This window comes from Vitis riparia, chromosome 15 (assembly GCF_004353265.1).
Source record: "Vitis riparia cultivar Riparia Gloire de Montpellier isolate 1030 chromosome 15, EGFV_Vit.rip_1.0, whole genome shotgun sequence".
In the NCBI taxonomy this organism is placed as follows: domain Eukaryota; kingdom Viridiplantae; phylum Streptophyta; class Magnoliopsida; order Vitales; family Vitaceae; genus Vitis; species Vitis riparia.
In genome coordinates this window covers 20886900-20958988 of record NC_048445.1, presented here as the reverse complement: position 1 = coordinate 20958988, position 72089 = coordinate 20886900, and the positions used below count along the sequence as shown (strand labels likewise).

The 72089-nt window shown below is 33.9% G+C and overlaps 2 protein-coding genes and 1 non-coding gene across 3 annotated transcripts; 2 read left to right on the top strand and 1 right to left on the bottom strand.

The window, feature by feature from the left end:
* The first annotated feature begins 57 nt into the window (after positions 1 to 57).
* On the top strand, positions 58 to 164 carry LOC117932831. The gene has a single exon (XR_004654238.1). It is a non-coding gene; the product is annotated as a small nucleolar RNA R71 (small nucleolar RNA).
* Positions 165 to 2902: 2738 nt separating this feature from the next.
* LOC117932079 lies at positions 2903 to 5611 on the top strand. Its single transcript, XM_034853116.1, has one exon. It carries the CDS (start codon positions 2903 to 2905, stop codon positions 5609 to 5611), a length of 2709 nt encoding a protein of 902 aa, XP_034709007.1.
* Positions 5612 to 28072: 22461 nt separating this feature from the next.
* Positions 28073 to 49016, bottom strand: LOC117932751 (putative disease resistance protein RGA3). Its single transcript, XM_034854045.1, has 36 exons — positions 45510 to 49016; positions 44537 to 44590; positions 44378 to 44431; positions 44228 to 44278; positions 44104 to 44154; positions 43980 to 44030; positions 42316 to 42384; positions 42191 to 42241; positions 41939 to 41989; positions 41586 to 41654; positions 41461 to 41511; positions 41334 to 41384; positions 41209 to 41259; positions 40814 to 40882; positions 40689 to 40739; positions 40598 to 40648; positions 40473 to 40523; positions 40346 to 40396; positions 40120 to 40188; positions 39995 to 40045; positions 39868 to 39918; positions 39743 to 39793; positions 39346 to 39414; positions 39221 to 39271; positions 38612 to 38680; positions 38487 to 38537; positions 38360 to 38410; positions 38235 to 38285; positions 37882 to 37950; positions 37757 to 37807; positions 37630 to 37680; positions 37505 to 37555; positions 37266 to 37316; positions 34431 to 34487; positions 34268 to 34315; positions 28073 to 28472 (listed from the first exon to the last, which is right to left on the bottom strand). The coding sequence occupies exons 1-36, from the start codon at positions 48916 to 48918 to the stop codon at positions 28465 to 28467; spliced, it is 5286 nt and encodes a 1761-aa protein (XP_034709936.1). The 5' UTR covers positions 48919 to 49016; the 3' UTR covers positions 28073 to 28464.
* Between the last annotated feature and the right edge of the window lie 23073 nt (positions 49017 to 72089).

The following is a 72089-nucleotide window of genomic DNA, read 5'->3' as shown; positions in this document are numbered from 1 at the left end:
TGCTTCATGGAGGAAGACATCCCATCATAAAAATAGCTCACCAAGAGCCATGTATCAAAGCCATGATGAGGACAAGCATTGATGGCCTCCATATACCTTTCCCAACATTCATAGAACTTCTCATTTTCTTTTGCAGAAAATTTTGAGATTTGTCTCTTCAACCCATTGGTCCTATGGGTGGGGAAAAATTTCTTCAAAAATTCGGCCTAAAGATCAACCCAATTCCATATGCTCCTTGGCCTTAAAGAGTTAATCCATATTTTTGCCTTGTCCTTCAAAGTAAAAGGGAATAGCTTGAGTCTCATCAAGTCTATTGAAGCTCCTCCCTCTCTAAAAGTATTGCACACCTCCTCAAACTCCTTGATGTGGGCATATGGGTTCTCACTCTCCATTCCATGGAAATTTGGTAGGAGGGGCACAATATGGGGCCTTATAATTAGCTGCTCAAGAGGAGGTACGATGCATGAGGGTGCACTCATCCTTGGTGGGTGCATTCTATCCCTCATGGATAGATATGCATTTGGATTACCCCCTTGATCGTGTTGAGAATTCTGATCCTCTTGTGGAGGGTCCATGATGTTTACACAGATATCCAACTCTGTGTCTTGAGGATTCTCAATCCTTACTAGTCTTCCCTCTTGGTCCTGAATCCAATAGGGCATGCACAAGTTACAACTTACCTGAAAAAAAAAAAACAAAGACAACAAAAACAAAAGAAAGCTAGAAGAAAGTTAAGGTTAGAAAGAAAATGAAAGTAAACTTAACAAAAGGAATTCTACAATTAAAAGAAAGGAAATGAAGTTAGTGAAAAAGGAATTCACCAAACTTGTGATGGAAATCACAAGTATTCTTAAAAGATCATATCACTGTAAAGTGGCACCATCCCCGGCAATGGCGCCATTTTGATTCATGCCCAGTTGGGTATTTTAATCAAAAATATTTATAAATCCTATGACCTCATACTAGCGTAGCAAAGCTACTATAGTATAGCAGCTCTAGGGTCGAACTCTGGGATGGGTTTTCATTCTACCAGTGATAGACTCAAGATTAGAAATTGAATCTGATGATTTCCTTTGTCAAAAACTTAAAGTTTAAAAGAAAATAAAATTTGTTTTGAAAGTGGTGTTTGAAACTAAACTAACATAGAACTTAGGTAAAAATGGAAGAAAGAAAGTCTCCTAGAGCTAAGGGTCGCTAGGATCAAGATCAGAATGCAAAGTGGGAAATTCCGGATTTTTCTCCTTGTATTGGGGACAACAACATAAAGGATGGTTGTTTCCCGAACCGGTATAGGTTTAACAATGAAGATTTAATCCATAAAAAGTCAATAGAAATGGTAGTCAAGTTCCATTAATGGCTTTAGACACTATGGGTCTTCACCTTGAGCCACTTTCCAATGGCTCGTACATGATAACTAATGGTCTGATGTAGATCTAGCAATAAGTATCCACAGAGACCTAAAGCTTATCATGTATTGGCCATTCAAAGTGATTCTAAGGGATTTAAAGCAAAACTTTAGATTTAAAATCCATTTATGAACTCCAACTACCTGTATTTAATGCACAAGAGTTTTCCACTTTTGCATCTGGACTTTTCACCTAGCTTCCTTTACTCCAAGAAACCAAAGGTTTAGCCTCTCATCCTCTGGGAAAACATCCTCAGAGGTTGTTTGGATTCCAAGAAAAAGAAAATAGAAGCGAGAAAAGGAAAGCAAAGAGAACTATGTTTTTCTCCCCAAGAGGAAAATTTCACTAAGTGTAAAATATACAATATAGTGTTTCGAGAGATGATTTCCACCCCTCTTATAGTCTTTACAAAGCAAAGCTTGTGATTGGCTAATTACAGGGATAAGAAAGGAATTTACATAAAAAAAATACAACAGAAAAGATCTCATGTGGAGTTGGCAGAACAGAGGAGATTTTGCACCGAAGTCGCATGAGCTGGTGCGAAATTCGCACTTGCATGGGCTGCTGGTGCAGTTGTCTTCCGAAGGCCATATCTTCCTCATTTCAGCTCCAAATCATACACGGTTTAAAGTGTTGGATTCTTGACTTCCTGAGCTTTAAAATGGTATATAGCATGTAGAAAATGAACTTCGGGAAGTGCTCCAAAAGTGTGAAGGAAGACTGCAGTTGATGTCCTCTGTTCTCTTCACTCTGTTTTCCTCTTTGCTTCTCTCCTTTACTTGGCTTGTCTTAATGATCCAAAAAGCTGTCAAAACACTAAAACTAGCCACAAATATGATTAGAAGTCATTGCTAGGTCCTTAACATGCCAATTGGAATAAAAATGGAGAACTACTACACAAAAGTGCTTAAAACATAATGAATTAAAGACGCAAAATAGCACTTTTTGGGTAGTAATCACAGCACCCGGCAGACAAAGATCCCCCGACAGCAGACCCACTGGAAGCTGTCCGGATATCAGAGGGGGGTGAATGCTTCACATACGTCAGTACCCTCTTACCGACAGTCGAAAGATTCAAGCTTCAAAAGGTGCTCCAACAAAATCGCGATATCTTTGCTTGGGCCCACTCGGACATGCCTGGAATACTTCCGAGCGTCGCCTCTCACTGGCTCAATGTGTTAACCATCTCCAAGCCCGTTCGACAAAAAATCCGACCATTCCACCCAGATAAGCAAAAGGTCATTCAGGAAGAAATGGAAAAATTATTAGAGGCAGGATTTATAAGAGAGGTGGAGTATCCAGAATGGTTGTCAAATGTAGTAGTGGTCCCCAAGAAGGGAGGAAAATGGCGGGTGTGCGTAGACTACACCAATCTCAATGACGCATGCCCCAAAGATAGTTTTCCGCTACCACGGATAGACTAGATAGTAGATGCCACATCCGGGCATGAAGTGCTAGCCTTTTTGGATGCTTTCTCCGGGTATCACCAAATTCCCATGGCACCAGGAGATGAAGAAAAAACAGCCTTCATAACTCCTCACGGGCTCTACTATTATAAAGTCATGCTATTCGGACTCAAGAACGTTGGGGCCAAGTATCAGAGGTTAATGACCAAGATTTTCAAGCCGCTGATCGGCGACGTTGTAGAGGTATACGTCGACGACGTGGTAGTCAAAAGCAAAACCCGAGGCGAACACACCCAGCATTTGCAGAAAGTTTTTCATTTATTGAGAAAATATGGCATGAAGCTTAACCCAGCCAAATGCGCATTCGGTGTAAGCTCAGGGAAGTTCCTGGGTTTCATGGTTACCCAAAGAGGAATCGAAATCAATCCAGATCAGGTGAAAGCGGTCGCGAACATGCTTGCACCAACAAACAAGAAGCAGTTGCAACGCCTCACTGGCAAGTTCGTCGCTCTCGGACGGTTCATAGCTCGATTCACAGACAAGATGAAGCCTTTCTTCCTGGCACTCAGAGATGTCAATAAATCCGGATGGACGCAAAGCTGCCAGAATGCTTTTGAAGAAATCAAGCGGTATCTTTCTCAACCCCCCATTCTAAGCAGTCCGCAACCTAGGGAAAGACTATACCTGTATCTGGTAGTTACGGATTGGGCTGTTAGTGCGGTCTTGATCCGTTCCTTGTCGCCCCGAGAGCAAAGACCTGTATATTTCATCAGCAAAGCGCTTGCTGATGTAGAGACAAGGTATTCAACGATGGAACAGACTGCCCTGGCGTTACGCACGGCCGCTCAGAAACTGTGTCCCTATTTCCAAGCTCACCCCATAACCATACTCACCAATCAACCCCTCAGAAACGTTCTACATAAACCAGACATAACAAGGAGGATGCTACAATGGGCGATAGAGCTGAGCGAATATGGGATAGAGTATCAACCCAGATTATCCCTGAAAGGACAAGTCATGGCAGATTTTATAGCAGAGTTGCCCGAAGAGAGTGACCCGGACAAAGAATTGACTCCGGATGATTGGTGGTCTCCGCATGTTGATCGAGCCTCCCGCTCATCCGGATCAGGAGTCGGACTCCTCCTCAAAGCGCCAACCGGTGAACGGTTGGATCAATCCATCTATCTAGATTTTCCCACCTCAAACAATGAAGCTGAATATGAGTCCATCCTATCCAGGTTAGGCCTTGCAACCACTTTGAATGCCTCAAAAGTCAAAATCCACAGCGACTCCCAGCTTGTCGTGGGGCAAATAGTAAAAGAGTACGAGGCCAAGGACGAGCGCATGGCCAAATACTTATTGAAAGTACAAGAATCACTCAGCCGGCTAGGAGAGTGGGTCATTGAGAAAATCCTAAGGGGAGATAATGTGCAAGCCGACGCTTTGGCAGGAATAACCGCATCATTTCCCGTGAAAGAATCAACAATGATACATGTATACATTCAAATCACTCCCACCATCGCTGAATCACACGTTTGCAATGTGGGCCCAAAGAAAGACGACTGGGCGGTTGACATCAGAGCGTATTTACAAACGGGGGCACTGCCTAAAGATCCCAAGCACGCTCACAAAATTCGGATACAAGCATCCCGCTTTACCCTAATCGGGGATGATCTTTATAGGTGTTCCTTCGGAGGTCCGTACCTCAGATGCTTGATCCAGCCAGAAATCCAATATATTCTATCCGAACTTCATGAAGGCGTTTCCAGCAACCACTCAGGGAGCAGAACCTTAGCGCACCGGGCGCATTCACAAGGATATTATTGGCCCATCATGAGGCAAGATGCAGAGATCTATGTAAGAAAATGCGACAAATGCCAAAAACACGCGCCAATCCCGCATATGCCTGCTGAGATGTTAAACTCAATGACAAGCCCCTGGCCTTTCGTACAATGGGGGATGGATATCGTGGGACCTTTACCCATTGCAGCCGCTCAGAAGAAGTTTCTGCTCATTGCTACCGATTATTTCAGCAAGTGGGTAGAAGTTGAAGCCTACGCAAGCATCAAAGACAAGGACGTCAAAAGGTTCGTCTGGAAAAATATAGTGTGTCGGTTTGGAATCCCTCAGGCGATCATAGCCGACAACGGCCCTCAATTTGATAGCTCTGCCTTTAAAATTTTTTGCGTTGAACTTCACATCAAAAACCTGTATTCCACACCGCGGTACCCTCAAAGCAACGGTCAAGCGGAAACGACCAATAAAACCTTACTGAATGCGTTGAAGAAACGGTTGGAAAAAGCCAAAGGGAAGTGGGTAGAAGAGCTGCCTGGCGTCCTATGGGCCTACCGGACCTCACCCGGAAGGCCGACCGGGAATACCCCATTTGCCCTTGCATACGGAACAGATGCCGTCATCCCAACTGAAGTGGGTATGCCTATAGTCCTGACTGCCGTCCAAAGTCAAAGAAATGAAGACGACGAGCTTGCAAGGCACTTGGATTGGGCAGATGAGGCTAGAGAGGCAGCATCCATTCGAATGGCCGCATATCAACAAAAGGTAGCTGCATATTACAACAGGAAGGTGCAACCTCGAATTTTCAAGGAAGGGTCATTGGTGCTTAGAAAAATCTTTGAAAACACGGCTGAGACAGGAGCCAGAAAATTTCAGGCCAATTGGGAAGGTCCTTATGTGGTATCAAAAGCCAACGAAAATGGGTCGTACCATTTGCAAACCTTAAATGGAACCCCTCTACTCCGCCTTTGGAATGTAGCCAATCTAAAGCAATACTACCAATGAAAGAGAAATTTTGTAAAGGTAGCATTTTTATCTCGCCTTCTCTGACCAGGCCAGACAAGCGATATAAAAAGGGGCATTGTGGGATCCTCTCTAAAAAATGTCGCGTGGCTCTCTCTCTCCCTTGCACACGCAGACATTCCCCCTTAAGGCGCGCGACATAGCTCATTCCACCCGGAGAAGAATTCTATCCGGCCGACGTTCTATCCTATTCGAATATCTCACAGCCGTCATTCTGTCCGGCCAACGTTCCACCTTCTCCGGATATTTCACATTTGGCGCCTGACGTCGGATGGGAGAGAAGGGCGGTTCAACTTCCCCGGACAGACAAGTACGAATACTCTGAAAGCGCTTACCCGGATAACATCCGCAGCCGACAATTCAGACTCCTCGAACAACTTGGCTCGTCAGACACTTGCGATTTGCCGGATCCATTTCCGCCCACAATCAAAAAGCGAACTCTAGTAAGACAACCAAGTCTCCTGAACTGTCACTCATCTTTAATGCAAGATATGCTCTACAAGATATTCCTAAATCTTATCAGAGTGCCTGACACATCCCCGATATTTAAAGTCATAATTGAGGTGTCAGTCGCCACCTGGCACCAGAAATATCATAATTGAAGTGACAGCCGCCACCTGGCACCAGAAATCTCATGATTGCTTTGCCACCTTATGAGCCGCAATCATGACGATGGGACCCGCTAGCACAGCGGTGCCATACTTTCTGACTCATATATAAACTCTAAGGAGACTCTTAGGAAGGTAAGTTGGCTATCCCTGAGAAAAGGCCAATAACTTAATCTCTCTAGCCATGGCTAACAAAACCATCGGAGGGTGTGTCTGGACAACCCATCTGGACATCTTTTTGCAGGAGGAATGAGGAATTACTACTATGCGTTGATCGAGATTCCATTGTTGGTGACTACTATTGTAGCAGGGGAATTTTGCCATGAACATAAAAGATAAGGTTGCCATGTCCTAATTGCTTCCACAATCGCTAGCATTTTCTTGGCTTAGATGGACCATGTTCATTTACTAATCCCTAAAGTGTGACTCATAAACGAGATTGGCTTGCCTTGTTAAGTAAGAACCGTGTTGATTCTGTCACCTGAAGCATCAGTTTCAATAATAAAAGAGTCATCAAAATTTGGCATGGCTAACATCAAGGTAGTTGTCATGGTTTGCTTGAGTAGCTTGAATGCATCCGTTGCTTCTTCATTCCATCTAAAGCTTCCATTTTTGGGGAGATTGGTAAGGGGGTGACCCAAAAGTCCATAGTTTCAAATAAATTTCTACTATCTAATGTTGTTCTTACATGTTCTACATATAATTCCCAGGTGGGACTATAAACAAGAATATCATCAAAGAAAATGGGTATGAACTTGCGAAGAGGATGGTGGAATATAGAATTCATAATGGCTTAGAAGGTTGAAGGGGCATTGCATAAACCAAAAGGCATAATTAGGTACTCAAAATGGTCATTATGGGTTCTAAAGGTAGTTTTTAGAATATCAGGAACATGTAATTCTACCTGATGATATCCAACTCGTAAGTCTAGTTTGGTGAAATAGGCTACCCCATACAACTCATCTAGCATATTGTCCACCGTAGGAATGGGAAATCGATCTTTGATGGTGGCTACGTTTAGTGCCCGATAGTCTGTGCAAAATGGCCAAGTGCCATATTTCTTTTTTACCAACAAAACAGAATATGAGAATGGACTGGTGCTAGGTTAAATGACTCCCATGTTAAGAATCTCCCCGACCTTCTTTTTTATCTCTATTTTTAGAAAATATGCATATCTATAGGGCTGAACGTTTATGGGTTGAGTACCTTCTTTGAGAAGAATGTGATGGTCAATATCCCTCAGGAGTGGTAGTGTGGTTGGTTCTTTGAACATGTCTGCATAGTTCTCCAATGTCTACTGCATGTTAGGACTGGTGTCTGTCCCAATGGACTTCTCGGCAGCTTGTAAGTAGACAACAAACAACATTTGGCCTTGGCGCATCTCTTTCGCAACTAACGCCAATGATATCGCTTGAATGGTTTGGTTAATTCCTTGCAATCTTCGTGCTTAATTATCCCAGTGAAAGTCCATGATCAATTGTTTCCAATTGCAAACCCCGAAGCCTAGCATCTCTAGCCATTAGATGCCTAACACCATATCAAGTCCTGTTAGGGGTAGAGAATAAAAGGTGAGTGAAAAATTAATGTCTTGCAAATTCACTTGCACCTTCTCAAAGCAACCCCGGAAAAGTAGTCGTTCTCCATTTTCCACGCGAACAACAAATCATTTCTTTGGCACCACCAAAGTCAAAGCAATTTGGCTATTTTCTCGCTCATAAAATTGTGAGTGGATCCACTATCAATCAACACTGTCACGTGTTAAGATCCGACGGTGGCTGCTACTTGCATGGTTCATGGAGATGTCCAGCCTACTAGTGCATGTATTAATATTTCTAGTTCAACTTGATCTCCCATAGTATCTTCCATTTGCAACTCTTCATCCTCCACCTCGTATTCTTTGGTTTGACTATTGCTTTGGAACTCAAGAAGGAGTAGTTGAGGTCCTTGGCACTTGTGATCTAGGGTGAATCTTTCATTGTAGTTGAAACAAAGCCCTTGTGCTCTCTATTTTTGCATTTCATCCCAACTCAATCGCTTGGGTGTCACTATTATGGTAGACTGATTCATTGGAGTGATGGTGGTAGATACACGGTTCTACAGTGGAGGTCATATGAACCCCTTCGTTCTTGCAATCTGTTCATCCTTCATTCTCACTAGACTAATGGCTTCCTTCAATGTTTTGGGCTTGAACATTCAAATTCATCGGCGATTTCAGGTTTCAATCCTCCCATGAAAGTGACAATGAGAGCCTTCTGTGTCCAACCTTGAACCCGATTGCCTAGTCTCTCAAACTCCTTTTGGTACTCACGAAGGGATCCGACCTGTCGAACTCTGGATATAGTTTGATCAAAATCTTCACACTTTGTTAGTCCAAAAATGAGCCCATAGTTCCTCCTCAAATAATTCCCATGTCACCAAATGACCTTCCTCCTAGTAAGCTTGACACAACCATTGACATCATTGGTTAGCTTCTCCTTCAAGGTGGAAAGATGTTAGAGTTACCTTTTGGTTGTCTGTTGTGCCTTGAAATTCAAAGAATTTAGCTACTTTAGTTGGATCTTCTCTGGATTATTTTGGAAATTCCAACCTAGCCATCTTGGAAGAGAAAACCTGTATGCCACCATCATTTTCCTCCCGATGTGAACGGAAGGATCCTTCTCACCCATTGTTATTGTTGCTAGAGGCTTCTTAAGTTGGAAGCAAAACTTCAGATAGCTTGTTGATGGTTTCCTCTAATCGTTGTATTCCATCTTGAACTCCACTGAGCCCAGCCTCCAAAGCCTCAATTCTATCTTTGTTGGACGCCATTGTAATGATGCTTTGATACCAATGTTAGGTCTCAATCAGGTAGCAAAAATAACTCAAAGAAATACTCACTTTCATTAGATGAAAGATAAACCACAATTGTTTGTAAGAAAAATATGCTTGTTTTTATTCATTGCTAATGTTCCAATAAATAGAGTAAAGCTTAACAAATCAGCTTCAACTTAGGAAACTAACTAGCCTAAACTCAAGGGAATACCTTGTAACAAATTTGAATGTGCAAAAATACAAAACAAAAGCAAAAAATAAATTAAAAGGCTAACAACTCTTTAGACTTAGTCTAACTCAAGCTAAAAACTTAGGATTCTTCTTAGGGATTCTATCTGACCTTCTCGGCCTATCAAAACTTTACCAACAAAAGTGCTACACACTAAAAGCCCTTTAACTAGAAACACTCCCATACAGGCCCTAAGTCTATTCAATATGCACATTGTATTGGAATTGAAGACATTCAAAAGCTTAAATGACCAATAGAACTCTAGCCACCTTTAGATCTTGAGCCAGGATATTTATCTCAATTAAAATATTACTAAATTAGAGGACTAGGAAATTGGAAAGAGAAACCTCTCCTGATTCTTAGTTTACAACATATCACCTCAGTGCAAACCACAGTTTGTGTTATAATATATACCATATTTCTAACAATTTCCATTATAACTGATTTCATATATTGAAATGTGGTTTCCTCTGTTCAAAGATGTGATTCACCTATGAGTGTTATAATATATACCATATTTGTATCAAATTCCTTTACAACTGATTTCACATATTGAAATGTTGTTTTCTATGTTCATGGATGTGATTCATGCACATGTACACAGAATGTGACGCTGTCACTCATAGGTAATGAGACTGATGATTATGAGGTTCATCACAATACTGAAACATCCATGGTCAAGGAACAATTAGAAGCTTAATTATGAAAACAAAGGAAAAAAGAGAGAGTGGGAAAGGAGAAGAAAAATTGTAAAAATACTCCATAAGAACCATCAAAGAAAAGAAATACTAAGAAAACTAAGACCCTTTCTTTTAATTAAGACATAAATTAGAGAAAAGGAAAAAGAATACAAAGTAGGATGAAGGGTCTTTTTCAGATAAGAAAATATACAAGAAGATTGCATAACTTCATTATATATAACAAACAACGACTTCAAATACGGACCATCTAGTACCATCCACCACCAACCAAAAAGATCCCATCTCCTCTAGCAAGGGGATCAAGGCCCGCTTCACAAGACAAAGGAAAACCATAGACATGGTGGGCTTATGTGGGATTTTGGAAGCTCAAAAGTTTTCCAAGACATTGAAGTTCAAGCTAATTCTGTTACCTTATGTGGCATTTTGATTGATGAGTTTGCCCCTATTATATATTTAATACTTTTATATTTAGCGTTTTGTTTTTAGAGTGTGCAACTGCAATTGAGAGGTTATTTCTTGAAAGTTTCATCATTGTAACTCTTCTAATTCATTTTGATTAGTGGATTGTTGAGTGTTGGTGCACTTTGTGGATGTAGGGATCGCATTAATCATCAAACCACATTATATTAAATTTCATATTAGCTTTTGAGAGAACCTTTCAGATGGAACTTCAAACCATAAGAGATTGAAATCTTCTTTAATGTTCGGATTTTCATCTCAAGCTCTACATTAAGAACATTTTGAAGAGCTTCAAGACAATCAACTTCAACATCAAATTCTTCTCTCCTTCTTCTTCTTAAGTTGCATCATTGAAGTGACTAGATTTTCAATTGAGAATTTTCTACTCAAACTTCAATGAGACTTTGAAAATGAGATGTTGATGTGAAGTTAGTGATAGAAATAAGATTTCTTTGAGCATTGATGAGACTTGAAAGTTGCTTTCTTGAGATTTCAATTTGAACATTGATGTGAAATCAATGGTGAAAGTTTCATGAGTAATATCCTAAAGGGTCACAAATGTACATGACTCTTATGACCCTTCCCTAATATAACTATGTTCCAAATTCTTATATTTCTTTACGACTATGTTTGGTTCCCGAAAATATGAAGGAAAATGTAAGGGAAAGAAAATAGAGAGGAAAACTAGAAGGAAATAAGAAGTGAAGGAAAAAAAAGATTTAAGATCAATATATCATTTTTTATGTTTCTTGAAACTTATTTCACTTATTTTTCTCCATTATGTAAAGCTTAAATAATATAAAGATACATAAATTTCTAGTTATGTTTAATTATATTTAATTTTCTTTCATATTTTCCATATTGCAAACAAACATAAGAAATTTATTTTTTTTAGCATTTTTTTCTTTTCTTAGTATTTTTCAGAAACCAAACATAACCTACAAGAATAGAAAAAGATATAGGAAAGAAATATTATAATAATAATAATAATAAAAGAAATAAATGTTTGCCACTAACTAGAATAGAAACTTAAAAAACTAAGTATTGCAAGTCACAAGCTGAATTTTAGTCACTATTAGTGTCCCAAATTAAGCCCTGAGCATTGAAACCAATCTTTCCCTTATTTTATAAGTCTTTAAAGGATATTCCCAATGTTGTTCCCAACTAGAATAATTCTTACCAAAATACAATAAGGCAACTAGTCATATTGCCTTAGTGAGAGAGACATTGAAGAGGCTTTAGAAATATCATTAAGTGGATTGGTCAAGTTTTCAAATTGAATGTAGAAGGGTTGGGAATTAAGAGATTGAATTGTTTCATGAAGACTTCCAAAAAAGAAAAGAAAAAAACAGGTTAAATGATGTAGGACACCCTTAGGGTGGCTATCTACAATAAAATCAGTGGACAACGACCTAAATCTTTTTGGATTGAATGAAAACAAAGAGTTAAGGTAATGGTAGCAAGAGAAAAAGAAGAAGAAAAAGATAGAAAAACTTCAGAATCTCGCTAAAAACTTTCTAAAAGTCTTACCTTGAAGAAAAACTAGGAATATCACTATTGAAAGTTACAAGTATGCAAAAGTATATGTATGGATATGTGTGTGTATATACACACACACACATATCTTATTCCTTATTTTTCATTCATATATATATAATTCCTTATTTTTCATTTGTGTACATCCATCAGTTTTATTTATAGGCTTCAAAATACTCAACCTTCATAGTAACTCTTTAAAACTCTTAATTCTTCCTTAATAATTTAAACCTTATAATAATTAATTTAAATTTAAAATATGAACTTTGAGGGAAAAAAAATAAAACTATTGATTACTGCTCAAAAAGTTCTCTTTATAGCTTGAAACAAACTATTTTAAACACTTTTGAGTAGTAGTTAATACCTTTTAACTCAATTGGCACATTAAGAAACCTAACAAGGGTTACTAATCAGTTTTTGGCAAGTCTTGGTGTTTTTGGTAGCTCAAATCCATGGCAATGCAAGTTGAAGCTCAAATACATGAAAAATCCGAGCTTTGGAGCACTTCATAACCCTTTGCCAAGCTTGACAATAGGTTGCCAAGCCAATCATAGATGCAAGAAAGAAAAGTAGAGGAAGAAATCCAACAACCAGCATTTCCGCATGGTTGTGCGAAATTTCGCACACCATGCAAAACCACAAGAAGCAACCAAAGAATTTGCACACCATGCGAAATTTCGCATGGTATGCAAAATCTTCCTATGGACCAACTCCGTTAGATTTTTATCTTAAGATATTTTGTGTAATTTCCTAGTTTCTCCTTGTAACCAACCTAGATATTTTCTTTTATATCTTTTTGTATATTTTGGAGGTAACATGATTTATAAGGAGAGAGACAGAGGGAGAGATATATATTATGTTTTCATAAAACACTTGAAAATTCCCCGTAGTAAGAAATACATAGAGCTTTTTGCTCTACCTTACCTTCTCATTTTGTTTTCACTTTTCTTTCTAGACAAGCAACCTCTGAGGATGAATTCTCAGGGGATAAGGGGCTAGATTTTACGTTTCTTGGAGTGATGGAAGCTAGGTGAAGGACCTGAATGCAAAGGTGGGAGTTGTCCTTGCTTTAAAGAAAAGTAATTGTTAACCTTTAATGGTTTTTATTTCAAGGTTTAGTTTTAAATCCCTTAAAATCACCTTGAATGGCCATTACTTGGTAAGCTTTTCGGATTCTATGGATGCTTATTGCTAGATCCATGGATATCTATTAGTTATCATTTACGAGCCATTGGAAGGTGGTTTAAGGTGAGGGTCTTTAGTGTTTGGAGCCATTAATGGGAAGAAATTACCATTTTTCATTAATCCTTTGGATCAAATCTTAATTGTTAAATACAAAACTGGTTCGGGAGATAACCATCCTTTATGTTATTGTCCCAACGCGAGGAGAAGATCTAGAATCTCCCCTTTTGCCTAAGGAACCCGATCCTAGTGACCTAAAGCTCCAAGAGACCTTTTCTTTGTAGTTAACTTCACTTACCATTTTTGCTTAACTTAAAATCAATCTTTGCAACCACAATTCCAATTTCTTTAAAAAGCTAATTTTCATAAGGAAAAACACTATTTTATTTCCTTCACTAAAGTCAATTGTACAATGAAAACCCATCCATGTGGATGATTCTAGAGCCACTATACTATGTTAGCTATGCTACCCTAATGTGAGGTGATTTAGGTTTTATAAATTTTGTTAATAACACCCGTCTGAGCCAAAATCAAATGGCACGACTGCAATAGGAACGAATCAACTATTATAAAATTAAAACATTTTTAAAAAAATGAATGTTTTTAGAATATAGAAACCCTTAAAAAAAAGTAGAACTATTTTAGGAAATAAAAACATTCTTAGAAAAAAATACATCTTTAGAAAAATAATTGTTTTTGAAAAATGAAAATTTTAAAAGCATAGGAACTTATTACAATAAAAAAATTTCCAAAGAGGACTTTCTAAATTTTAAATATGACTAAATTAACTCAAATATTATTAATTACAACCGTAAATAACTATAATATGAAAAATTACTTAAATACCCTTAATGAAGTAACTTAGGATTCCTTTATTCCTTTTACCTCATTTCATGAGTAAACCTTTAAGGCTCATCCCCATTTCTTAATGACTATCATTAAGGAGAACTTATACAAACTAGCAATCACCATAAAACAAGTGGAGAGTTTACCTGTTAAAGCTAACAAAGAGCATATGTCAAATTCCACTAAAATAGTTATTATCGTTATAGTCTTCTTAATCACAAGTCCTTTGAATAACCTAAGGGGACTCACTACCTCAATTCTATGAGATATCATTGTACCTTTACCAAGAATAGTTGTTGCCACTAGTATTCATCAACAATAACCCAATTTGTAGGGATATATGACCACATTAGGGTTTTACTCATAGGTTGAAATCTCCTGTTGAATTTAACATAAGCTCAATATCCACTAAAGGTTGAAAATCCATGCAATATAGTAGTTTAGTAAATCATGACAATTGATAACCTTACACCATGGCTCACCGTATGCCTAGTCCAATTTGTAACCATATGTACTAGTATAGTCACCATGGGAACCCCATTCGATGACCAAGACAAGTCATTTCTCCAATTATGAGATAGTGTACTACAGTCTATGTTGGATTGTCCAAATCTATAAACTAGCTATAAATTTCTTATCACCTTGCAAGGAACCTATGATTTGGATATTTTGTGCAATTCCTAATACACCTCAATCATATACAACGCAAGTGATGTGGACTTGAATGCTTAGATAACCAATCAATGAATAAGGGATAATAAAATAAAACTAAAATCATAACTAAAAAAATTTATTAGTAAATCTTAATCTATTACATCATGTCAAGTTTTCCAAGGCTTTATCCCACAAACTCCCACTAACTGTAAAGCATGTTGGGAACACATCTAACACCTAAGGTATCCCTATGACCATTGAAGACTCTAATAGACAAAGTCTTCATGGAAGGATTTACCAGGTTCTCTATAGAAAGTATCTTCTCCATAGTCACATCTCTTCTCATTATTATCTCACAAATTAAGTGATACTTATTCTCTATGTGTTTACTTTTTTTATGGTTTCTTGGTTCTTTAGACTATGTCATTATCCCACTATTACCACAAAGTAGTACCAAGGGCGGTACAACCAAGGGTATTACCCCAAGTCCTGTGCGGAACTTCCTAAACCAAATTATTCCCCTTGTTGTTTTAGAAGTAGTAACATACTCGACTTCTATAGTAGAGATGACAATATAGAATTACTTCACACTTCTCTAACTAATAATCCCACCACCTAAAGTGAACACATACTTGAAAGGTAGTAAACTATTCTTGAAGTCTTATATCACATACTTGACCAAAACCTTGTCATTGTAGGTGGCTTGAGACAATTCAATCTTCCTATTCTTACAGTCCCGAAGGACCTTAATCTCAAGAATATTTGCATCTCACTCAGATTTTCATCTATAACTGAGTAGATAATGATATCTTGACTAATGACAACAACCCTACATCATTCTCAATGAGTAGAATGTCATCAACATACTAGATCAAAAACACCATTGTGCTTCCATACGTCTTCTTATATACACTAGGTTCATCCTTATTTTAATCAAAATCAAGAGTCTTAATAACTTGATCAAAACACATATTTCATGAGTGAGATGCTTACTTTAATCCATAAATGAATTTATGCAACTTGCATATATGGTGCTCTTGGCTCATTGTTATAAATCCATCTAGTTGCATGATATAGATGCTCTATTCAACATCCCTATTCAAGAATATTGTTATCTTGACATTCATTTTTCATATCTCATAATTGAGATGTATCATAATGTGTAGGAGTATTCTAATAGTTTTAAGCATCGCTAAGTGAGGTCTCCTCATAGTCAAAAAAAGATTTATCACCATAACCCTTCACTATAAGCCTAGCCTTGTATGTCTTAACCTTTCCATCTACCCCTTTCCATCTACCCCTTTCTTCCTCTTATAAATCCACTTATACCCTATAGGTTTCATCTCTTCAGGTGCTTCTATAAGATTTTGGACTATATATGCTAGAAACATAGATTTTAACTCTGATTCCATTTCTCCTTACCATAGAATAGCATCATCACTGTTCATTATTTCATCATAATTCATGGTTTTGGTCTCATGTTCCTCTAGAATGACCTCAAAAGGCTCTCCCAAATATATGAACCTATTTAATTGTATAACAATCCTCCCACCATAAAGAACTAGAAGTGATAGGAATTGTAGGTGTAAAAACCTTTGACCCATAGTCCTTTATTCTAATGTGGGAGTACCTTCAAGTGTTTTCTAGTTTATATCACGTTTCTCCATACTACTCACAATATAATCTTTTTCTAGAAATCCGAAATTTATACTAACAAATTGATATACTTATGTTTTGCCCTTTCATTCCTTTTAGATAGCCTAGAAATTAACATATCTATGACCTTGCTTCCAACTTGTCTACTTCTACCTTCAACATGAGTGCTACGCACCCTCAAATGTGAATGCATTGCAAACTAGGTTTAAGACCTGTCCATATCTTAATGGGAGTCAAAGGTATTAACTTGGAAGGCACTAGGTTAAGTAAGTAAGCCACAATCTCCAAGGCATATCCCTAAAAGGATATAGGAAGTGATGAGAAACTCATCATAAATCTCACAATGTCTATCAATGTTCAATTTCTTCTTTCTGCTATTTCATGTTACTATAGAATTCTAGGTGTACCCAATTAGGATAAAATCTCATGCTCTCTAAGGAAAGAATTAAATTGAGAAGACTTGTACTCATCATCTTGATAAGATCGAAGTGCCTTAATATTTTTGCCTAATTGGTTTTCCAATTCTACCTTAAATTCAATGAAGCATCAAATTTCCTATGCAATAGGTAGACATATTTAAAACTAGAGTAATGATCTATAAAGGTGATGAAATACCTATACTCTCATTGTGCATGGATATTAAAAGGCTCATGCACATTAGTATGCACTAACTCCAAACACTCATTGGCTACATATCTTTTTCTAGTAAAGGACCTCTTAGTCATTTTTCCTTTTATACAAGATTTGAAGATTGGAGGATCATTTGGAATTCAAGAGTAAAATATTCTAGACTTAACCAGTCATTAGTTCTTATTTAGATTAATATAACCTGGGCAGAAGCGCCAAAACTATATTTGATTAATGCTAGTTTCCTTTCTTTTAAATGAGATATTATAATTCTCCTACTTGACAAAACAAATAATGGGGATACATGATAAAAATTATCAACCATTGATCTTGAGTATATAAAGGAATCATTCATCTTAATAAAAATTTGTTTATTATTAAAAACCACTTAATAATTCAATTTACATAAACTAGAAATTGAAATCAAATTCTTTTGAAATTCATGATTAATATAATGACAATCTTGGAGTTTTGAAGACAATTGTTGTCTAACATAAGGGTAACGCCTCCTACTACTTATACAACAATTCTTGCTTCAAAAGCTAATGTTAAATACCAATTCTTCTCCTTATCAAAAAACCCTACAAAGAATTATAGACATACATGGTCAGTGGCCCCCGAAATCCATCCACCATGAATTAGTGAAATTCAACATTAAAAATTATTCAATTAAAAGTGGATAATGCATACCTAACTATCTATTCGGAAAAACTAGACACTCTTTTTTCTCATGGCATTTCTTTTCATAAAGAAAGTACTTGCTTTGTCCTTTGCTTTTCTTACCCTTCTTCTTAAAATTTCCCTTTTTCTTGATAGACTAAGAACTATTCTTGTTTTTCTAGCTAAAAAAACCTAAAGAATCCTTAATTGCAATATCATTTCTCTTTTAGTCCTTAAGACTAGAATTCCCTTATAAGTTTAGGTAGGTCATCACCAACTTATTCATAGTCTAGTTGAACTTCAACTACCTGAAAGAATCTAACTAAGTCTCTAGAACCATGTCAACCTAAGTTTCCTCATCAATTTCAACTCCACAAATCTTTATCTCGTTAAAAAGCCCAATCATATGAATCATATGATCTCTAATGGAAGTTCCTTTTGACATCCTATCATTCCTAATAGTCTTAAGAACAACTTCTTTAGCTGACCTACCTTTACTATAGAACATCTCATAGAGACTGAGGAGAATATAAAAGTTGTTGGCATGGACATGTGCTAATGTTATAGCACATTATCCAAAGACATAAGTATGATTATCTTAGTCTTCTAATCTATTTTTTGCCAACTAGTATACCTATCATTCTCCTCCTTAGTGGAATGTTTATTAGTGGTAGATATAGAAAATTCCTAAGTTACCCATTTTAGCTCTTCTAAAATGAGTGTTATGTCTAGATTCCTTTTCTAATTCACACAGTTTGGTTCGATCAATTTATTAGTAGTGAAAATCTAATTAATAGGATTGAACGGCATGACATTTGTAACAAAATTAAAAAATATGCATTAATTAACCAAGCATTCACATCAAAGCAAGTGTAAATTGAGGAAAAAAAAAAGCAGCAAAACTTTCAGAACTACATACCTATTTGCAAGGTATCCTAGTATTATAAGAATCAAGCCTATGGTAGGTAGGTCATGACCTTATTACTAGTTAGAGACTCTCTCAGATTAATTTTCCCGCCTTAGTTAAACTTAAGGAAAAATCAACATACCTTTTGTTTGGCCCTTGGACTATACAAGTGGGGACCATGATGAACAATTCAACCACTTTATATCCAAGTTAAGTGTAACCATTTCCATTAACATGAATGTCACCAAGTGAAGAACCACACCATTGAGATTGTCCATCCTACTACAAACATGTTAAGTCTTGCCCATATGAAAAGTCTATATTCCTTGATTCTTAGAGCTCAACCTATTGTTAGGATTGTGATAAACCCAAATCAAGATGGGCTTGGCAGTGGAGGTTGTGGACTTTGCTAAGGTTGTTTCCCACTTAATCTTTTGAAAAATGAGACTTTAAATAAGTTTTCAACCTTTTTTAAAATAAATTCTCTATCATGAGATTTTTTTACAATCTACTATTTATTTTATAAATTAGAGCACTTGAACTAAAATAGAATTGTTCTCATATTCCTTATCCTTAAACTTTCCTTACATAGTCTTTCTTCTCTTAAGGGGTGGGAGGGGAGCTTGGAAGACCACCATAGGTGTTGTTCTCATTCTCTTAAGAGGAAAGAGCCTGGAGAAACACCTATATATAAAAATAAGAAAGTTCAAATGGAATACCAACTCTAATAAGCAACAATCAATTAACATAAATAAGTTTGAAAATATCTTCTTATGAAAATTTATTTTCTCAAGAAAAAACCAAAATTATCATTTACATTATTTTAATTATATCTAAAACATATTTAATAAACAAAACATGCATAATAAGGAAATAAAAAAAAAATTATAGCTTCCATGTCCTTAGTGATCCTATTGCACAATTTTGGTAACCTAATTTAGATAGATTCTAAATTTACGAAAATGCCTAAAAATTGTTCCTTTGTTGCCTATACTGTTGGATGTAGCATTTAAAGCTTTTTTCTTTCTAAGAAATGCTTTTTAGTGCTAATTAATGAATGCTTGAAGCTTGTTTGGGGATTAGAAAAGCCTTCTGGCACTAGATGAGCGCTTAAATACTCATGAACAACTAGAAGGTTGCTCAAACCCCAATTTGAGCACTTGAGTGCTCCACTTATAATTGTAGATTTCAAGAATGGATTTCTACATCTCTAACCATCTCTTGATCCAAAAACTCACCTTTTTGTCTGGTTGGGAACCTGCATGCATGCACTAGACTAGTTGCATCATCTCCACACTCTTTACGAGTTATAAGATTAATTTAAAAAGAAAGTTGTTACATGGAAAAGGCAAAAAGCTTATACTATTTTCAAATTCAAGTTTACAACCAATTTAGGGATTAAAAACTAGAATTTTTATAACCTAGGAAAAATCTTATGTCCCATTAAATCACAAATAAAACATACCATGCACTCATCCCTTGGCCCATGGAATGGAAAAAAAAAAAAAAAAGCTTAAAAAACCAATTTAGCAAAACCTAGAGCAAAATCTAGCATGTAAGAACCTATCCTAGGTGCTCTGATACCAATTTTTAAGGACCCTAGATTACTCAATTCCTTGCCCTTAATCATATAGGATGCATTACAATCCATTGCTAGGTTATATAAATTTAATGCAGTGGAAAACATGGTATTAAAAACCCCATTGAAACCAAGATCTAGAGATATAAAAGTCATGTTTGCAATCTGGATGTTCCTAGATTGAATCTAATATAAAGAAGATGATGAAAAAGATGTTATGGGCATCATATATTTCATTTACCAAATGACCTTCTACTTGATCTCTCCCTTCACAAATCTAGGCACATAGAGAAAAGTGGCTTATGTTTCTCTTTAGAGAGGGGCTAGGGTTTCTCTCTAGAAAATAAGAGGTAAAAAGTCTAAAACCCTAACCCTTAAGGGGGTATTTATAGGCTTCCTTGTGGGCTTAAGTGACTTGAGCCAAATTGTGTTTGGATCACCTAATCTAGCCCACTTGAGTCATAATTAATTAACTAATCTTATTGAGCTTCAATTAATTAACTAGCCTAATATAGAAAGACAATTACTAAGATCTAATACAACCTTACGTTTTTACAAAAAAACACACTTATGCACACTTATGAATCAAAAGCCCAAATCCCTCATATAAAATATGCCACCATGAACTAGGAGCTCAAGTGAGGACCACTAAAACCCATAACAAAATATTGGCTCACTCATAATACAATTCTGAAGTTGACTCAACATTCCACTAAAGAGTTAACTACACCCCAATATTTTATATAATAACAACAAGGCAAAGCTCATGTCCATGACCTACCATCCACTCCATGCAAACCCTTCATAAATTGGTGTCTATAATCTAACAATGTGGTGCTATCAACCTATCAATATTACTTCTTCAATCCTTGAGTGACAAATCCTCCTATTATGTGATCAACTATCATATTCTAGCTCACAAAGAACATATATCAAATTCCACTAAAGGAATTGTTATGACCATAGTTTCCTAATCGCATGTCCTTTGGATCACCAAAGGTAACATACAATTTCAATCCCATGAGATATCATTGTGTCTCTATAGAAAATAGTTATTGTCACCAACCTCTATCAATAGTGATAAAATATATAAGGATATAAAACCACATTAGGGTCTCACCAATAGGTTAAAGCATGTTGTTGACTTCAACACAAGCTTAATATCCTCTCAAGGTTAGAGTCCATGAAATATAGTAGCTTGGTGAATCATGATAACTGATAACTTTATGTTATGACTCACCATAAGTCTAGTCCAATGTGAAACCATACACACTAGTGCATTCACTATGGTAACCTCATCCCAACAACCAAGATAAGTCATCCCTCTAATTATGAGGTAGTGCTCTATGTTGGATTGTTCAAATCTATGAAACAACTATGAATTATTAATCACCTTGTAAGAAACCCATGACTTAGATATTTTGTGAAACTCCTAATTCATCTAAATTATGTACAATGCAATTGATATGGGCGTAAATGATTAGATAACTAATTAATGCATCAGGGATAACAAAAGAGAACTAGAATCATAAATAAGTGAACTTATTAATGAATCTTAATTTGTTATGTCATGTCATGCTTAATTTCCAAGGCTCTATTCCAATACTAAGATGGTAATATATTCTCTATTAATTAGGTTGCTATTGATTAAGGCAAATAGAAATAGGTATTCTCAAGATAGTCACCATGATTTCTCATGAATTAAAGTAATGTTTCCTCTTAGGTGATCCTAAAAGCTTGTGATCATGTAATTTGTGGCCACAATAATTACTTAAGTGAAATTTGACATATGTCATTTGTGAACTATGGTATGTCATTTGATAAAAAAATAAATAAAAGGATTTAAGACTCAAGGATCATAGAGGTAATCTTGAATGGTTGATAACATCTACCTTGTTATATTAATATGGACAATAATAGGTCATGAACCCGTGAAGTTGATTAAATTAGATTTAATCAATTTTCATCTAGATGTAATTTGATAAGATATCAAGGTGTCATTAACTCATTGTAGTGGAGTGCCGAGTGATAAATTTCATAATTGGTGTAGTTGACTCATTGCAGTGGAATGTTGAGTTAATTTCATAATCGAATTTTGAGGGAGCTATTATTTCTATGGGTCCTAATGGTATTATCTTACACTCATATTCTTTGTTGGCACAAATGTTTGAGGTTTTATGGAGAATTAGTCATTTATATGCATAAGGGCTTTTTGGTAAAAGCATAAGGTTGCATAGGATTTTATGATTAATTATTTTTAGTTTTTTAGATTGGGTTAATTAATTAATTAGAGCCTATTAGGGTTAATTAATTAATTAGGACCCAATAGGCTAAGTTTTGTGACTGAAGCTCAAGTTGGGCCAAAGTCAATTAAACAAAGAAGTCTATAAAAACCTTTTTAGGGGTTTAGAATTAGAAACTCTTAGTCATTGTCTTCTAGAGAACCTTCATTTCTCTCTCCCTTGAAAAGGTGTGTAGCCACTCTATACAAGTGCCTATACTTAAATCCCAATTAAGTAGAAGATAGAGAGGTGGTTGAGATCTGTAAGCACCTAAATCTATTTTTTTTTTTTTTTTTTTTGCTTTGTGATCTAGTATACATAGCTTACTAGAGACCATGTACCCATGATACAAAGGTTTTCCCAACAATTATTATTAGAGCCCAAGGATAGGAATAACTTGTTAGATCTAATATAGGATGCATTAACTCTATTTTTCAAGGTGTTTCTGTTCATCCCATGGCCAATAGGAATGAACATATGGTTTTATTTTCTCATATATGAATGCAATAATGAATAGTTGGATTGTTGTTTTCCCTAGGTTGGGTTGTAAACACCATAAGGAGTATAGACTTTGATTAATTATTTCGATGTAATTTTTTTCCTATTTGGTAGATCAAACATAAGCTTCATTTTTAGGAGCATAGGATTTTTTTCAGTTGTATAAAAGTATGTACTTTGATATATCTATGGTGATCCAAGAGAATAGAACAAAGGCTCCAACGGTTCAAGGATATTCATGGAGAAAAAACATTTTAGAAAGGTGGTTTTTTTATTTAAACAGGAGACAAGTGCTAGAGACAAGCAATCAACCAACTCAAGCATGCTCAAGTGCTCATTAAGGGCACTCAATCACTCTTGGTGGCAACAACTTAGTTTCTTAGGGGTTGGAGGGTTTTTTGATATTCTAACCCTAGTTTTGGTTGTAGGGGTATTTTTGGTAATTTTTAGATTCCATGTTTTTTTTTTTAACCAAAATTTGTGATGGGTTTCGTTGCATAATCCATTTTCTAATTGGTGTGAATTAATGTTTGAAATTCATTCCTACAACCATTGTGAGAGATTTACTCTTGTTTAGCATATTTGAATTTAGTTTATGATTGAGTTTTATTTAATTATAAATTGATGTCAATCTAGTTAAATGCTCAAAATGACTATAATAAGACTAATTTGGTTGTTGATTGAAGGGAAAATAAGTAGTGTTATGTTGAAACAATGACACTCTTAATCCCAAGGATGGGTTCCCTAAATGATGGTGGTCGAATTCCATAAAAGGCTTGGTCTACCTTTATTGTATACCTATTGGTTTCCAAATAAGATGGTTAAAACCTGATCCAAGAATTGGTACAAAATGCAAGGTCATGGGTTCAAGCCTAGGAGCATCATGTTAAGGGAGAGTTTGTTAGGGTACAATAATGCTATCCTTAAGCCTAAGGATGGGTCACCTAAGTAATGATGATTGAATGTCATAAACTCAAACTTCTTAAGAGGCCATTCAAAATAAACCTTTGCTGCCACTTTTTGAATGTGAAACTCTTCCATTGACATGGAACTCATGGAAGATTTAGGAAGGCTAATAATGTGATGCCAAGTGTCTAATTGCACTAGAAACTCCTTTCCGAACTTTTGAAATCCTATTTTTTGTTGAGAGGATTTTGCAATTTCCCTTTGAAGAGAATACAATTGTATTTCATTTTCTTAGAGACTTTCTTTCCTATTCTTTCAAGTCAAACATGGCTTGTGAGCCTAGTTCTCTAGTCATGACTAGCTAGATTCTTGATTCTTCAAAAAAGGAAGAATCTAGAGACGAGATCCATGGGGAATTCAGGTCCTTAGAGCTAATAGACAAGACTTCCCAATTGAATTGATTAGTTGAACCTAATGCAATTTTCTCTCATAATCATCTTAAATAATGAATATAGTATTTTCTTAATCTATTCATCAAATTTGTAACTACTAGATTCATTGATTTTGTGTAGATACACTATATGAATTATTAAAAGATGATTAGAGATAAATATTGGATTGAATTATGGATAATTGATGAATGGAATTGGAATTTATACATTAAGAATTGAAATGATATAGACTTGTAAGATTAATATTGGATTAAATTATAGATAATTGATGAATGAAATTGGAATTTATACATTAAGAATTGAAATGATATAGACTTGTAAAAAAAAAAAATCTAAAATCATATAATGTAGGGAAGATGTTGAGGTCTTTATTTGACTAGATGAAGAGTAGATTAATTTGTGATCCAATGCACCATGGAAATTGATCTCTAATGAATTCTGAATCTAAGAGATTTCCAAATGATAGCTGTTTCATTTTGAGTTTGACTTATTTTGATTTCACAAAAATTTCATTTTCAAAATTTCCTTAATTGATTTGGTTTGGAGTTTGAAAAATCTCATTTGGGAGTTTTTATTTTTATTTTTACTTTTAAATGTTTCAATCAATTTTGTATTGAGAGGATTTGTAAGTTAATTTCCTTTTAAAAGAACACATTTTCTTTCATTTTATTAAAGTTTTTCTTTCATTTTCTTTTAAGTCAATCACGAATTGTGAGGTTGGTTCTCCATTTTCTTAATCTCTCAAAGAGGAAGGATTTAGAGGTGAGATTCATGGTGAATTCGAGTCCTTGGAGCTAATAGAGAAGGCTTTCCAATTGAATTAATTAATTGAACCTAAGTTAATCTTCTTTCATAATCATCTTAAATAAGGAATATTGTAGTTTTTTTGTTAATATATTCATTGAATGGCTAAGCACTAGATTGGTTGATTTTGTGTAGACACACTATATGAACAACTAAAAGATGATTAAATTTTAATATTGGATTGAATCGCAAATAATTGATGAATTGAATTGAAATGAAATGATCAAGACTTAATGCTAAATCTAAAATTGGTATAGGGAAGATTTTAAGGTCATTACCTAACTACGTATAGAGTATATCAATTTTGTGATCCAATGCACCTTTGAAATCAATCTCTAATGAATTTTGAATTTTGAATTCGATAGTTTTTCAAATGATGGTTATTTCATTTTGAATTTTGGCTTATTTTATTTCACAAAATTTCATTTTCAAAACTTCCTTAATTGAATTCGGTTTGGAATATACTTTTGTAAATAATTTTCATTTTGAACTACACCACATCTACCTTGATTTTTCCTCTACACATCATCTGTCATGCCCCAAAACCCACTCTAAGGGCATGACGATCATTTCACACCTTAAACTCAAAGGCTTAAAGTGGAAATGACACAAACATTCATCTTGTAATTGGAAATTATCAACTACCAAATTCTTGTTTAGAATAGTAAAATAAATAAATTCTAAAATCTCCAAATATCAACTTTAAAAACTAACATATCAACCAAAGTGTTATTGTCCAAATAATTCAAATGGGACTCAAATTTTAACATCTAAACAATGTCCAAAATAAAGTTTGAACAAAGCTCCTAACAAAGAAAAATTCCAAGCTTAGCCATCATTCCTCACCCAAACTAAGAGTATCTGAAAAAAATTTATCAACGAAGGGGCATGAGCTTAAAACTTAATAAGGAACATCAATACAGCTTCATGGATCAAACATTTTCAATTATAATTACAAACTAGAGATATATCGTATAATTATTTTCATAAAAACTTTTGAGTTCAAAATGTTAATACAATCAAATTTTTTAACAAAACTTTCTCATATCCATTTCAAAATAATTTCTCATCAAAATCAAATCAAATACATTCAAAATATTTTTACTCTAGTTATCAAATAACAAATGGTGCCCAATTAGGTGGGACTTCACAAATGAATGGCTAGTTTCAAATTTGTTCCATGTAAAGTGAACAAAACCAAAAGTCAATAATTATAACTCGCTAACTAAGGCCATAAGGTCAACTATTATAACTCGTTGACTAAAACCTTATAATGTCAACTATTATAACCTATTATAGGGCCATAGAAACTAGAGTCAAACACTTTATTGCACTAATTCAAACTTACAAAACAAAACATCATATCTCCACAATTTTCATTTTTCATAAACAAAGAAATTGATCAAACATATTTTCCATACAAAACATATATTTGATCCATGCATAGAAATAAAAATAATATTTTTACACATTTCAAAATATAATATAAAAAGAAAATTATTTTTTTTTACAAAATTTGCATTAATTTCCCTCACCTTAAAAAAAACACTAAAAAACTTGAAGTATTTAACTTAACGAATTTACTCATCACCTAACTAACATAATATTATGCACAACTATAATTATTGATTATTTATCTAAAGGTCTAAATTTGAAAATCTTTAAAATATTTTATTTAGTATTAGTGATCTTAATTAATTTCTTATGTTAATATTATCACCACCCAAAATTATTTTCAACTTCTTAAACAATAATAATATAAATTTAGTAAGTTTCCAAATTTTTATAAAATTCATATTCCTTCCTAATTTTATCCTAACTATTTATTTTTTTATGTACTTAAATCAAATTAAAACTTGTACCAAAAACTATTATTATTATTATTATTCCCATCATCCAACTATCACTTAACCATAATTCCATCATTTCACCTATTATATATATATATATATATATATATATATATATATATATATATATATATATAGATACACACACATTTAGTATTATTACTTTCAATTACCTGCAACACCATTACTCCAAGCCACCAACTACATCTATTATTATTATTATTTTAACTTATTCCACCCTCTAGTTTACAAATCAACACCCTACTGGCTCTCACGTTTCCTTTCTTTCTTTCTTTTTTGTTTTTTTCAAATTGCCGCCCCGAAGTAGTGCATCAAACTCCAAAATCCAGAAATCTTCTTCATATTATTATTTTAGATCTACTTAATTGAATATTTTGATTTTTCTTTTTCTTTTTCTTTTTCTTTTTCTTTTTTTTTTTCATTAACAACTCTACTTATAATCACAAATTTCCAATCTTTTTAATTTTTTTTTAAAAACTTAAATAAACAGACCCTAATCTAGGTTGAGATCTCTAAAGTATTCAAATCTAATTAATGAATATAAAATACTAATCCGATGATTAAAAACTTACCTGAAAATTTGATCTTTAAACCCTAAACCTCCAAATCTTCACCCCTATGCTTTTTAATCTTTCTAATCCCTGTGTAAAAAGGTTTTCTAAATAGAGAAGATAGGGAAAATCTAATTTGTGCCTAAGGCTTTTAAAAGTGAAAATACTTTTCTACCCTTATTAAATTAATTTAATTAATTAATTAATTAATTAATTAATTTCTAAATTATGATTTTACCCCTAAATTGGGTTTGGGGTATTACATCATCATGAGGACGTATAGGTCACTATACCATGAAAGCCAACTCATTACCACTAATCATTATGAGCACAACACTACTATAGTATGATCCTCTATCTTAAAAACTGATGTGTCATTGTCCTCCATGTGTTATCTTATGAGGAACATAAATAGATCCTTTACAACCAAAATCACATGCCTGTACAAACAGTTAATCTTAATACATTTCAAACTTCAACCACCAATTTCTATCAAAAGAGCCTTATAAAGGATTGAAACTATCTTAGCATGACGACTTTACCAACTGTAATTTCCTATCCGATGTTTCCTCCTCCCTTTTAAGGAAATCATGTGGAATCTTCTCAAGCATGAAAACGATGGGAAACTGGAAATGCTACTTTTTATAAGCTTCATGTTCTTTAATTCCCTTAAGGATTACTAAATATCTTCTCCAAGAGGCTAGCCTTATAAGAAACTTCTCCTCTACTACATCCTCAAGAAAGGTGTTTTATGAAGTGATCAAGGTTTTAGAACTTTAGGTTAGATTAGTTCACTTGATATGCATATGTAATATATCCTTTAAGTAAAACATATTGCGTCTCGAGGTCTTCGAATGAAAATAACACACGCGAAAGGACGATGAAAAGGAAATAATCAAGTACACCAAATGCTGTCTAAATAGTTTCAGTGGACCTTATTCATCACCTAAACAGTTATTCTGCATTCACTAATTTCAAGAAACATGCAACCCTTCCCCTTGAATCGCCATCCAGCTTCAATGCCCTACAATCAGATTTTAGCGTTCAGTATTCGAATGGAGCTGAATGAAACAAGAATTTTAGGACTTCTCATACAACTAAAAGCATCTAAGTATACTTTTCTTACAATAATGCATGCAAATCATTGTGTGGCATTAATTAGAAAACAATTAAGAAAACCAATCAACACCCATGGACTAATAAACCAAATCAAAATAAATTAGTGCTCTTATGGATACAGTACTTCCTATTTTTTATTTTTAAAATAAAAAAATATTGATAACTTTTATATAAAATTCCAAAACTTTTAGAAGTTTAATGGTTTAAAAAATTAAGGTATCAAAAAATATTTATGACCTCAAATTTAAAAATGTTTTGAAGTGACTCTTAAAAGTTATATTTTAGCACATGTTTTATTTTTATATAAAAGTTTCTAATTTACAAATGAAAAATAGGAAATGTATCAAAATGAGACACCTAGTTTTTTTTATTTTAAATTTTATTAGGTTAATTTAATTTTAAAAAATCAAATATTTCAATTTGCTTTACAGGTTACTAACTTATATAAATTGAGCTCATAATAGACATATATTATGTAATTTTTAGAATACTAGAGGCTATTTTCATCTATGAAAAAAAAAAAAAAGCAAAAGGTTTAAACAACAAGATTGTACCTGTAGATTTTATTTTATTTAAATAAAATTACAAACATTTTTTAATAGTTGAAAATAAAGAAACAAATAACATTACTAAAAACACCTTCTAGGACCAACAAAATAAATAAATAAACACATATATGTAATATATGCATTTAATGCGGTTATAGGCCTTAGATTATAACTAATAGCATGATGGGTTAGAAGTGTCCCAAATTCTTATTGGAATATTTTTTAATGAATATTGTATAGAACATTTCCCAAGTTTATATGTGATTATAATTAGATTCCTTATATAATAAAGAAAACTAGTAGAAATATGTCTATAAATATTCCAAGTCATGAGGGGAAAAAATTATGAAACAGACATGGGCTTGTGACGACAAACCATGATAGATAGAAATGTGAGAAAGCGCAAAGGATACCTAGTAGAGTAAGAGGGTTTGCAGTTCAAGATGAAGATACCAGAAATAGTGGGAAACATCCAATGGAGCAAAAGAATTCATGATTCATGATCAAGATACAAATAATGGGAAATATGAGATATGTTGGGACCTAATAGTTGTACCTGTTTCTATCCTATCTAATATTTTCTATAATATAGTGGAATTTTATCTCTCATTTATAGACATAGGTATGATTAGTTGAACTACATTAAAATATCGTGTGCCCTTATATATAGATTGTTTTATTTTCATGCTCTTTCATTAATATGTTGCAACTGACCCAACATTGTAATGATCATTATATTTGGCACTACATATATAATGTATTTTAGGACAATGTAGTATATGTCAATCAATACATCTTATTTCAATGTAGTTTGTCCATACAAAATAGTAATAATAATAAAAATAGTATTAAATAATAAAAGGGTGTAAAGGAAAGCTTGTTGAGTAAAAGAAATTTAAGATCTTGAATTTTTACTCATCTAACGGTTTGATTGAATTCAAAACTAAAATTTGGTATGATATCAACACTTTTGTTTAGTTTACCTGTCCACTATGTCCATAGGGTTGTTATTCAAGAGACGAGGGAATCCTTGGGATCAAGAATTGTAATAAAATCCAAGCAGCACGCATTAATGATAAAACTTGGAAGCTTTATATGCTTGAGTAAAAGCTTTATATGTTAATAAACAGTGGCAACGCACAAATTGCCAGTGTCTATTAGCATTATGGGAAAAAGAAAAGAAATGATAGAATTTCCAACATAAATAAAAGATGATGTGCTTCAGATTTTATTAATCACTGTTCACTACTTCACTTAGGAATCTTGATACGTACGTGATTGAGAACTCCAAAATTATCAAGCATTTCCGTATGCAACACAAAATTGTTATTTATTTTGACTCTTTTTTTATTATTATTATTATTTTTGGATAGTCAAAATATTTATAAAATTCATGTTTAAATAAATTACCTTTTTGAGTGTGGCTAGGATTAGGAAACTTATTGTTTAAGGTTAACCCATGGAACTCTATAAATATGGGGTTTTATATAAGATTTTATAAAAGAAAGTGAATAATCGATAGAGTGAAAATAGGAATGGCAATTTCACGGGTCAATCAAGTCACCCGCCCCGCTCCGCCCCTATTGGGACAGGTATGAGATAAATTAATCGGGTATGGGACGGGTATGGGATAGTTTTGTGAAACTTGAATCGGGTTTAGGGCAGGTATGGGTTTGTAGTTACCCGACCTCGAAATTATAATTACCAACAGACTTTGGGTTTGAATCTAATCTGATCTAGTGGGTAAGAAGAGAAATGGGGTTTGGGGAAAATGAAGAGTCAGTTGCTCAACCTACGTCCTCTACGCTGACTCTTTCCTTTACTACAACAACTACCAGCACTAGGGCTTCGCCATTGTCATCGGTGCCATCCTCGGAATCGTTGTCATTGGTCCTATTGCTTATCTCAATACACTAGCGCTTAACAACGCTGTGTCCCTTTGCCCCTTGTTTAACCAGGGTTAAGAGTAGAAACTGGGTTCAGGGCTTTCTTCTTATTGAATGGAAGAGTCTAGAAGAGTCAAGTAGAGCCGCTGGATTTGGGGTTTAGTGGAGGCAATATGGGTCGTCTAATGGACCTGCCCCCTTGGTACTGATGATGTTCTGACGTGGAGATAAGGGACTGGCCGGTTGACGTGGCAGCGTCACCGTCTAACTGGTATTGCTGGCGAATAGCCTTCCTACCTCCTTTTATTTTGTTTTTTTGTTTTTTTCTATTTTAATCATGTCATCCCTCCTTTTCACAGTTACCACATACCCATCCATCACTTCACTTTAATCCCGAACCAATTCTACTGAAATGCTCGAATTGCCCTCAAAAAACCAGGACCTCATTGAATGCCGAAACTAACCTCTCAAGCCGACCCCGCCCCGCCTCGAGAGGTACGGGGATGGGGTCCCATTAACCCGCCCCGCCCCGAGTATGGGACAGGGATGGGAAATAGATTTATATAATTAGGACGGGAATGGGGTAGGGGTGGCCCCGCCCAAACCCGCCCCGTTGCCAATCCTAAGTGAAAAGAGATAAGCAATAAGCATATTCAATTTTGGCTAGAGAGAGGTTGAGATAGTTGAGTGTGTATCTCTGAAGTTTATTAGTGAATTTAATCTTTCTCTCTCTGATGGACATATAGGTAATTATGTCCAAGCACATAAATCTTGCCTTCTCTATTTCACTTTATTTTTCCTATTGCATTTACCACAAAAAGAGATATATCAAGAGATAACTATGAAGAATTGACCAAGCATGTAAGCAAAGAAAGAGCTTGAATCAAAAGAGATTTCATACATTTTGCTAATGCTGTCCATGAAAAGTTTGCTAATGATGAAGATGTTTTATCTATTATAGTTGGTGAAAATTTTTCTAACTCTTGAATTTTGAATTGTTAATAAGGAATGTTTTGACACGTATAACGAATATGATACTAGTACTATTCTAGTGGGCAATAGTCTTAGCTTTGAAGCCATTAGATTGGTATCATGAAAATGAAGATATTTGATAGTATTGTAAAACATTCACTAATGTTGAGCATGTTCCATAATTAAGGAGTTAATTTCTTTGAGGGCTCTAGACACTTTAAACTATGATTTTTCTACAAAGATGGTATTATGGATATTAATAAAGGTGCTTCCATAGCTATGAAGGGGAAAAATGTGAAAATTTTAGACAAGTTGACTGGAAAGACAATTTCAAGTAAAATTATGACAAAGAAGTCAAGTAATGAAAAGTCTTACATTAGTGCTAAAGAAGTTATAAGAGTAGAACAATATGACAAGATGTCGGTATTACACAAAAAACACAAAGGTAAGATGATCAAATCCCACTTTTAGCAAATGGTAATTTTGGCACAAGGATTGGATTAATTGTAAAAGAAATGAAGTTATGAAGAAGACAAAAACGATTTCTCAAGTCAAATACAATGAGAGTTTGAACTTAACACATATTTATTCTCATTAATTATATAGTAGTGAAACCCCACCCATAAGGGATGCAAAGGTGGGTATCAAGGAGAGAGAACCCCATATATGGATTGAAGGAATTTGAGTTGAGGTAGAGAATATTGTTGCTAATTTTGACTCTTTTTTTTTTTTTCTATGAAAGTCAGTGTTTATAAAATTTAGGCTTTGGTAGATTACCTTTTTAAGTTTGATTAGGATTAGAAAAATATTTTTTATGAGGGTCAACCCAAAAGATTCTTAAAACATGTATGGTTTTACATAGAATTTTATGAGAGAGTAAAAAAAATGAATAGTCCAAGAGTGAAGAGAGATAGGCATAGGGTTATTGGGTTTTGGTTAGAAAGAGGTTGAGAGAGTTTGAGTGTATATTTCTCAAGTTTAATATTGAATTTAATCTCCCTCTCTCGTGGACATAGGAAATTGTGCCTACCACTTAAAATTATTGTCTTCCCTATTTCACTTAATTTTTAATGCTGGGGTACCACAATTTTCCCAACAAAAATATTATTAGTTAGATTGGTTTTTAATTGATAGGACAATAGTTCATTTAACTTGTAATTAGATTTATATGACATGATCTATGTTTAGGTAAGATTTTCAAGTTTTAGCAAAATAGTTTAAGCTTTTTTCTAAACACAATTACTTCTTTTAAAGTAGTCATAGAAAGTAAGGTTTTGCTTAGGAAGTGTTTTCGAAAATAATTCTAACAACTAGTTTTTAAGAATTGTTTTGTAAACTATTATTTAATGTTTTGTAGAATAAAAGCTTATTTGGGAACTTGAAATATTTTTAACTTATTTTCTATGGTTTTAAATATTTTTTAAAAGTAACTTATATCTATAGTACTTTATTTTTAACCATTCTCCATATTTCTACAATTATTTTCTAAAACAATCGTAAATAAAACATGAAAATGACTAAAATTAACCAACTAAAATATGTTTTGAAAACACCCTATTTTACGTTTTTAAGAACAAAAAACTATTTTTTGTTTCTTAATTACCAAACAAGTTTATCTATTTTTTTATTCTTAAAAAAAATAAAACTATTTTTGAAAACAATTTCCAAACATAACCTAAGTTTGCCGAATTTTTACAATTAGTCACACCATATATCCACAACCTCAAAAGAAAGAAAAAAAAAGAACTATGTCCACAAGAGTCCTCCTATGTTTGTAGAAATGAACCTCCTGTTGTTGTTTCCCTAACCTATGGCTGCACCAACTTTATTACCAGGTCCAAAAATCATGTATAATCTCTACACATGAATATACTAATTGACTCCGAGTATAGGTGTTCTTTATTTAGGGCTTTTGTTCAGCCCTCCTAAATGTGCGTATTTTATTGTAGTGATCATTGACCAAGGTAGAGATTATGGCCATCATATTATTGACCATTCACAGCGTTCTGCTAAACTTGATTGTTCTATGGTATCCTTCCCTATAGAATTTCCTACAGCAAACATAATAATAATCATTTTGAACCCAAAAAAACGCAACAGACAAATCAATATATCTTGCATGAATTATATTTCTGGTTTTAATTGTTGAACACCACTAATGATACGTATATGCTGCCAAGTCCTTTTTAGAATTTCATCCTCCAGATTTTAAGAAACCCAAATCTAAAAGGGAGAAAAATATTCACTGATCATCTTTCAACTATCATATGGATATTGAATTTCTTAGCACTTACTATTTTCTGCTAAATTTGATGATTCTCCTGGCTCCATTCTCTTGTAATCTGCAAGTAAAAATAGTAGGAATCCTTCACTTGCTGTCCAAGTTCATATCTAAAAGAAAAAAGATCAGTTATCATCTATGAACTATTATTATAATATGGTTGGGCATGCAATTACATTGTAATGGTGAACTTGATGGTTCTCCGGGGCTCTCTTCCATTTTAGAATTTGCTCCTGCAAATATTGTGAATCTTCATTTTCTTTCAAAATGATTGATTTATATGCTATAGCAAAAAAATCAATTTATCATCTATGAATTATCAATATTATATTGTTGAGAACAAGTCTATGTTCTGCTAAATGGAACATAGGGAAAACATTAGGAATCTTCTCTTTCCATCCAAAGACAAGTCAAAAGAAAATTGATTGTTCTGCTGGCTCCTTCCCCTTACAAGTTCTTTCTGTAAACATTATGAATATTCACTTTCTAGGAAAACCCATATCTCAAACAAAAAAGAGATCAGTCTATCGACTATAGTTATTTGTATTGTAAAGCACTGACTATGCTTGGGTAAATTTGATGATCCTACTGTTAGGCACTCGCTATGTTCTGCTCAATTTAATGGTTCTACTGGTTCCTTTCCGTTAGAAGTTCCTCCTACAAACATTACAAGTTTTCACTTTCAATCCAAACTAAGATATGTCTAAAATAAAAAATATTAATGATCATCTATGAACTATAGTCGATCTCTGTATTACTAAGTTTGTAACTAATTTTAATTATTTTTTTTTTAGTATTTTCTTCTTAACTTTCTTTTTTCTTTGCTTAGTACTTTCTAGGAACCAAACATAACATACATGTTAATTACAACAGAAATCACATTCCTAGTGAGATAATGTCACTAGTGCACTCCTCAATCACCAATGTTGAGCTACCCCACGGGTGTTTAGTGATCTCACATTTTCAAAATTTTGATGTCTTGCAACTCAAAGGAACATCCTGGGATCACCCGAAGCACAAGCATGGAGTGGAAGAGGGCAAGTGCTTAAAACAGAGGAAGGATGAGGTGAAAATGAGTCATCCAAGGACCCTAAAGCCATCCCTCAGCCACTGCCACCTTTGGATGGTAATAAGATGGCATGTCCCATGAGGCCAAAACCTGCCACCCAACCTAGCTATGAAATCATTTCTTGCTCAATCCTACTTTTGTTTTTGGCACTTCCCTTTTAGTTCTTAGATTTTTGGTGGTCCCTTAGGTTGCCTCTATGTGTCACCAAGCAAGGACAACAGATACCCTATTTTGCAGCTGGAGATGGGGGACTTCTTTAGGGAGGCCTCTTTGGTCTTTTCTAGAGTTCAGATTTCTTCATGTTTTTTATTGGAATAGGGTAGATCTCATTTTCATTCATTTTGATATAATCTTACTTGAGATGTTTTTGTCTATGTTCGACTCCATTTGTAAGTCTATTTTTACATTTATTCATGTATTTTGGTTATTAGTCTCAATTTGTGGAGAAATTTATGCTTGACTTTTTTTTTATATATATACTTTTCATAAATTAGAGAGATGGCTCTTTGATTGGTGAGCACCCATGGTTATTTTACCAAACTATTGTTCATTTAATGCATGAAATTTGCATTTTCATCTTGCGTATTTTAATTATCTCTTAAATTTCAATCTATTTCTGCATTATAATATGCTTGTGAGACCCTTCTAATGCTTGGATTTTATATGCCTTAACTTGTATTTGCCTCTCTTTCACCCTAATTTTTTAATTATAAAAAGCTTGCATTGTAATTTGGGTATTTGGTCACCATTTTCTATCAAAATTGATGGTTCAAGCATCTCCTTGTCAACAATTCTTCCTACAATGATTATGAAACTTCATTTTTTGTGCAAACCAATGTCAAAAAGTAAAATTATGCCATTAAGCACTCACCATGTTCTGTTAAATTCAAAGGTTCTAGCATCTCGTCAAATGTTATTTCTGCAAAGATAATGGAACTTCACTTTTTATTCAAACCAATATCTAAAGTAAAATTATGTCATTGAGTAGTCACCATGTTCTGTCAAATCGAAAGGTTCTAGTGTCACCTTATAAAAAGTTCTTTCTACAAAGATTATAGAACTTCATGTTTTATCTAAACCGATGTCTATAAAAGTAAACATATCGTTATATAGTCACTATGTTATACCAAATTTGAGGTTCTAACTTCTGTTGGTCAAAAGTTCTTTCTATAAAGATTATGGAACTTTACTTTTTTGTCCAAACCTGTTTAAAAGTAAAATTATGCCATTAAGTACTCACCATGTTTCACCAAATCTGATGGTTCTAATGTTTTCTTCTCAAAAGTTCTTTCTATAAAGATTATGGAACTTCACTTTCTTTCCAAACCAATATCTATAAAAGTTAAATTATATCATTGAGTACGCACCATATTCTCCGAAATTTAATGGTTCTAGCTTCTCCTCATCAAAAGTTCTTCCTACAATGATTATGGAACTTTTACTTTGTGTCCAAACCAATGTCTAAAAGTATAATTATGTTTTCGAGTACTCACCATGTACTACTAAATCTGATGGCTTTGGTGTCTCTTTGTCAAAAGTTCTTTCTACAAAGATTATGGAACTTCACCTTATGTCCTCACCATATTTTGCTAAATCTAATGGTTCTAGCATCTCTTGATTAAAAGTTCTTCCTAAAAAAATTGTAGAACTTCACTTTCTATCTAAATCAATGTCTAAAAGTAAAACTATATCATTGAGTACTCGCCATATTGTGCGAAATCTAATGGTTTTAACGTCACCTTGCCTAACGTTCTTTTTGTAAAGATTATGGAACTTCACCTTCGATCCCAAGTAATGTCTATAAAAGCAAAATTATATTATTCAGTACTCCTGATGGTTTTCGCATCTCCTTAGCAAAATCTCTTTCTACAAAGATTATGGAACTTCACTTTTTGTCCAAACGGATATATATAAAAGTAAACTTATATCATTGAGTATTCACCATGTTTAGCCAAATTTGATGGTTCTAGCTTCTCTTCGTCAAAAGTTATTTCTACAAATACTTTTTATCTAAACCCACATCTAAAAGTAAAATTATGCCATTGAGTACTCACCATATTTCGCCAAATCAGATGGTTTTAACGTTTCCCTCTCAAAAGTTCTTTTTATAAAGATTCCGAAACTTCATTTTCTATCTAAACCAATTTCTATAAAAGTAAAATTATATCATTGAGTACTCACCATGTTCTCCCAAATTTGATGGTTCTTGCTTCTCCTCGTCAAAAGTTCCTTCTACAATGATTGTGGAACTTTACCTTTTATCCAAACTAATGTTTAAAAGTGCAATTATGTTGTTAAGCACTCACCATGTTCTGCCAAATATGATGGTGCTAGCGTCTCCTTGTAAAATTTTCTTTCTGCAAAGATAATGAAACTTCACTTTTTGTCCAAAGCAATGTCCAGAAAAGTAAGATTATGTCATTGAGTACTCACCATGTTTTCCTAAATCTGATGGTTCTAGCATCTCTGGGTCAAACGTTCCTTCTACAAAAATTATGGAAATTCACTTTCTATCGAAATCAATGTCTAAAAGTGAAATTATGTCATAAGGTACCTACCAAGTTGTGCGTACTCAACATGTTCTGCCAAATCTGATGGTTCTAGCATCTCCTTGGAAAAAGTTATTTCTACAAAGATTATGGAACTTCACTTTTTGTCCAAACCAATATATATAAAAGCAAACTTATATCATTGAGTACTCACCATGTTTAGCAAAATTTGATAGCACTTTACTATTTGTCTAAACCAATGTCTAAAAGTTAAATTATGCCATTGAGTGCTAACCATATTTTGCCAAATCGGATGGTTCTAATGTTTCCCTCTTAAAAGTTCTTTCTATTAAGATTATGAAACTTCACTTTCTATCCACCCCAATTTCTATAAAAGTAAAATTATATTGTTGAGTACTCACCATGTTCTCCCAAATTTGATGGTGCTTGATTCTCCTCATCAAAAGTTCTTCCTGCAATGATTATGGAACTTTACCTTTTATCCAAACTAATGTTTAAAAGTGCAATTATGTTGTTAAGCACTCACCATGTTCTGCCAAATCTGATGGTGCTAGCGTCTCCTTGTAAAAAAGATTTTCTACAAAGATAATGAAACTTCACTTTTTGTCCAAAGCAATGTCTATAAAAGTAAGATTATGTCATTGAGTACTCACCATGTTTTGCTAAATCTGATGGTTCTAGCATCTCTGGGTCAAACGTTCCTTCTACGAAAATTATGGAAATTTACTTTCTATCGAAATCAATGTCTAAAAGTGAAATTATGTCATAGGGTACCTACCAAGTTGTGCGTACTCAACATGTTCTGCCAAATCTGATGGTTCTAGCATCTCCTTGGAAAAATTTATTTCTACAAAGATTATGGAACTTCACTTTTTGTCCAAACCAATATATATAAAAGCAAACTTATATCATTGAGTACTCACCATGTTTAGCAAAATTTGATAGAACTTTACTATTTGTCTAAACCAATGTCTAAAAGTTAAATTATGCCATTGAGTGCTCACCATATTTTGCCAAATCGGATCGTTCTAATGTTTCCCTCTTAAAAGTTCTTTCTATAAGGATTATGAAACTTCACTTTCTATCCACACCAGTTTCTATAAAAGTAAAATTATATTGTTGAGTACTCACCATGTTCTTCCCAAATTTTGGATGGTTCTTGCTTCTCCTCGTCAAAAGTTCTTCCTGTAATGATTATGGAACTTTACCTTTTGTCCAAACTAACATTTAAAACTACGATTATGTTGTTGATTACTCACCATGTTCTGCCAAATCTAATGGTTCTAGCGTCTCCTTCTCAAAAAAAATTTCTATAAAGATTATGACACTTAACTTTTTTGTCCAAACCAATGTCAATAAAAGTAAAATTATGTTGTTGAGTACTCACCTTGTTTTGCTAAATCTGATGGTTCTGGCACCTCTATGTCAAACGTTCTTTCTGCAAGAATGATGGAAATTCACTTTCTGTCAAAATCAATGTCTAAAAGTAAAATTATGTCATGGAGTACCTACCAAGTTGTGCGTACTCACCGTGTTCTGCCAAATTTGATGGTTCTAGCGTCTTTTTAGCAAAAGTTCTTTCTACAAAGATTATGGAACTTCACTTTTTGTCCAAATGGATATATATAAAAGCAAGCTTATATCATTGAGCACTCACCATGTTTAGCTAAATGTGATGGTTCTAGCTTCTCTTCATCAAAAGTTATTTCTATAAAGATTATGGAACTTTACTTTTTATCTAAACCCACGTCTAAAAGTAAAATTATGCCATTGAGTACTCACCATATTTCGCCAAATCAAATGGTTTTAACGTTTCCCTCTCAAAAGTTATTTTTGTAAAGATTCTGAAACTTCATTTTCTATCTAAACCAATTTCTATAAAAGTAAAATTATATCATTGAGTACTCACCATTTTCTCCCAAATTTGATGGCTCTTGCTTCTCCTCGTCAAAAGTTCCGTCTACAATGATTGTGGAACTTTACCTTTTATCCAAACTAATGTTTAAAAGTGCAATTATATTGTGAAGCACTCACCATGTTCTGCCAAATCTGATGGCGCTAGCGTCTCCTTGTAAAAAAGATTTTCTACAAAGATAATGAAACTTCACTTTTTGTCCAAAGCAATGTCTAGAAAAATAAGATTATCTCATCAAGTACTCACCATGTTTTGCTAAATCTGATGGTTCTAGCATCTCTGGGTCAAACGTTCCTTCTACAAAAATTATGGAAATTCACTTTCTATCGAAATCAATGTCTAAAAGTGAAATTATGTCATAGGGTACCTACCAAGTTGTGTGTACTCAACATGTTCTGCCAAATCTGATGGTTCTAGCATCTCCTTGGAAAAATTTATTTCTACAAAGATTATGGAACTTCACTTTTTGTCCAAACCAATATATATAAAAGCAAACTTATATCATTGAGTACTCACCATGTTTAGCAAAATTTGATAGAACTTTACTATTTGTCTAAACCAATGTCTAAAAGTTAAATTATGCCATTGAGTGCTCACCATATTTTGCCAAATCGGATGGTTCTAATGTTTCCCTCTTCAAAGTTCTTTCTATAAAGATTATGAAACTTCACTTTCTATCCACACCAATTTCTATAAAAGTAAAATTATATTGTTGAGTACTCACCATGTTCTCCCAAATTTGATGGTTCTTGCTTCTCCTTGTCAAAAGTTCTTCCTGCAATGATTATGGAACTTTACCTTTTGTCCAAACTAACGTTGAAAACTATGATTATGTTGTTGATTACTCACCATGTTTTGCCAAATCTAATGGTTCTAGCGTCTCCTTCTCAAAAAAATTTTCTATAAAGATTATGACACTTCACTGTTGTTGAGTACTCACCATGTTTTGCTAAATCTGATGGTTCTGGCACCTCTATGTCAAACATTCTTTCTGCAAGAATGATGGAAATTCACTTTCTATCGAAATCAATGTCTAAAGGTAAAATTATGTCATGGAGTACTTACCAAGTTGTGCGTACTCACCATGTTCTGCCAAATTTGATGGTTCTAGCGTCTTTTTAGCAAAAGTTCTTTCTACAAAGATTATGGAACTTCACTTTTTGTCCAAACGGATATATATAAAAGCAAGCTTATATCATTGAGTACTCACCATGTTTAGCCAAATGTGATGGTTCTAGCTTCTCTTCATCAAAAGTTATTTTGACAAAGATTATGGAACTTTACTTTTTATCCAAACCCACGTCTAAAAGTAAAATTATGCATTGAGTACTTACCATATTTCGCCAAATCAAATGGTTTTAACGTTTCCCTCTCAAAAGTTCTTTTTATAAAGATTCCGAAACTTCATTTCTATCTAAACCAATTTCTATAAAAGTAAAATTATATCATTGAGTACTCACCATGTTCTCCCAAATTTGATGGTTCTTGCTTCTCCTCGTCAGAAGTTCCTTCTACAATGATTGTGGAACTTTACATTTTATCCAAACTAATGTTTAGAAGTGCAATTATGTTGTTAAGCACTCACCATGTTCTGCCAAATCTGATGGTGCTAGCGTCTCCTTGTAAAAAAGATTTTCTACAAAGATAATGAAACTTCACTTTTTGTCCAAAGCAATGTCTATAAAAGTAAGATTATGTCATCGAGTACTCACCATGTTTTGCTAAATCTGATGGTTCTAGCATCTCTGGGTCAAACGCTCCTTCTACAAAAATTATGGAAATTCACTTTCTATCGAAATCAATGTCTAAAAGTGAAATTATGTCATAGGGTACCTACCAAGTTGTGCGTACTCAACATGTTCTACCAAATCTGATGGTTCTAGCATCTCCTTGGAAAAATTTATTTCTACAAAGATTATGGAACTTCACTTTTTGTCCAAACCAATATATATAAAAGCAAACTTATATCATTGAGTACTCACCATGTTTAGCAAAATTTGATAGAACTTTACTATTTGTCTAAACCAATGTCTAAAAGTTAAATTATACCATTAAGTGCTCACCATATTTTGCCAAATCGGATGGTTCTAATGTTTCCTTCTTAAAAGTTCTTTCTATAAGGATTATGAAATTTCACTTTCTATCCACACCAATTTCTATAAAAGTAAAATTATATTGTTGAGTACTCACCATGTTCTCCCAAATTTGATGGTTCTTGCTTCTCCTCGTCAAAAGTTCTTCCTGTAATGATTATGGAACTTTACCTTTTGTCCAAACTAACGTTTAAAACTACAATTATGTTGTTGATTACTCACCATGTTCTGCCAAATCTAATGGTTCTAGCGTCTCCTTCTCAAAAAAAAATTCTATAAAGATTATGACACTTAACTTTTTGTCCAAACCAATGTCAATAAAAGTAAAATTATGTTGTTGAGTACTCACCATGTTTTGCTAAATCTGATGGTTCTGGCACCTCTATGTCAAACGTTCTTTCTGCAAGAATGATGGAAATTCACTTTCTATCAAAATCAATGTCTAAAAGTAAAATTATGTCATGGAGTACCTACCAAGTTGTGCGTACTCACCGTGTTCTGCCAAATTTGATGGTTCTAGCGTCTTTTTAGCAAAAGTTCTTTCTACAAAGATTATGGAACTTCACTTTTTGTCCAAACAGATATATATAAAAGTAAACTTATATCATTGAGTATTCACCATGTTTAGCCAAATGTGATGGTTCTAGCTTCTCTTCGTCAAAAGTTACTTCTACAAAGATTATGGAACTTTACTTTTTATTTAAACCCATGTCTAAAAGTAAAATTATGTCATTGAGTACTTACCCTGTTCTACCAAATTAGATGTTACTAGTGTCCCCTTGTCAGAAGTTCTTTCTACAAAGATTACTAAACTTCACTTTCTTTTGTGGAAAATGTCTCAAATTCCTAATTAGTATGGATTCCCTTTTTGAAAAGAATATTGTATCAAATATTACCTATGTTCTTATGTCATTTTAATATTAAAATTCCTTATGAAATAGGAAAAGTTGTTAGGAATATCTCTATAAATATTCTAGGTCATTAAGGAAAAAGTTTATGCGATTGAGATAGACTTGTAAAGACTATACAAGGTGGATAGAGATGTGAGGAAGAATAAGAGAATAAGTGACACCCGATGGAGCGAGGAGCTCATGGTTCAAGGTGTAGATACAAGGAGTAGGGAAACATAGAATGTTTCAAGAACTTTGTAGTTGTATCTTATTTTTGTCCATTGTAATATTCTTGATGGTATATTTGAATGATTCTCTCTCATCCGTGGAATTGCCATGTTTGGTTGAATCACATTAAAACCTATTATACCTTTGTGTAAATTGTTTTATCTTTATGTTCTTGAACTAACATTGTTGTCATTACAACTTCCATTGGTACAATAAACTAGTATCAAAGTCTTAGTTGAAGATTTATGGAAGAATAAAAGAGAACAAAGCACACAAGATGATGACAAAAAGAATTTTAGTTAAAGGTGAAGTTGATTGTTCTCTCATTGAGATGTGATACAAAAAATGTGTCATGAAGAGATGAAGATTGACTTAATGGAATTTGATCTAAGGTGGAGATTGTTGAAAAGTGTCTCAAATTCCTAATTAGTATAGAATTATTTTCTATATTCATATATTATTTTAATATTAGATTTCCTTATTCTATAAGGAAAGTTGTTATGAATATTTCTATAAATATCCTAAGTCATGAGGAGAAAAGGTTGTGAGATTGAGATGAGCTTATAAAGACTATACGAGGTGGATAGAGATGTAAAGGGAGACACTCAGAGGAGTGAGGGCCTCATGCTTAAGCGTGTACATACAAAGAGTGGGGAAACATGGGAGATTTTGGGAACCTAATAGTTATATTTGGTTTCCATCCTATATAATATTATCTATGGTATAATGGAATGATCCTCTCTCATCTTTGGATGTAGACATGTTTGGTTCAACCATGTTTAAACCTGATATACCTTTGTATGAATTGTTCTATCTTTGTGCTCTTGAACTATTCCACACAACATTCTTTCAAAACCAATATCTAAAAGTAAAATTATGTCATTAAGTACTCACCTTGTTCTACCAAATTTGATTGTTCTAGTGTCTCCTTATCAAAAGTTCTTCTTGTAAAGATTATGGAACTTGATTTTATGTCTAAAACAAATATCTAAAAGTAAAATTATGTTGTAGAGTACTCACCATGTTCTTCCAAATTTGATGGTTCTGCCATCTCATTGTCAAAAGTTCTTTCTGCAAAAATTATGGAATTTCACTTTCTATCCATGCCAAGTTCTAAAAGTAAACTATCTTGTTAAGTACTCACCATGTTCTAGCAAATTCAATGGTTCTAGCCTCTCCTTGTCAAAATTTCTTCCTGCCAAATTATGGAACTTCATTTTCTATCCAAACCAATGTCTAAAAGTAAAATAATATTGTTGAGTACTTACCGCGTTTTACCAGATTTGGTAGTTCTATTGTCCCCTTATCAAAAGTTTGTCCTGCAAAGATTATGGAACTTCACTTTCTACCCAAATCAATGTCTATAAGGAAAAGGATCCATAATCATCTATCCTATAGTTACTATATTGCTGACTCACTGCGTTCTCCTACACTTGATGGTTCGGGGGGTCCTTTTCTTTTAACATTTGGTCCTGCAAATATTGTCAAATCTTCATTTCCCATCCAAATGTATATTTGAAAGAGCAAAGATTAATGAGCATCTATGAACTATTGTTACTGTATGGTTGAGCACTCACTATGTTCTGCTGAATTTGATGCCTCCGCTGGATGCTTCCCTTCAATCTTTCCTCCTGAAACATTGTGAATCTTCAGTTTCTATCCAAATGCGTGTCTTAAAGAAAAATGACCAATGATCATGTATGTGGCCATTGGGTTGTTGAACACCATATGTTTTTTATTTACTTGATAGTTCTACAGGCACCTTACCTTTTGAAATTCTTCCTGCAAAGAAAACTATATCTACTGATTTCAATCTAAATACATCTACTCATCCAAATATATATGCACAGCACATGAAAAATAAAATGATAATAATAATAATAATAATAATAAACATAAAAAAGGAGGAAAAAAACCCAGAAATGGTCATTTTAACTTTATTGTTGCATTTAAACCATGTAAAATCCGTTGTTGTCTGATTTTCCGGAAGGCTTGTAGTTGACCTGAACAATGGAAATGATAGAACACAGAAAAAAAATCTAATCATCTCCTTTGGAGGGATGCTTCCCTCTTGGAATGGCACCAATCAAGTAGAATTACTTTTTCTTTTAGTCGTTGACCAGATATTAACTTTTAGAGGGTTCTTCGTTTTATATTGAAGATCCTCTAAACTGGACCTGAAAAGCAAGGATTGAAGAGAAGGCTTCTAACTTCTTTTTTTTTTTTCTTTGAAAAAGAAACTCTTTTTAAGCTTCATGCTGATGAAATAAGGGCTAGAAGTTTATCTCTAGACAAGAAAAGTCACCTTAAAAGAAAGGGGATGAAATTGTTCTGTTCCTTAGGAGTTACAAGGCATGCAGAAGATTAGTAAAAATTTGAAATTGTGGTTATAAATAAATTAAGGGGACAATTTTCAGCCAAATTTCCGATGCTGGAACCTATTTTAGATTAGATACTTGACAATTGGCATTAAGATTTTCAGTTTTTATAGTAATGAGCACACAAATATAAATGAGGAAAACATGATCTCCCCTTAATGGAGATACTAACCTTTCGGTGGCATAAGATGATGATACCAACGAGTTGAAGATGCTTTGGGGTGACCTTGCACTTGATTTGACAAATCGAGGGACGGTGATACTTGGGTGGAATCAATCTCTATGTGAGGGATGTGCATGATCTTTGGCCAGTCTAAACCTCCGTCCCCTCTAGATTGCTCTCCTAGTGTGGGACATCCTTCAATTACCAAATGTTGAAGGGAAGTAGAAACACCCTCTTCTGGTAATGAATGAACTTTGGGGCAATGCTTGATGTGAAGATCCTTGAGGGAGGTAAGGCTCTTCAGCACGTCATTTGGACCAAGGGACTCAAGATTTGTGCAGTAACTAAGAGTCAAACATTCTAGTGTTGTGGGGAGTCCACCAGGCAATGCCACAAGTTTGGGGCAGCCTTGGATGGACAAGAGTTTGAGAGAGGTCAAATCTTGGAATGGTGATGCTTCTTGGGATAAAGCTACCAGATCTTTGCAATGACGGATGTGCAAAGCCTTGAGACCAGGAAGATGAGGCCACTTGGGGAGACAGGTTGCCTTTGAGATGTTTGAAATGACCAAAGAGTTTAGAGAAGTGCTCCTTGGTATTGCCCCCACTACCAGTGTTTCATCCTCGCATTCATCCAGGATCAAGTGCTCAAGTTGTTGGGAGTAATCTCGGGCTGAGAGGGCTTCCAGTAAATTACACCCACCAATCTCCACCTTCTTTGGGGTACATATCTGTGGTAATGCCTTCAGCTTTGGGCAACCACTAATCTTCAATTCCAAAAGACTAGAGAAGGAATGATCCACTTCATTCAAATCTTCCAGAACAAGGTTGTCAACTAGTACTAGAACTTTCAGAAGTGGGGTCACAGCAAGGGTCTTGAGAGAGTCGCAATCTTTGATCTTCAGATCTTCTAAATTAGGAAAGTGAGATGGCAACTTCATCAGCTTGCGGCAGTAACTGATCTTTAAAAAAACTAGGGAAGGGTACTCCCCCAATTCCTGTAATTCTTCCAACTCCTGCATTCCTTTAATGTTGATTTTTTCAAGGTGGGGTAGCCCACCCAGTGAGAGGACTCTGCATCTTGTGCAAAATTTTAAGGAAACAGTAACCAGATTTTGGAGCTGCCCCTCTGTCATCCAAAGTGGAAATACGGTACCCCTGAAGTTAAAAATTTGGAGCTCTTTGAGGTCTGAGTGAGGCCGTAGGTCTTCAAGCACCCTCACTTGTGCAGCTTCATCTTGTAGAGCATCATCCCCAGAGCTCCATTCCAACACCAGTTTGTGAAGGCTTTCTTTCTTGTTCAATTTTGCTTCCCCAGCTTTCACTGCATTCTCAAGTTTTGAAATATACAACGTTCCTGTTAGGTATGACATGCCCTTCAGCTCTTCAATTCCATACCCGACCTCACGCTGAATTGGAAACTTATATAAGGTATGCAAACTGGTTAAGCTCCCAATTCTTGGTGGCAACTTGGTGGTATTGTACCAGAACTCTTCATCTAGCTCAAGATGTCGCAGGTTTATTAGCTTGGCCAAGTTTTGGGGCAATTGGGAGAACTGTGGACACTCCAACAGTTTTAGGGTTTGCAGATAGAAGAGTTTGCAAATAGAGTCAGGGAGCCTTTTGATTTCAGTTTTGGAGAGATTGAGGTAGCGTAACAGTTTCAACTCTTTAACTGATTTTGGTAGTTCGAGGATTGTGCTTGAGCTCAGATCCAACACCCGCATGTATTTCAGACTCTTGAACATTTTGTCAAGGGCTTTTCCAAACTCTTTCTTCAAATGATAGTTGGGAAACAAGAGTGTGCGCACCTTCTTACATTTATCAATAATCTCCAAAACAGCTTCTTCCACGTCGAAAACAACTTCTTCTACATCTCTGCAGCCCAATGATACATGACGAATTTTTTCAGAGAAATTGTGTTTCTTGCTATCTTCCACTGGGTAACAATAGGGGCTAGAAATGTATCGCGCCAACTCATGGTACAGGTCATGCATCATGTAATTGTAATCTTGGCTCTTATTGTCAGGACTTATCCTGTGAAAGAAGGACCTCATTAACAAATCATCGAAATGTTCACTTGCAGTCTCCTCCATCGTTTCTTGTCCTTGGGGTTGGATTAAACTCTCCGCCATCCAAAATTGGGCCAACTCCTTCTTGTTGAATGAATGCCCCTTAGGTAATAAGGAACAGTAGGAAAAGAGCGGCTTTAAATAGGAAGGCAGATGATTATAACTCACTTTCAACATAGGCAAAATGTTAGGCTTCTCAGACCTGCACACCTTCTCGGCTTCACATACGTCAAGTTGCGAGATTTTTCGCCATTTTCTTGCATCAAGATTGTTCTGCAAAAGGCCTCCCATTGCCTTGACTGCCAAAGGCAAACCCTTGCACTTGCCCACGATTTCCCTTCCGAAACTTTCAAGTTCCGGGGGACAATTGCCTTGTGTAAATGCACTTTGTTGGAACAAAGCCCACGATCCGGAGTCGTTCAAAGGGTCCAGGGTGTAAACATTTTGGACTTCCATTCCCATAGCACCGCAAACATCACTTCTTTGGCTGGTAACCAAAACACTGCTTTCTATCGCTCCCATTTTTAGGAGATAGAGAAGCTTGTTCCAGTCTCCATTGTTAACCGTCCGGACACCATCTAGAACAAGTAAGACCCTTTTTCCGCCCACAAACTTTAGAAATTCCTCATACAACTGGTTCTGGGATGAACTGGTGTAATTGATCATCTGAGAATGAGACACCATCATCTCTCTCAGAATCCTCGAATGGTCAAAATGGTGGTTGACACAGACCCACATCGTATGGTGAAAATGTTCCCTTACTCTATCGTCATTGTAGACGATTTGGGCAAGAGTTGTTTTTCCCACGCCTGTCATTCCAACGATGCGACTGACTGTTACGCCACCGTCTCCGCGGTATGCTGTGCTAAACAACATCTTTATTATTTCCTCTTTAGCGTTGTCTCTACCAAAAATGGTAGCAATATCCACATGAGAAGCAGTAGAAGAGAGCCCGGGACTGCAGGCACCCTCGTTAACAACGAGAGTTTGGATGAATTGAGCTCTTTTCCTGAGCTGACGAAACCTATCTTTCATTTTCTTAATCGTACAACAAGTGCGTATAGAACAGAAAGGATTACCTCCCCTCAAATATTCTGGGATTTCCGTAGTGTCCCTTAAGTCTTGTAGATCACAAAAGGCATCTTGAAAATCTAGCAACCAGTTTTGCGTCGCTCGAATCTGCTCTTCATTTGCGCGTGTAACGATTTCTTGGATTATGCTTGCTGTTCTCGAAAGATCATCAAAGTCGAGCCCAAATGCAAGGATCCATGGCATCCCCTTGGCAACCAAAGCGGATATTGCGAGTATGGAAGCAGTAAGACTCAGAATTGGATCCGCAAGCACCATTATGCCTAAACCAACGCACAAGCAAATTCTCCAATGTTACAGAGAAGGAGAGGAGGGTAGAAAACAAAGCCAGAGGAATGCAAGTAGACTAAACGATAGCTTTGTTTTGCATGCCAAATAATATTCAAAACAGTGGCCCTTCTACTATAACATCCAAATTATGGACTGATAAGGCCAATAGTGAATCACAGTCAAATCCAAGATTGAATCATGGTCTTAACAATTAACATCATATTATAAATATAAATTTTATTTAAAAAAAACTTAATATATTTTGTTTTTATCTTTAAACCTAACACATTAAATCAAGAATATGGATCTAATTTATTAGTAAACTAGAAATTAAAGCTTTGGTATTTAATTTATATTTTATCATTTTATAATCTTAACTATTATTGTTTGTTTTTTAAATGCTTATTTTCTATATAAATATTTATATTTGTTTTAAAAATTTTATTTTGTAAATAATTATTATTTTATTTATAGTATTTATAAATGAAGCTGCAGAGGGGAGGAGAGAAAAGAATAAGAAAAGAAAAAAAAATACATTTGAACTAACCTTCAATCTTTTACAAGACGACGTTAGAAAAGAAAAAAAAAATACATGAAAAATTGTAACTTATTTAGAAAAATATATGATCTTTTTGGACAGCTCCTCATTAATTAGTAATGTCATCCAATCAAATTTAAATCTAGATTATTTTAGCAAATTTTTGGGAACATGTTTATTAATATTTTGAACGAAACCTATAAAAATATATAATTTATTAATTTTAAACTGATTAATACAAATTTAATTGATTGGGTTGCTCAGTATTCAACTGATTTCAAATGGTCAAGAGACCCGTTTAATAGATTAGATTGTAAAGTTAAATAAAGAGACAAAGGAAATCACGAGGGAAAGATTCCTCAAAGGTTGTCGCTTCTCATCGGCCACCACCTCGAATGCCTAGATCACCGGACTTGGTGGAACAACTCTTCCACATTCTATAGTAGTTTGTTATCATGGAAAGATTCTTTTCTTAAAATATAAAGTTTAACATATCAAAAATTATAAATTTTTTATATTTTATTTACAAGTTTACATTTCTATTATATTGAATTAATACCCAAAAGATAATTAAAAAAACATCATTAAGAATATTATTATGTTGAATTTTTATATTTTTAATAATTTTTTCAAAGAAAATTAAATATAAAATAATTAAAATTGATATATTTAATAAAATTTTATGTCAGGATAAAATTTTATGAAAATTATATATATATCTGTGTGTGTGTGTGTGTGTGTGTGTGTGTGTGTGTGTGTGTGAATGTTTGTAGAGAGTGTGTGTGTGTGTGTGTGTGTGTGAATGTTTGTAGAGATTTTCATATTTTCATTGAAGATTTAGTACAAACAGGTGTAAGAGAAGTCAGGGGATGATATAATAAAATAATGAAAATGATAATATTTAGTTTTAAGTTAATAAATGAAATTAGTTAAATCTTAAAAACAAACTTGGTCTAAATTTTTAATTAATGTTGGTAGATAGAAATATTAATATTAACACAAAATATTATTAAGATTGTGAATTATAAAACTTTAGAGAAATAGTCAATTAGATGAGAAGTAGATTCTTTAAGATTAATGTTTTTCAAGATTTTGAGTACTTCTTCGAGGTAACGGAAATTAATACAGATTAGATTTTATAAAATTAAAAATATATATATTTTTATATGTTATTTTAAATGATATAAAATATTATTTTTGTTTCTCTACTTGTATTAAATACATTTTGCAAATAAATATGTTAGAACACATTTTCTTTTATTTGTAATAGAATATTTAACTTTATCCCTGGTTTGTTTAACCCTAGTCAACGGGATATAATTGTTAACCTTTTTTCCCCTAGTCAATGGAATATAATTATTGACCTTTACATTCCTTTGTGAGGTATTAAAAGGAACAAATTTGAGGTTAACCATCCATTTATAAAGTTTCACCTAATTGGTCATTATTTATTATTTGATAATTAACCAAATAAAAATGTTTTGAATGCATTTGATTTGTGATTGTTAATGCCATAAATATGAAAAATATTTGGTTGAAAAGTTTTGGATGCTTACTATGTTTGAATTCAAAAGTTTTTATTAAAATAATTGTATATTGTGTCTCTTATTTGTGATCATAATTAAAAAAGTTTGATCCATAAAACTGTATTAATATTCCTTATTAGGCTTTAAGCTTATTCTCTTTTGTTGACATTTTTTTTTCAAGTACTTTCAGTTCAAGCAAACAATGATGGTTAAGATGGAAATTTGTCCTTATTAGGACCTTTGGTTTAAGCTTTTATTTTTAGACATTGTGTAAATGTTAAAATTTAATTATTGTTTGACTTGTTTAAGTTTGAAGTTGTTTGGGCAATAACACATTGGTCGATGTATTAGTTTTTTATTATTATTATTAGGTTGAGTTTTGAGGATTATTCCATGTTTTACTACTCTAAACAAGAATTTGGTAATTGGTAGCCTTCCAATTACAAGATGATTGTTTGAGTCATTTGCACTTTGAGTCTTTGAGCATAAGGTGTAAATCAACCGTCATGTCCTTTAAGGGGGTCTTGAGGCATGATAGAGTGGTATTAGAGCACTAAGTTATAATCTTATTGGAACTTGATTTATTTGAGATTGGAGATGATAGACGAGTCATGCATTAAGTTAAGTTTTTGCTTCATCAATTATATATTCCAATTCTTCCTTTTATTCTAAATTGTCTAATTGGTATCTTAGTGACTAATTCAACTGACATTACACTATTTAGGACAACATGCCACCAAGAAGACCTACATCTTCCCAAAGCAGCCAGGCTAATGATAATATACCTCATCCACTTGAGGGTTTGCCTCCCATAATGTAGGAGGGCTTTATAAGTGCGTTGGAACTTTGGCTATTTTGTTAAGGGTCAAACTAGAGTTGCCAAGACCAAGATCAAGGACAATGCTCATCTTTAAGGGGTAGTTCTTTTGATGACTTTAAAAAGGTGGGTCCTCCTTACTTTTCTAGTACTTCAAGTCCAATGGAGGCAAAGGTTTTGATTCTTAAGATAGGGAAATTCTTTAATGTCATGAATTACTTTGAGAAGCAATAAACCTCGTATGTAGCATTTATGTTGGACAAATAGGCAAATCATTGGTGACGTATGAGCAAGAGGCTTTTAAAGGATTAGAAACCCATAGTTCAGAAATAGTTTAAGGAGTTGTTTTATAAGAAATATTTTCATAACAATGTTAAACGACAAAAGGTGGGAAAGTTTGTTCATTTGAACCATGGGCTTATAACTGTGGCCTAGTATGAGGCCAAACTTAAAAAGTTGTCACATTTGCCCCATAGTTGATTTCTACAAAGGAGGAAAATGCATTAAAGTTTCAGGATTGATTGAAGTCCTACCTAAAGAACAAGATATCTATTTTAAAACTTAGTGTCTATTCAAAGATTGTGGACAAAGCCCTTATTATAGAGAAGGATAATGATGAGCTTAATCAATATAGGGAAAAACAAATGAACATGAGTAAGAGTGATGGCGCTCATGGTAGTTAAGCATAGAAAAGGTATGTTTTGGTTAGGAGTCAAAATAAAAAGAAAATAGTGCAAAAGTCATATGTGGTATGTCCTACTTATGGTAAGAATTGTCCAAAGAATAAGAAGTTTATAACTTGGAAGCTTGAGAAAAAGAATAGAGAGGATAAACAAAAGCTTAAGGTTCAAGGGCAGGGGTTTGCTATGACTCAACAAGATGCTTAGGCCACTTTTGATGCAGTCATCAGTACTATTCAAATTCACACTTTATTTACTATAACCCTTATTAATCCAAACTTGGCATACTCTTTTGCTTTAGTATCTTTCACTAGTTTGTTAGGTATGTCTATTGCTAGCATGGACTTTGATTTGATTGTTGATATTCCTATAAGAGATTATATTATGGCCAATAGAATGTTTAAAGATTATCTTATGATGATTGGTTACAAGGAGATGTCACTTAACTTAGCTTCAACATTTTGATTTGATTTTTAGGATAGATCAGTTAGCTTCATAACATGCCTATATTGATTGTTTTAGTAAAATGGTGACTTTTCACATTCCTAGTAAGCTTGAGTTTAGTTTTGAGGGAAAGCTTGTGGATAAACCATTGTGTATGATCTCAGTCTTGTGAGCTAGCTAGTTCTTTGCTCAAGAAGGGTTGTCAAGGCTTTTTGGCTTATGTGGTAAGTGATGAAAATGATTTAAAGTTGGAGGATATACCCATTGTAAGGGATTATCCTATCATATTTCCAAATGATTTGTCTTGCTTCCCATCAAAAAGTGTATATTCAACACTACAGTGACTTTCTCTTGAGCATTATAAAAAGCAGTCCTAAAGCATAACCCAAGTACGCATGCTTAAGCTGGCCTATTCATTCTCTCCTTGAAAAGGTCTACCCTACCTGTGTCTAACTTAAGCTTTGGAGGGGCGTGCCCGGACCACCTGTCCAAACATCCTTTATGCAGGGAAGAAACTTACCCAGTTCCCCGTCATTAGGTAGAAGCTCTAAAAGGCATAGCACAAGGAGGTTCTAACCTCAGTTGACCTGACATCAACATTGGCATCGTCTACGGGAAGTTTAAGGATGTCAACGCCTTCCAGGAGCCGATCATCAGCCATGGGTAGCGAAACCGACTTCGACTAGTGTGAAAACATGGAAAGACACCAGAAAATGAATGAGCGATAGGTGCAGTTCCTGCTTCGCGAGACAATGAGACTTAAAGAAGAGAATGATATGTTGTGCGCCCAGGTATCATCATCAGGCCCCTCTCATAGTTGACAACCAAAAAGCCAGTGAACAAATTCCAAACAAAACGACAAGGCGTCCTTCCCTAAGAACGCAAAGTTCCCCTTTGGCAGTCAGGAGACATGGCCTGATGAGAAGTTTTCACCATCTTGTCAAGCTCTGCTAGATGAAATATCTGACTCTACCCGTGTGTCAACAAAAAGGAGGCACGACAGGAAGTCACAACTATACAACGTGATACAGGCCCGGTTGGGATCCTAGGCACCTAGCATAGAGAAAATACCACATGTAGTAGCGGCCCAGGAGCTCTACCTTAGTCCCTTAGCTACAACAGTCATGCTAGAGTGGCCTTCCCATCCCCCAGCACATCAACAAACAGGAGTTCTAGTAGATAGGGGTTCACCCGGCTCTGTCAGCCGAAGGCTGGAGGACATGCTCTCCACGCCTTTTAGCCCTCACATCATTAACTACAAGCCCTCAAGGAGGTTCATGGTGCTAAAATTCACGACATACGACGGAACAAGTGATTCGACCATATCATGCACTATAGGCAGCTCATGACCCTTGACATAAGGAATGATGCGCTATTATGCAAAGTCTTTCCAACCAGCCTACACAGTTAGGCTCTCTCACGGTTCCACCGCCTCCTAAAGAACTCCATGAACAATTTTTTAGATTTATCGAAAGCCTACTTCGTGGGACACTACCTATGCTCAGCACGCCACAAACAAAACATAAGTACCCTGCAAAACCTTAAAATGCAGGAAAATGAATCCTTGAGAGAGTTCGTGAAATGGTTCAAACAGGTCTTGCTCCAAGTGGAGTCTTGTAGCATGGACGTCATCCTACAAATCTTCAAAAGAAGCATTTGTTCGGGTACATCGTTTTTCAAGTCTCTTGCTAAGAAGTTGTCAAGGGAAAGTAGGCGGAGTACAATGAAACTTTTTGGTTTATGCTAGCGAACAATGATTGTCTTATTGCAAAATATATCAAAAACTGTGGCCCTTGAATTAAATTATTTACATCATCTTATATTTATTCCTACTTCATCGGAAAAATTTTCCTTGAATGTTCAAACTCATTCAAGAAAATATATGAGTATCTTTTTGTGATGTTTTCTACTACTTGTTTTTAAAAATTGTTTTTAATCAAATAATAAAATGATGTATTTTTTCTAATATTTTTTAAAAACAAGGGTGTTTGGTAATTGTTTTTAAAAAATAATAAAAAAAAAAAAACACTCTTTTAGAAATCAAAAAACAAAAAATTCTTTTGGATAATTACTTCTTAATTATTAAAAATAGTTTCTTTATTTTTATTTTGTAAAAGATTTGTAAATTTAATTTATATAATATTGATTGAATTTAATTCAAATATTTTAAAATAAAAAAAGTTTTTAATTATAAATAAATTACAAATAGTTTTTAGTAACTAATATTATAGTAAAATCAAAAATTATATTTTTATTAAAATAAATTCTATTTTAGTATATATTATAAAAATATGGATATTAAAATTATTTTTAAAAAATTAAATAATAATGATTAGTAACATTTTATTTAAAATGAATTTTAAAAAATAATACTTAATTTTTTTAAAATATGTAAATAAACCAGCTTTTTCTTTACGTGTAAACATTTAGTACTTAATTATGGAAACAATATTTTAGATTAGTTTTTATTTAGTCTACAAATTATTAGATCAATTTTTTGAATTACAAATTATTTTATTAGAATATTTATTCAAGAATTTAGAGTATTTAGTCTTATTTAATTTGGAATTTGATTTATTTAGTTATAAAAAAAATAGAAAATATAGTAATGTGTATAGGAAAAAATAGTAAAGTCATAACCTATTGGATTTTGTTATACTATTTCAGATGGTGAATGGATGAATTTTTTATTTCTAAATTATTTTTAAAAATTATTAAATTCATCTTAATATCTTGTATGATTTGAAATTCATTTTTTTAGTGAAAAAGTTCATGAAAAATATAATTATATACAAGTGTCACGATAGAATTATTATAAACCTATTGTAGTATGTGAATTTTATGTAGTAATTATGTTATTTTTTTAATTCTAAATTACTCTTTAAAATCAATAACATTATTATTGAATGCAATGATTAAACCATACTTAATTTAGAGTCTATTTGTTTAGTACAAAAATTAGAAAAAAAAAATGGTAATGCATAGAAGAGAAACATTAGAGTCATTCTAAACTTTTTTAGTCCATAAATTTGAAATATTAATTAGGTCACTATTTAAGTTTTAAATTAAATTTAAAAATCATAAGACTCGCTAATGAATCAAAGCGTTAGATCTTGTTTGATTTAGAGTTTTTTTTGCAAAGTAAAAAAATTCATAAAAATATAGTTATACTAATAAAGTCATTCATAATGAATTTTGGTATGTGAATTTCTAATGTTAATTAGATCGATTTTGAGTTCTATGACTTTGTTATACTAATTTTATCATTTTTTGAGTTTTAAATTATTTTTAAAAATCACTAAATGGTATCCATCAAGTATCATTTGAAGTAGCCTAACGAAAAAATTTAGAGAAGCTAAAAAAAATAAATTAAAAAAAAAGATATGTAATTTTAAAAAAAAAATTATATTTGAAGATTTTTTTTTTTTTAATGGTTGCCAAGGAGAGAATTAAAGAACAAAACGTTTGACTTATATAGCTTTTTACTTATTTTTTTTATTTCTTCAATATGTTTTCTTGTTGCCCTCAAAAACATATAAAAGCAACTTCTACTTTTCTCTGAAAACTATGTTCTTTATTTTCCTTTATTTTTAGAAATTATTTTCAGAACTATTTCCAAATGGTCATAAATTTTTAAAAACCATTTTTTGTTCTTAAAAATAAAACACTATTTTAAAATAGTACCACCAAATAGGTTCATGGATTTATTGGAAATTTCTCACAAGAATGCTCATGCTATGCATATCATATGGGAAAATTTATTAGGTCTATTTAATAGAAAAAAAAGTGAGAAAAATTAAGAGACGGTGTATTCTTCATATATTTAATATTCTTTCTCTCCATTTTTCCATGGCCAAATAAATAAGAGAAATATTTGGTAATTTTTTTCCCTTTCCTTTTTCTTTCCTTCTTTTTTTCCCCGTATTTTCTTTTTTTCCCAAACTTTCTAAAAAAAAAAAAGGAAAAAAGATGAATTAAAATAGTAGAAGATTTTCCTCCTTTTTTTCTTAAAATAAAGGTGAAAAAAAACTTAAAAAATTCTTTTTTTTCTCTACTTTTCTATGTACAATCAAGAAAACAATATTTTTACAATTTTTTCATATTATTTTTTACCTTACATGTTTTCTCTTATTTTCATTTTTAGAATCAAACATATATTTAATTTTTACTATAAATGATCAAACATCACCTGGAATCAGGACCTTGACATACAAAATTTGTAATCACTTTTGGATGTGGATGGAGATGGATGTGCGCACATGGGTTGGTGACCAAGTCAAATAAATAAATGATGTGAGAATATATGGATCATGGCGCCCCAAGTCATTGGTTAAATCAGAATATTCTGCAGTGAAAGAAAAGTAAGAGTAAAAAGGACAAAGGAGGAGAAGACAGCCAAAAAGTGTTGGGTCTTTTGATCACCTTTTTATCTGTCATCTTCTCACAGTGATAACTACTCTGCGCTGTCATCTGCTTTTGTGATGGCTATTTTTCCTAGTTAATCTACCTCTTTTGTACGAAGGTGACTTCCTATCTTACCTTGAAATGGTATATAAAAACTATAAAATTAACTGTAAAATTTTCAATCAAAAAAAAAATTGTTATTATGTCGTGGAATGTATAAATTCATATAAATCAAATAATTTTTAGGAATATCTAATTCAACCACATTGGTATTATCGAGAAAGCTACCTTAACTTTCAAAATCTTTAAGATTATATGATTCACTCTTATCTTCAAAACAAATGACACATTGTCTCTCGAATGAATGACACATTGTCTCTCGAATGATTGAAAAATGGGTTTATTTGGTTTCTCCAATTAATGAAATATTCAAATTAAATTTTGAAATTAAATTTTGATAGTTTAAGAATAAATAATAAACGTGCATCAAGATGCATGGGTTATTAGAGACTCTGATAAAACTATAAAAATGACTACAAGTAGACATATAGGCAATACTTCAATAATTATTTCAAAATGTATGACTCTAAGAGATTACATGTTAGTTGTCAAAAACAAAGGATTCTTAAACCTAAAGATTAAAGGTGACTCAAAAATAGTAATAGATTTTTACAATAAAAAGAGTAATATTTATAATTCTATTATGTTATTGATAGAGGATACTTGAAAATTATATCGAGATCTAAATATTTATAACTGTCGTTATATTTATTAAAAAACAAATAGGACTTCAAATTGTTTAACTAATAAAGGTATTTGTGACATAGAATCGATCATTTAGAGATCAAATTTTCTTTAAAATATTATAAATATTGATTTCAAAAATTATTATAATTCATATTTCAATCGAATTTGTAGATATTCTACTTCATAATCTCATTTCATCAAAATTAATAATTTGAATGAACATTTTTCCTATTTATTATTTTTTTTATTATACATATTTTCTAATGTTGGTCATGAAATCATACCATCAAATATTCATATTTTAATTATGAAATAGTGTATTCTTTCCGGAACAAAACTAAAATGCACTAACTTACATGCTCGTGGCAACTACTTAAGGGTATGATTTGTAATTTGTAATTTTTTATTTTTTGCTTTCTAATTGTTTAAATGGTGAGGTCATGACTATTTTCATTATGGTGGTAAATTTAAGATGTTAATTAAACTATATATTGTGAGATTTGGGTTAGAAACCAACAAAACTTGAGGAATTGATGCATATCAATTGGTGTTTTTCAAATTTAGGTGGTATTTGTTTTTTTGGTTAAATAAAAAAAGTCAAAATATTTGTTTTTTTTTTTCTGTTCAACTAAAAATAACATGTTAATATTAACCAATATAATTAAATTTGACATATTGATATCTACGAAGATGGACTTATTATAATTAAAAGAAAATTTTTAATCTATACATTCGTTAATTTAAATAAACACTACTTTTAAAATAATCTAATAAAATTTTAATTATTAGTTTAATATAAAGGAACGATATAAAACAAAAAAAAAAATTAAGTATAAGAATAGTCCAATGTTTCACCCCGCCACCTGCTTGTATTGCACAACGAATGGATTTATACTGCACATGGAGTTCTGATATTCCGTAAGAAAAAAACATTGAGGCGCGGACCTATGGGCGGCAAAACAAACACATGACCACCATGCTATATAACTCCTTTGTTAAATTACTTAGTAAAGTTTTATATGTTAATGGTCTTTTTAAAATAATAGTGTGGACCCCGTATTTCGGCTCATACGCTCTCACTCGATGGCAAGCTCGATTTTTATTTGAAAAATTATTTTATTTATTAAAAAATGACTTGGAGTCGCCACTGATTTTTATCTTATTTTGAAAGGTAAACAAAATAAGAAATAAAACCCTAAGTGTAACTCCTTATTTTGAAAAAAGATGGTTTGTGAAAAACCGGATCGAGCTCGGGAGTCAGGTTACTTATCGGGAAGGTACGGTAGAGACCGTAGCACCCTTCTAAGTTCCTAAAATCGGGTCTCTACTAATAAAATGAAGCGGACATAGTAATTGATGAGTAAATCAATGAATATCTTGAATAATCATGCATATATAAGAATCAGAACATGCAGAGAGAATGACCAAGATGCTAGTAAATACGTACCTGGACAACGAACTACCATGCGCTATCAAGAAATAGGGTTAGTGCACAGTTAATGAATACAAAATATAGCTCGCGTGTCACTTAAACAGATAAATAACCATCAATAACACACCGACATTTCATTCAAATTCACTTTTATTTTAAAGAAAATTTATTTGATGTTAGGCCCCACCAAAACCTAATTTATTTCTAAGTAAATCAATTTCATAAATTCTATTATTTTGAATTATGAAAATAAATTCACACTTATTTTAAAACATTTAAAAAAACGAAAAAAATGTGAAAAAAAAAAAATTGCCGAAGAGAAAATGGCAATCTATTTTATTGAAAATGGGATTTTGGAGCCTAAAAAAAGGATAATGTCCAAGGATGAAAAATTAGAAAGATGAAATTATTTGAAAATTCGGAATTTAAAAAAAAAAATATTTGCAAACTAGAGTTTAAAAAACTAGTTTAAAATCAAAGATGAAGAATAAATAACCAAAAATAAGGACACATGGCTTAAAGATGGCCATGCTAACCATGCAGCAAAGATGGTCTCATTCTGGAATGATGCTGTGTTTGCTCTCTGAAGGGTCATACTTCAGCATTTTCGATGAAGAAAAATCAAACCTGTCCCCATCCAAATTAAGAACAGCTGCTGACAGATTAGTAAAAGCTGATGATGAATTATTAGGGTTCTGATGTGGGCTGCATCCTTCAACAAACATCCCAAAGCCCGATAACCAAAGAAGGGGCAGATGGCATTGAATTCCTTCCCTGTGTATGCGCCTTCCTTCAATCGTTTGCTCATTTCTGACACCATAAGCGGCGCTAGGAACTTCTCTATTTCAATCTGAGATAATTGTACAGTCACCTAATTCTTGCTCGGGCAAATACTTGCGAAACTTGGGCATCCTTCTTACAAGCTGCTTCTGGAGCTGTGGATTTGAACAGATATCCCCACATGGGCAGGTCCCTTGTAACTACATCTTTACTCTCCAGTTTTGATCTATAGTCCCTCAAGTTCCCTGTCAATCTTTCAGTTGAGTCCCGTTCAGCCTCCTTGCCTCTGAGATTTGAAGGACAAACTCTGTGCATGTACCCCAACCTTTCAACCTCATTTTGAAACCTCGGGGGTGAGGTTCTACTAGGAACATTGAATCCAGGTGGTGCTGAAATTTGAGTTCTAGAAGCAGGGGTTTTATTGGATGTGGTGGAGAAGCCACTTAGGTCTTCCAATCCAGAATAAATCATCATGAGGCTTCATAAGAAAGGTCCCTCGTGTCACATCATTCTCATTAGAACTTGCCAAACACATTCTGGTTATCACAGCTCCCAGCCTTGTTCTCACAATCAGAATAATCAGCAGAGGAATCCAAAGTAGCCAGTAATGGCTATGAAACCCATGTACACTGAAAATATGGGAAGTATGGAGTAGATCCATGTCCAAAAGCTGATTCCAACCACCTGCTCAAGGTCACTGTCAAAAGCTTTGGAAGGGAACATTTGAAAGTTGAAATTGCTTCCTTGGGCCAAATGGGATGAGTTCATTTGTGAGAATGAAATAATCAGCCATCAAACCTGGGCCGCTGAGTTGTCTAACCGAACAAACTGGCCCAATTAAGAGAGGATGATCATTCCAGATGTGGGCGCTAGAGATGGTATCCATTATAAACTTCACTATGCTAGCATCGTGATAACCAGTTGTCTTGGTTGTATTGGTTGGTGACCCAAGGTTGCAGGTGGCCTATCTGATATGCTCCAGTTCATCCTAAGCTAAATCAGCATACTCTTCAGTTGCTTCATGCCACTTATATTGTCTTTATCCTTCAGGGACTTGATTACTAGCTTGCTCATTCACCTCTTGCAGGGTTTGCATTATGAACCAACAGGAATGCTTGCATCATCATCACTCTCGCTTCCAGTCAGAAACAATAATGTAGTGGCCCTCAGTCTTCAAACGCCGAGCAATGTGAGAGGTGATAGAGCCACACGGTCTTGGACGAGAACGGCACTACAATCAAGGGAATGAGCCGTAGGCAAGATTGGCAGCGCCATATGACGAGTTGTGCGCAGCCAATGTGATGGCTTCCCGGACCTAGAATACGCCGATGACGGCGGACAAGGTTCCCATGAGATGTTATGATGAAGCTACTATCCATTGCTTTGTCAATGAAGGTGGGTCGGTTGCTATAGTAGCCATCTGATGAAGCACTGCAACAATCGAAGTGATGAACGGTTTCTGCCTTTCTGTGGTGCGTGTCAGTAGCATGCATTATTTTCCGAAGTCGTCCCTCATATTGTATCTTTGCATATCGACGTTCTGAGGACGTCCCAAAGAATATGTAAGCCTCCATGATGAATAGCTTGAGAAACTCATTCTATCAAGCCAATATTTCCCACCCTTCTCTATTGAAAGATATCATGCATGCCATGCGGATAGGGTAATAGAAAAGGTAACAAGGACGGGTAGAGGGTAAGATATATATGGATGATTGCATGGGATCCATTGAGGGTGGCTTCGTACGTGGGATCAAAAAACAAAATGGGTCCGAACATTGGTTATATTTAGTGTGGTGGGTATGGTGTGGAATATGGAATTGGAGGTTAGTGGAATGGGTATGAAAGTTAGGAGACTTCATGCACGTGGAAAATGATAGAGGTGAAGTGAAGGTGAATCGGATGGGAGGTGGGGATGATAAGTGTGATATTTGCATGATGAGGATGAAAAGTGGGTATGGACGGTGAAATGGGTAGTGTAGGTGAGTGAGAAATGGATATGGTGGTATGCATGGGCAGGGAATGAATAGTGGATAATGGGTATGGGCGTTAAAGATTTAAGGGGTGTGAAGGGTAATAGGTTGGAGTGGCCATGCAAAGGTGAAAGGAATGGGTTTGAAGGACACTTGAAAATATGATGTGGTGTAGAGAGAGAAAAGGTGGTGATGGGTATATAGGATGAGTTAGGTATAGGAGGGTGGTGATACGGGTACGGTGGGCATGAAAATATGGGTATGAGATTGGTGGAATAAAGGATGGATGAAAGAATGGGTTCAATAGACATGAGGTGGAGTTGTGAGCATGAAGGATAGAGGAGGATGCAGGCATAGGGTTAGTGATATGAGTGGCAGACAGCGGGTTCAGGAATGTGAGATGAACACGTTAGTGAGTATGGAAGATATGAGAAATGATTAGTTGGATGGGTAGTGAGATGGGTTCGGTGGGTATGAAAATATTAGAGAGAGAAACGGACATGCAGATGGAGTTGTAGGTGGTGGTGTGTATTTGGTTGACAAGGCACATATGGGTATGCTGGGTGGTTTTTGCAAAAGAAAAATATTGTGGGGCCATGCATGGCCATGCAACAAGCGGGGATGAGAAGGGCGGCTTTGGTGGTGAAGCTGATATGAACAAATCCGGACTCATTGACCTGGGCTTTCTGATATATGATACATCACCATTTCTGATCGTCACAGGAGCTACACGAGGTCGTGCATAAATTCTGGATGATCCTGGGTAAGTAACCTTGAGGGGTTTTGGGATTTGATTTTTAACTGCAACCAGTTCAGGAATTGCTGGTTTCGTAACCACAACTTAGCTTCATCTGAATCTCTTGAACTGGATCTGAGAGATGTCCAGATAAATGGTTAGATTTGGGTGGCTCCTAATTTGAGCGGAATTTCCAGCATTGTTTTCCTCTTCTATTCCCTGCAGCGCTTTTGAATAGGTTCGGAATGACTGTTAAGAGAAATGGGGCCCAAGAAAGAATTCATGATACTGTCTAAATAGGTCAAGCTCTTCATGCCGAATATGGATGAAGGCAGTGAGCCAGTGAGAAGTTGAGGTCATGCACATCAGCAAAAACCACGCCTTCCACGCATTTTCATTCTTTTCTCACCGTCCACCACATCCAGACTCATCACCTTCTTGAAAGTTTTAGAAACTGGGTTTCAGAAACTGGGTTTTAGAAAAACCAATATTTCTCATTGTCTATTAGGAAAAGATGATGAGTATTTTACAGCTTCTGTTTGTTGCAGCTGACCTCGGTTTGTTGCAGCTGATCCTGGACAGTTACTTTCTTGTTGATCAGCTAGGTATCTTCTATCACTTCTTAGCCCATGGGACTCTCTTGGTTAAGGAGGCTACTGCTACAGACAATCAAACTTCACGTGATGGGTGTAGCTCTGGACCTTTGGTTGAATTGGGTTTATGACACTTTTCAGAAGCCTTCTCAAAACATTTTCTTGGTGTAAAAAGGGTGGCTTCCGTGAATGATACTTGAAGATTCAATGCATGAGGTAATGCTTTATAACCATCTGAATTGAAACCGATTAAATTTCTGCTCATGTCATACTGTTTGACGAGAGAATGAGATGCTCTTTGAGCACTCCTTTTTGCAAGCATGGTCACCGATTTTGAAAGGCGCTGAACAGCTTGGTCAAAAACACAAGAAATCCCTAGTAGTTCCTGCACCTGTTTTATTGCATATGGTATGGAACGCCTAGTGTCGATCAAATGGAGCATAGGAAGACAGGCATCATGGACGATCCTCCATGCATCACCTCTTTGCTTAACAGCTACCTTTTCAAGAACTGTATCCAAGGCTAGTTCACCCTGCCGACTTTTGCAAGGGTTTCTTATCCAAGTCGGGGTATCTGGACTGATCCAGATTATGTTCACCGTACAAACACGAGAGCCACCTCTGATAATAGTCTGCAGCAGAATTGGGCAAATTTTGTGAGCGAGTATACGTAAAATTTGCTCTAAATTATCATCACAGTTGCCTCGCCAAAAGAACAACAAGCATGGCAGGTCTGACCCTTTTGCTTTAACAAGAATGCTGGAAAGAGCAACACTCCCTGAAAGATAGAATTATCTTCTTAAAGAAAAGATCAACATTCTTTTTCTTCCGGAATGAATTAATGGTCTCTTCACACTTTCGGAGAGCCTCTTGCATACTTATGTTCAAATCTTGCAACAACAGCTTGTTTAGATGAATATGCCCAACAACATTTTTGTGGATTTTGGGAATGGAAAAAATCCCCCAAGCTGACACGGAAACCTTCTGAAAATAAATTTTCCATCAACAAAGGCTGTGAAGAATCAAAGAACTTCAAGACCTCATTGGGATCTTCCTCGGAGAAAATGGATGTGACAATTTCATTGACCAAAGGTTGCAACACATCTCTATTATAATCAACTTTCAATATAGCACTTTTGCTAATCCCGTGCCTGTTGGTGGCGAAATTCCCATGCTACAACAGCAACAGAATCTCGGTCAACGCATAGTAGTAATTTCTCCTTCCTCCTGCAAAAAGATGTCCGAACAGGATATCCGGGCACACCCTCTGATGGTTTTGTTAGCCATGGCTCAAGAGATCAAGCTATCAGGCTATTTCAGGGATAGTCAGCCCTTACCTCCCTCCTTGTGTGAAGCCTCTTTTATACAGTGTCAGAAAGTATGGCATCGCTTTGCTAGCGGGTCCCATCGTCATGATTGCAGCTCATAGGACGGCAAAGCAATCATGACATTTCTGATGTCAGGTGAGGGCTGTCAGGAAGGTATTTAGGCGGTGGACGTCGCCGCAATTTATGACTTTAAATATCTGGGGTGTGTCAGGAGACCTGAGAAGACTTGGGAATGTCTTGTCGAATGTATCTTGCATGCGCCGGATGTGAAGTATCCGGAGAAGGTGGAACGTCGGCCAGACCCCGGATATGAGATATTCGGATGAGATGGAATGTCGGCCGGATATAATGGCGGCTATGAGACATCCGGGTGGACTGTCGGCGGAGAAGAGTTTCGGATGTGATATACTTGGGTGGAATGAGTGATGATTTCTATCCGGGTGGAATGAGCTATGCCTCGTGTCTTAAGGCGAACTGTCCGCGTGTCCAAGGGAGAGGGAGCCACGTGGCACTTTTTAGCGAGGATCCCACAGTGCCTCTCTCCAATACAATCAAAATGAGGAGGTAAGGCTGTCTGCAGTGTCTGCAAGGTAGTCCAACTAGGGCCAGAACAAGGAGACTCCAACAAAGCGGGCCTCGGTAAGGATGTAGAAACAAAACATCACTAACTGCTGAGCAGCTGCTTTGTTCAAGAAATATCTCTCAAAAAGAACTTTTAGAGGCAATAATGAATCAATGGCCAGCTACAAGTTGGGGTTACGACTATGAGAGCTAAACAACTGTTTCTCCACCGAGAATAGCTCTAAAAACCTCAGCCTTCCCCCAAGAGACTTACTGCATTCTTTCTCCAATCACAATCAAGTAGTTGAGTTCTTCGATCAATGTAAGCGACGTAAACTTTGGCAGATTCCAGGAGTTGAAAGGTTTGGAGTCTTCATGCTGCCTTTCTTCTGTTATTATTATTTTTTTTAGACCTTCTCGGCCATGATCTTCCCTCTTGATCATGCTGGAGGCTGAGTACAGGCCGTAGAGCTGATGAAGAACTTTCATTTCCATTTTTCCCAAAACAAATCAACCAACTCTCTCAGCTGGGCATTGCTTTTGAGTTGATCACTAGGGTGTTTGAATGGTTTTCAGAGAGGAAGAAAAAAAAAGGCCTTTATTCCATATATCAGACAACACCAGGTTGTGGCTTATTGCTTTCATAAGGGTCCACTTCTTAACTTCTCATACAGCTGCATCTATGGAACAGACTTGAGTTTTCCCATAAGCACCTCGACCCAAATGACCAATATGAAGTGCGGCACTCAACATTTCAAAAAAAAACTTGACAGAAAAATATGAGAAGAAAACAGAGCATGCATATATATATATAAAAAGAAAGCTGTTAAGTCTCGCCCCGTTCCACAGATGTCAATGGGAGGGGTTTAGGTGGAACCAAAAGAAAACAAGGGCATGATCTCTAAAAATCAAAGGCAATGATGAATCTACGCTCAGAACATTCCAAAACAGAAAACAAAACACACAAGTGGTCTTCAAATGTCAAAAGAATCCACAAATGACTAGAAACAAAGAAGAACAGTTCAAAACGGGGGAAACAAAACAGACTAGAATCATACTTGGACCAAGAGAATAAGGATGAATGGATCTTCGGATTCTTTTCAGCTTGCTCTCCTCTCTGCTTCCCCTGTTTCCAGCTTACTTCCTCCCACACCCCCTAAAATATCTCTCCAAACCCCTGTTTTTGTCTTCCCCCGCAAGCTACTACCCGCCCTCCTATTCACCGATCAGCGAGCATGTCATCTTCAACCACCACCATCACCATGGCCAGCCATGCTCCTTGCCACCCGTCCTCCATAAAGAGGTCCCCTACTTAAAAAATGGAAAATTTTCACTTTCCTCGGTGGTCATGCAATGCCCTTTGTTTCAAATTATAAAAATAGTAATAATAAAATAAGAACAACAAACCATTACACTTAGTTGAAAAAGAAGGGTCTACAAATAGATATTAATGATAAGTATGAAAATATTATAAATCAATTAATATAATATTTTAAAAAAAAATTAATAATAAAATATATAGATATGTAAATAAAATTAAATATTTTAATTTTTTCATCTTAAATATATCTTTATATTTAAAGATTATATATATTTTATTTAATAAAATTTAATGTATTTATATATTGATATTTGTCTTTATCATTTAATTTTACATGTCAAATATACAAATAAAATATTATTTAAAATTTTTATTACATATATTTTAATTTTTTTAAATTGTTTTTAAGTTTAATAAAATATAAACTATATATTTATAACATCAGTTCGATCGTAGAATTATGAATCGGTAAATTTTTTTGTTCAATGACTAATCTAATTTTTAAAACATTGGAAAAGTCATTAAGAAAAAAAATATGAGATAGAAAATAAAAACGAAACACACGAGGTAAACAAGCATTTATCTTAGCTAAGTAAAATAAATACAAAAATCATCTTGATTTAGAATTATGTTCTTCTTCTGAGTAAATGTGCTTCAAAGATTTTAAATTATGTTCTTAGTAAATGTGCTTCAACAATTTTTCAAAAAATTTGACAAAATGAAAGGCTTGGTTTGAAGAAGTAAGACTAAATTATGGTTCAAAGTCCAAACGTTCTACAAAATATTATAAAATGGTTTTTTAAAAATAGTTTTTAAGAATTGTTTTTAGAAAAAATTTTGAAAATCATTCTTTATTATTTTGAAGAAAAAAAATCTGCTTGAAAACTTAAGGGTTTTGAGCATGTTTTCTTATGCTAGTTTTAAAAAACATCTTTTAAGTCAAAGAACGAAAAATAGTTTTTTAGTATTTTTGTTTTGACAACTTGTTTTTATAAATATTTTTTAAAAACAAAAAGCTTATTTAGATAAGTTGTTTTTAAAAACAAATTTTTGTTTTTTTTAGCATATAAATGAGTCAAGTTCTTTATTATATATATACATTTAATACTTAATTATAAACACAATATTTTGGAATACTTTGATTTAATTTATAATTAATTGGACAAGGTTTTTAAAGTCTAAATTATTTTTAAAAATGAGAAGATTCATAAAAAATAAAATAAATAAATAAATTATCATATTAGTGTATTACTTAATTTAAAATCTATTTACTTAATTAGAAAATTCAAAAAATATAGTTGTATTCTTAGGAGAAACCATAAAGTTGTGATCATAATGTATTGGTTTTGGTCTTTTTTTTTCTTTTTTTTAGTGATTAGATTCATTTTTGGAGTTCTAAATTTGTAGACCCCTTTTAAAAACAGGGGGGGCTTTCTTTTGTTTGGAGACACCACCCGGGGGAGAGTGGAATTTTTCGTTTTTTTTTTTAAATGGGGGGGACCTCTTTCTGGAGAGAAACCAGTTGCATGGATGTGTGGCGAAGGGCATGGCTGGCCATGGTGATGGTTGAGGATGACATCTTCCCTGAGCGATGCACAGTGGAGCGGGTAGTGTGGCTTGCGGGGGAAGACAAAAACAGGGGTTTTTGGGAGATATTGGCGGAGAAAAAAGGGAACTAGAGAGGAGTAGCAGAGGAGGGGGTTGGAAGCTCGCTTCAGACCAAGCAACTTTGCTCAACAGGAGTCATTCAGGTTAGATTATCTCCCACCTTGGGTTCTTCACCCTTACACTCACATTTATTCATTTCTAATGTTTGGGATGCTTATTTTTAGCCGTCTAAGACGTTAAGCTGGTTTTTCATTTCTGCTCGCCTGATCTCTGTTTCTTCCCGCATGAGTTACATGATGATGTTGCCACCTATCTGTATGTTGAAACCATTCGAACTGTCCCACCAGTTTCGAGCTCATCCATCATTCATGAAACGGGGTTTTGTCTAAATATTTCTTGGATTTTGTCGTTTTCACTCTGTTTTTCTTAGCAATTTCATCCTTCACACCTATCTACTGCCATGGAACTAGTTGCAGAAAGTTTTGATCCGCATTTTACTACCCGAGACTAGCAACTGTACTAAGAGTTTTTGCTGAAAAGAAAAATGGATTCCATCACCTTTAATCGTGTGGAGGAGAAAGAGAGTGAAATTGTTGAAGTAAAAAAGAGGGGTCGTGGTTCAAAAAGAAAAGAGGAATATAATAATAGGAAAGCCAAGAGATCAGTTGCAGCCATGCTAGAAAGCATCTAAGGCATTACGATTGGAAATATCTTGTGGTTGATTGTGGGGCCACAGATGTAAATTCATGATGTGCACGTTGCAAGACTTTGTTTTATTTTTCTTTGGGTTACCAGGATGCTCAAACATCATTTGAAAACCTTTTTCCCACCTTGGCCACTTCTAAGTGTGGTCACTTCGGCACATGGCCCCGGTAAGCTTTTGACTTTTTACTTATTTTCTTATTATTTTAACAATTTTCCTAACTCCAGTTTTCCAAAATTCATTTCATGATTCCACTTCTCAAATAATTTTTAAGCTTTCATTTTAGAATAGTGTTCAAGAATTCTCATTTCCATATTTATTTATTTAATTATTATTCTTTTTGTTATTATTATTATTTTATTTATTTACTTTTAAAATTCTATCTTTAAGCAATTCTTAAAATTCCGATTTTCGAATTTAATTTCCAATCTCAAAAATTCTACTATTCACGTTCATTCGTTTAAATATTATTTTCGTTATTATTATCATTATTTCATTTATTTATTTGTTTATTTCCTTTAAAAATTCCAATAATTAAAGTTCAATTTTTCAAAATTCCATTTTCCAAATTTAATTTTCAATATCAAAATTTCATTATTCACGTTCATTCGTTTAAGTATTATTTTTCTTCAAAATCTGACTTCCAAATTTAATTTTCAATCTAAAATTTCACTATTCACGTTATTGTTTAAATATTATTTTTTATTATTATTTTATATTTATTTATTTATTTCTTTTAAAAATTCCAATAATTAAAGTTCAATTCTTCAAAAATCTGACTTCCAAATCTAATTTTCAATCTAAAAATTTCACTATTCACATTCATTCGTTTTAAATATTATTTTCATTATTATTATCATTATTTCATTTATTTATTTTTTTTATTTCCAAAAATTACAATCATTAAAATCATTTTTCAAAATTCAGTTTTCCAAATTTAATTTTCAATCTCAAAATTTTACTATTCACGTTGATTCGTTTAAGTATTATTTTCGTTATTATTATTATTATTCTATTCATTTATTTATTTTTTTTCTTTTTTAAAAAATTCTGTCTTTAAACAATTCTTCAAAAATCTGACTTCCAAATCTAATTTCCAGTCTCAAAAATTCCACTATTCACATTCATTTGTTTAACGATTATTTTCGTTATATAATTTTTTCATTCACTTATTTATTCAGTTATTCATTTATTTAAAATTCCATCTCTAAATAACCCTTCGAATTTCCAATCTCTAAATTCAATTTCCAATTTCTAAAATTCTACTTTTCGCACTTATTTATCCAATCTTCTTTATTTTCGTTATTCCATTCATTTGCTTATTCATTTATCCATTTATTTAAAATCCACTCTCTAAATAATTCTTCAAATTTCCAATCTCTAAATCCAATTTCCAATTTCCAAAATTCACATATTCGTAATTATTTATCCAATCATTATTGTTTTCGTTATTCACTTGTTCATTTATTTAAAATTTCATCCCTAAATAATTCTTTAAATTTTCAATCCCTAAGTTCAATTTCCGAAATCCTAACTTCCGCAATTATTTATCCAATCATTATTATTCTTCCATTCATTTATTTATTCACTTATTCATTTATTTAAGATTCCGTCTTTAAATAATTCTTCAAAATTCCAATTTCCAAATTTAGTTCTCTAAAATTCCAATTTTTCAATTTCCGAACTTAATTTTCGATTTCCAATATTCCAATTCTCTCATTTATTCCGTTACTTATTTATTATTATCATTATTATTATCATTTTATTCATTTATTTCTAAAAATTCTGCATTCGAATGATTTCCAAGATTTCCAATTTTTATAATTCAATTTTCATAGTTTTTGCTTCTCAAATAATTTTCAATTCTAATTTCTTTCAAAATTTAATTTCCAAAGTCCCAATTTTCGTAATTTAATTTTTTTAAATCCCAAACTCTCAAATAATTTGCAAAATTTCAATTTCTTTCAAATTTAATTTCTAAATTCTCATTCTTACATTTAATTTCTAAAAATCCAATTTTTAAATAATCTCTAAAACTCCAATTTCCAAATAATCTCTAAAACTCCAATTTTCAAATAAATTTCAAAAATCCAGTTTTCACTTGAACAGTTTTAATTTCTATTTGGTGATGCATGTGATATGTTTTGTGCTCTTTATTATACACTGACCCCAATTTTATGATAGTACATTGCTCGTTCGTGGCCCAGGTACGCATCCACTCCCATTCTGGTCATTCTCTATGCATGTTTTGATTCCCATATGTGCATGATTGATTTGAGTATCTATTGATTTTCCTATTGATTGTCACATCAGCTTCATTTTATTAGTAAAGACCCGACTTTAGGGACTTAGAGGGATGTTATGGTCTTTACCGTACTTTCCCGATAAGTAACCTGACCCCCGAACCCGATCCGATTTTTCACAGATCACCTTTTCCAAAATAAGGAGTCACGCTTAGAGTTTTCTTTCTTATTTTGTTTACCCTTTTAAAAATATAACAAAAATAAGTGACGACTTCAAGTCATTTTTTTTTTAATAAATAAAATCATTTTCAAATAAAAATCGAGCTTGCCATCGAGTGGAAAATGCATTAGCCGAAATACGGGGTCCACAAAATTATTTTTAAAAATTATTAAACTCATTAATAAATTCAATAAAAAAGTGTCACTTGATTCAAAATTCATTTCTATGAGAAAATTTATAAAAATATAATTATGTGTAAAAATAATAATAATAATAGAGTCATTGTGGATCAATTTTTATCCATAAATTTTTTATTATTAATTAGTTCACTATTTAATTTTTAAATTTAAAAATTACTAAACTTATTAATGAATCCAAAGCATAAAGTGTTACTCAATTTGGAGTTTATTTGTCCAATGAAAAAAAAAATTGAAAAAAGATTGTTCTATGTAGAAGAGAAACAATAGTCATTCTATACCAATTTTTGTCCATAAATTTTTAGGATTAAT

Excerpts from the sequence above, each read along its gene's own strand:
- LOC117932079 (XM_034853116.1), top strand. The coding sequence starts at position 2,903 with ATGGCACCAGGAGATGAAGAAAAAACAGCCTTCATAACTCCTCACGGG.
- LOC117932751 (XM_034854045.1), bottom strand. The coding sequence starts at position 48,918 with ATGGTGCTTGCGGATCCAATTCTGAGTCTTACTGCTTCCATACTCGCA. Across the intron at positions 42,385-43,979 it reads ATCAAATTTGGAAGAACATG|AAAGAACTTTTGCTAAAAAG; the intron begins GTGAGTACTCTA and ends TAATCTTTGTAG. Across the intron at positions 41,512-41,585 it reads TGTTGAGTACGCACAACTTG|AAGGAGCGTTTGACCCAGAG; the intron begins GTAGGTACCCTA and ends TAATTTTTGTAG.